Source organism: Genypterus blacodes, unplaced genomic scaffold (genome assembly GCF_046128005.1).
Source record: "Genypterus blacodes isolate CSIRO-AG114 ecotype Tasmania unplaced genomic scaffold, CSIRO-AGI_Gbla_v1 ptg000158l_1, whole genome shotgun sequence".
NCBI lineage: Eukaryota > Metazoa > Chordata > Actinopteri > Ophidiiformes > Ophidiidae > Genypterus > Genypterus blacodes.
This window is the reverse complement of record NW_027466959.1, coordinates 375,219-447,127: the sequence shown is the minus strand read 5'-3', so window position 1 is coordinate 447,127 and position 71,909 is coordinate 375,219. Positions and strand designations below refer to the sequence as shown.

The 71,909-nt window shown below is 45.0% G+C and overlaps 3 protein-coding genes and 1 long non-coding RNA gene across 5 annotated transcripts in view; 1 reads left to right on the top strand and 3 right to left on the bottom strand.

Moving 5' to 3' along the window:
- Positions 1–16,527, bottom strand: part of LOC143013695 (dual specificity testis-specific protein kinase 1) — a 21,342-nt gene extending 4,815 nt beyond the window's left edge. Inside the window, exons 1-6 of one of the 2 annotated variants that reach the window (XM_076167343.1) lie at positions 16,363–16,527; positions 15,551–15,629; positions 5,548–5,747; positions 4,331–4,452; positions 2,799–2,847; positions 2,123–2,272 (exon numbers count right to left, since the gene is read on the bottom strand). In XM_076167343.1, coding sequence (XP_076023458.1) covers positions 2,123–2,272; positions 2,799–2,847; positions 4,331–4,452; positions 5,548–5,747; positions 15,551–15,581 — 552 coding nt within the window. In that variant the 5' untranslated portion in view covers positions 15,582–15,629; positions 16,363–16,527. The remainder of the gene's footprint in view (positions 1–2,122; positions 2,273–2,798; positions 2,848–4,330; positions 4,453–5,547; positions 5,748–15,550; positions 15,630–16,362) is intronic. The other variant, XM_076167344.1, reaches the window with a different exon arrangement.
- A 2,534-nt stretch (positions 16,528–19,061) lies between these two features.
- Positions 19,062–20,812, bottom strand: b3galt8 (beta-1,3-galactosyltransferase 8). Its single transcript, XM_076167502.1, has one exon. It carries the CDS (start codon positions 20,670–20,672, stop codon positions 19,710–19,712), a length of 963 nt encoding a protein of 320 aa, XP_076023617.1. The 5' UTR covers positions 20,673–20,812; the 3' UTR covers positions 19,062–19,709.
- A 1,077-nt stretch (positions 20,813–21,889) lies between these two features.
- tncb (tenascin Cb) lies at positions 21,890–70,269 on the bottom strand. Its single transcript, XM_076167430.1, has 23 exons — positions 70,200–70,269; positions 47,455–48,048; positions 45,637–46,857; positions 44,395–44,658; positions 44,195–44,310; positions 43,493–43,646; positions 39,718–39,987; positions 39,039–39,224; positions 37,796–37,885; positions 37,258–37,521; positions 33,633–33,908; positions 30,359–30,631; positions 29,130–29,252; positions 27,392–27,535; positions 27,077–27,196; positions 26,768–26,911; positions 25,811–25,941; positions 25,231–25,363; positions 24,446–24,597; positions 24,273–24,369; positions 23,970–24,128; positions 23,305–23,468; positions 21,890–23,111 (listed from the first exon to the last, which is right to left on the bottom strand). The coding sequence occupies exons 2-23, from the start codon at positions 47,939–47,941 to the stop codon at positions 23,001–23,003; spliced, it is 5,079 nt and encodes a 1,692-aa protein (XP_076023545.1). The 5' UTR covers positions 47,942–48,048; positions 70,200–70,269; the 3' UTR covers positions 21,890–23,000.
- LOC143013762 (uncharacterized) lies at positions 26,849–39,767 on the top strand. Its single transcript, XR_012965217.1, has 4 exons — positions 26,849–26,939; positions 27,375–27,458; positions 29,114–29,240; positions 39,703–39,767. It is a non-coding gene; the product is annotated as an uncharacterized LOC143013762 (long non-coding RNA).
- Positions 70,270–71,909: the final 1,640 nt, after the last annotated feature.

Genomic DNA, 71,909 nt, shown 5'->3' with positions numbered 1-71,909 from the left:
TCTCTCTCTCTCTCTCACACACACACACACACACACACACACACACACACACACACACACACACACACACACACACACACACACACACACACACACACACACACACACACATTCACATGCAAACATACCCACAGAACAACAATGGGCCCCTGCTGTGTTTGCCCTGTATAATTTTACCTTTAATTCTGTGAATGTCGGAACATTCTAGCGTTCGTTTTGTTGGCCCATGAAACCGAAGCCATCTGGTACTGAAACAGGCTCAAAACAAAACCACAAATTGGTTTTATGATGTAGGAAAATGAGTCCTGGGAGGATTCAGTCCAGGCTCCAGCTCTCTCACACCCACATGTCCACACGGAGAATCTGCTCTCATCATATTTGCCTGGCAAAATTACAAAAACACCAAAACCTATCAAATTATAATACATGTCCAGGAATAACTTCATCAATTCAACAGCTGACTGTATGAGCCATCCTCCATCTCTTTGCTTATCCCTGTGTGTGTGTGTGTGTGTGTGTGTGTGTTTCATTGTAAGTGTATATAAATCCACTGATCTGTCTCTATAGCCTGACTGACTGAGCTTCCACTGCCGAGGTCTTCCTGGATCCACACGGTTCCTTCTCCTTCAGGTTGGATCAGGCAGCCGGGTCTCACCACATTGCCTCAGGTCTGTGCGTCATTATGTATTCAACCAGCTCATGTCACGTGGTGCAGGATGATTAGCACACCATTGAATGTGTTGTTAGAGGCGAGATGCGAATTGTGTGTGTGTGTGTGAACTAAGGTGCAGTAAAGACAAGAGACTTTCTTTGCAGGAACAAAAGCTGCTTGTTTCTGTGTTCAACCCTGCTATTGTCTCTATTTATGCTTTGTTGTGGTTGACTGCAGTTTGGATTGGGGTCTGATTATCCTCGGGGTCTATTTAGGGTCAGACCCAAACACCCACTGGATAAGGTTTCTGTTTCATTTATGCATGTTGGGTTTGGGTGGCGTTTCCACATCTGCTCCTCTTGTTACCGCCCTGCACCCTCTCTCCTCTGGGTCAACCGGCCTGGGAGAGAGCTGGGGGGGGGAGGGGGGGGGTACCCTATTCTTCTTTCACACAGCACACACACATACAGGACGCGCAGTTAACAAGGTCCTAGTTAGTATAGTGGACAGTATCTCCGCCCGTCACACGGAAGACCGGGGTTCAATTCCCCGACAGGGAGACGCTATTGTTTGAGGCGGTAACTGGAGGATCGCTGGTTAGAGTCCTTTATGAACCAAGAAGGTCAACTGCCAGTTTGCTTCCAGGGCACTACCGAGGAGCCCTTGAGCAAGGCGGCGAACCTTGCTTTGTTCTCGACCACCGTGCATTTGAGTTCTGATGGAAAGTAACTAGAACGGAGACGATCTTATGCATCCCAAACGCCCCAAATCCAGGGGCGGCATATCATGGCTGCCCTGCGCTGACCCCTCTGTAAAGCGTGTGTGTGTGTGTGTGTGTAAGAGGGGCACGCAAGACACATTTCAGGTTGACATGTTCGCATGATTTGACCCAATAAAGTTTCTTCCACTTATACTACTGTTCTACTGCATCACACATGAAATCTGGACTGCAGAGGAGAAACTCACTCAGTAGTTTCAGGTGTTTCTTAAGTGCAAATGATCCATCTCAAGGAGGAAACCACCTTAGGCCGCTGGAGGCTCGTCACTCACCGTGTCCCACTTCAGTCGCTGCCTCTTCTGGAGACCACATTCCAAACAAACTATGTCATCGAGTTGTTAAGAGTATCCCATTCCCAATGTGCCTGTGAAGTACAGGTGTCCTTTGCCGGAGGAGTCTCACCCTCTTCTGTTCAACGCTTGCTTAGTCCCTCAAATCATTACCAGTGTCAGAGTTTCCCCAGCTGAGAAATGACTTCATGGGTCGGTGCCGGTGTTTCACTTTACCGCTACCCAACTCCTGCAGTCTGATCCCACAGCAAGAGGCCTCTTCACACTGGACTAGAGTTACCTGAGGACCTCAGGTGATGAAGATGCGTGTGATGTATGTAATGTATGTCTGTGTGAGACTCCAGGCGAAGCGTGTTTACTACAGAGTTCACTAAAGAGTCAGACGCAGGCCCACGGTCTCACCTTGGAGTTGAGGTCTCTGTGGTAAATGTTCTTGTAGTGCAGGTAGATCATTCCTCTGCTGATGTCACAGGCCAGGTCCACCTTCTCTTTCCAGGAGAGTAGGACCTCCTTCCTGGCCAGAAGCTCCTCCAAACAGCCACCGTTTACATACTGAAACATGGGAGGAACACATACAGTACATCATCTAATACTTACATCTCCTCAAATACAGAGAAGCACACTTGGAACAATACCAATATTAAGAACACATAAAGGTTAGAAGACAATAATTCATTTGTTGTCTTTATGTACCACAGCTTACACTCAGTAACTACTCACACACACCTACACAATCCAATACCATTCAATGTCACACCCTTGCTGTAGATCTCCCTCTGAAGCTGATAACATTCACTTTGTTGTTGACATTGTGTCAGGGAGGTGCTGAGTCCACTCCATGGTTACTATTGGCAACAGTTTGGTTATACAAGACTGCATTGTATTAAAAGGAGTTAATTATAATCTGCCAGTATTTATAATCAATCAGTAGTCTGGCCCCTCATGTATTGTGTAACTGTGATGGAGAACACATAGGAAACATCTTTTGCTTCACTATTCTGATGTTATAGAATAGAACAGAATAGAAGCTCACTGGCTTGAACATACATACAGAAGAGGGAAAAAGAGTAGGACTCACCTCTAAGATGGGATAGAGTTTGTCTTCCCTCACACAGATCCCCAGATATCTAGAATCAGAACAACCGGGATCTTTACTCGTTTGTCCTTCACGTCACTAAACACATGTTCTTTCATTTTCCCTGCATACAACATTCTCTCATTGTACGCATTCACTGATGAGGAAGGAACAGCTGCTGCTATGGCAACATCAGTGAGCTCATAATGAAGATTAAAATGTTAATTTGGGGGATTCAGCATTTGAAAGCAACTGTAATGTTTTGGTCTTTTGTCAACAGTCTGGGAAATCAACCGTTTCAACAATAAAGCAATAGAAATCCAACCTTCATTCAGTTTTCTACATGTGGTTGTGGCTTCAGGTTTCAAATGTTCTGAGTTTTGCCAACAGGAAATCTGAAGACGTTCATCTTTCACTGCACAAACACGCCTCCCTGTCATTTCACAAAAGCCTTCAGATGTTTGCTTTCCCAGGCTTACTGCTGCTCCCATGACCAACATACTCAGTTTGATGTGTGGTGGATCTGCTTTAAGTACAAGTCACTGTGTCATGCATAACTTCATATCTGTATACGTTTAATAGTTAAGTTTAAACATTTGGAGTTGTATGATGCATGTTCTTAAACAGTTGATGCCTTATCTTATCTTATAACTGATATAAGAGCTCCTATAGGTCCTGCATGTTTCATTCATTATCAAAGTCAACTCAGCAGAGGCCTGGGAACAATAGCTTCAACCAACCCACACACACACACACACACACACACACACACCTAATGTTTGGTCCCAGCCCACACAGAGCAGCAGGTTTGTGTGTACTGTACGTGGTGTGTGTGTGTGTGTGTGTGTGTGTGTGTGTGTGTGATAGATCACAGTGTGATAGCCTCAGCACTGTGACCTTGCTAAATGGCTAAAATAAGATTGCTTAAGCACACATTGTGCCCGTCTGGCTTCACGCCTTACGTCACCGCTGGAGAAGCAACGGCTGATATAAAAACGCACCAAGGTCCAATTTCATTTGTGTTGACATTAAATGCAGCAGCGACTCAGGCGAACCACAGCTGCACTGCAACAGAATGAAGCCATCAGAATAAAGGAAATGTGCAGCAGTGCGTTGCATAATGTTGCTTTAGATGGATGAGGGTGAGGATTTTGGGATGCAAGTGTTTCTATGCAAGAGCAGAAAGAGCATGGTTGCCAAGACAACACACAGTCTTTACTTAAATGACAAATAAGAATAAACTCTATCTGTATCTGTGTGTGACTATCATGAATGTTTAGAGCAGATTCAGATCATAAAGTTGAGATGTGGAGAAGAGAATGAAAGTGAGAAAGTGAGTGGAGAGGATGTGTGTGTGTGTTTGTGTGTGTGTGTGTGTGTGTGTGTGTGTGTGTGTGTGTGTGTGTTACTGAGGGAATTTCTCAAGTACTTTCTCTCTTTTTCAGTGCAGAAAACACGAAGTCCTCAATCATTGCTTGAACTCTTTGCTTTGCCACAGTTTGGTAAACGGCTGTGCAGGTGAGCTGAAACGTTACCTGACGATGTTGGGGTGTGAGAGTTTCTGCAGCAGGCTGATCTCACGCACGATGCTGTTCTGGTCCACGTCGTTCTTATAGATCTTCACCACCATCACCTTGTGGCTCGTACTGTGTGTCACCTGAACATCACACACATGCATGGTTTGCATTCATGGCAGCAACAAAACTCAGCATCGGGATGATGCAAAGGATTAGCAGCTGATTTTAAAGTCGACCCACAAAATGTATCAAGGAAACCAAGAGCACATGTTTATTGTTGTTATCTTGAATCAAATCTATCTTCAGTAGATTCCTCCTTTCCTAAGCTCTCATCCTTCCCCGTGGCCTCATTCTACCTCATTTCCTCAAAGCTTAAACGTATGGAAATCAGTTCTCTCCCCACTGCACCGAGCGTTAGGCTGAGTTATGTAAGGACCCGGTTGGAAACGACTACAGCGCCCCCGTGGCCTCTAAAGCTGGTGGGCCAATCACAGAATGGCAGGAATGTCCCAATTAGTGGCCCAAAGGGACAAAGGAGGCTTTGATGACGGCTCACGCGTAGGTCGGCTCACAGAGGCAAATCAGGAGAGAGCGCGTTGTTATGGATCCCACTGCTGCGCTGCCAGGACCGCACTGACCGCAGAGTCACGCACGCTCACACACGTTTGATCGTGACGGCTCTGCCAACCGGAGCAGAACGCCCCCCCCGCCCCCCCACCGTGCCTCCACAGGTCCACTTAGGGATGGAATTCCTTTCATTAACCGACTTCACTCATCTCCAAAGCTGATTCTTAGACATATAGACTATATAGGCTCATTGTTTCTCTTTTGCCTTGATTGTGATGCACCTCTGTAATCTAACATGAGGGGATCAAAGCTCTAGGAGGCCAAAGCTGTGTTGTGTGTTCTTCTACATATTAAGGGGTTTGGAGGTCAATTCTTCATCAGGGGAAAGTTGTACTAATTTAAATGATTGACAGCATCTTTTAACATTCTGATTCCATTCATTACACGATCACCTGTCTGTCTACCTGTCTCACTAATGGTCTGGTACTCAGACATGGTAATCTCAGCTGTCAGTCCTATGAAACACATCAGAGTCAAATGAAACCACCGCAGACATCCATCCTGGCATGCAAAGGTTTGTTTGGTGCCGTGACTTGGGGAGCGCCCGACGAGTCTTTGGCAGAGAAGCAGTGGTATCCATAACGACCAGGAGAGGACAGAGGGAATACCTTATAGACGTTGGAGAAGAAGCCGCTGCCGATCAGCTCAGAAGTGAAGTTTTCCCAGAACTCCAGCTTGCGGACGGCCGTGCGTAGCTTCTGCCAGCGGTCCACTTGGTTGTACTGGTCTGAGGACTCCTCACCGCACAGGGTGGGACTGGTGACCTCCAGGGACGACACGTCCACATCACACATCCTGGAGATGTCCGCTGGGAGAGCACCAACACACACAAACGCACGCACACGCGCACACACACACACACACACACACACACACACACACACACACACACACACACAGTTAGGATCTGAAGTTTGTCATTACCTTTAATTTTGGACTGAAGGTGCTGATCACCTTCTTGTTATGAAGAAAAAAAAGGTTAATTTTGTACATTTTTATGCCAAATACAACTGATGAAAGTACTGAAGTGAGACCTGAGGGACCCCCCAGTGAGACCTGAGGGACCCCCCAGTGAGACCTGAGGGACCCCCCAGTGAGACCTGAGGGACCCTCAGGCTCTAAACTGGTTAAACACACTTCAATCTGTCATAATCCTGTTTAGTCCCTGTTTGCTCCTCCCAGTTCTCCAAATGCATGCATGTGTGTGTGTGTGTGTGTGTGTATGTGTGTTGGTGTGTCTGTCCATTGTTTGTCTTTTCCCTCTCCTGCCTGTCAGTCACGTGTCTCCTGTCATGCTCAGCAGCTCGTCCCTGCATGTCTCCCACAGAGCCGTCCTGTTCCGTCCTGCTGTGAGTTCCTACTTCAGACGTTACACCTCCACCTGCTTTTCTTCCCATTGGACTTGATGTTGTTTGTCTTGTTATCCTACATTGCCTCTCCCCATCTTTGTTCTAATTTTAGTTTGCTCTGCCTTCTCCCTTATGTGTTGTACAGAGAATTGAAGACTTCTTCCGTCTTTGTCTGCACTTGATCCCTTCATCTTCTCCTGAACTCTTTTGTGACAAGTTCAGCTCATCAAGTCTGGGTGAAGCAGGGAGAGAGAGGTGAGGCAGAGGTGAAGCAGGGAGAGAGAGTCCCAATAAGCAGGAGGGACAACCTACAGACCCCAGGCCGTCCCTCCTGGTCCTCCTGCGTTACATGTGTTGATGTAAACAAGTTATGAAAGTAAAGATCTAAGAACAAACGCAGCATGGATCAAAACAAACTCCTCATAACTTCATAATAGCAGAATACGTCGCCTTGCTATTGTTTTGGATGAAGGTCAACATTGTTCTCCAGATATTGTACGGCCCTCTCTCCCTACTTGAAGTGACTGGAACACACTCGGCTGCTAAAGTGGTCACACCGACACAAAAGAGCCCCGGAGCCAAACCTGGCAATTTATGCACCGACAAAAGGCTCGGATGGATGAAAGAGAAGCTCACAAAAGCTCTCGTTTCACTTTCCCTCTTATTGGCTGTGAGGACAAGGAAAAGTGGCTCCACTTAACACGGTAAAACAAAAGAGGGCGAATAATGTGAGGCCAGGAATAGAAACGGGAGAAGATGGAGAAAAGGTTTGGTGACTGAGCAGAGCGGTCAAGTGAGCTGTTTGTGCTCCGGAGACGTAGTAATGATCTCTCTCTCTCTCTCACACATACACACACACACACACACACACACACACACACACACACACACACACACACACACACACACACACACACACACACACACACACAGGTGTAAGCTCATTATCTGAGACGGATTCACAGGAGAGATGAAAGAGAATCAGATTAGAATAATTGAAGATGTGTATAAGTAGATGTTTTTATATTTTTATATTGAAGTTTATCATCAATCGCCTGTGTAATCTGGTGACAACCAAAATGAAAGACGTACAATAAACCCTTCCCCTGTTTATGATATTCAATTCAAATGGAAATTAAAATCCATTTAAGGTGAAATGTGTTTGTGATTGATTGATCTAAAGTGAGTTTCCAGTTGTGCTTGACAGGGAGAGTGGGGCTTCAATCAATCTAATCTGTAAACCAGGTTTAATAAGAGTCTGCTGCTCAACATATCAGAGAACAAAGCAGCAGAAGGTGAGACTGAACGTGTTTCTTACAGCGATTTACATAAAGTGTTGAACACATTCGGTCCTAAACCTGACGCTGATCATCCTGAGAGCACTGAGGACAATACGCCAAATTATACAACAACCAAGCTCAGGCGCACACAAAATCAAAAGCAAATTGTATCTGACTTGTTAATCATCACACTGGCAGAATCTCTTTTGGCAGTAAGAGAAGAGAAGAAGAGATAGAAGAATTCACTTTGAGATGAATTCTATGTAAGTATTAGATTGAGTTTCCTCTCTGAATTGCACATTTACGTTCTTTTGAGGACAAAGTAGCTCGAACCACAAAGAAATATGCAGAAGTAATAAATGTTATGTCATTTAGTCTCAGTGAATGTACGTTTGTGTGACATAAGAAGGCGTCTAAGACCTCAGCAACTAGAGAAGAGCTGCATATGTGAGGAGAAGACTGGGGGAACAAAGCTACCAGCTAAGGCTGAGAGAGAGACTGGACACGTCTAAGATGACATTCCTGTAGTTTCAGAGGTTTTAGTGGAGTCTCTTCAGTCATCTGGACTGGACTGGACTGGCGAGCAGCAGCAGACGGTCCTGACCTCACTCCGGCCATAGAGGACTGTTGTGACTGCAGCTGAGTGTCAGAGTTTCTTTATCCCAGCATGCCTCGCTCTCCGCAGCCACAGCCTTTGCGGTGACGCCGGTGGGAAGCGCACGCTGACACGCCGACACAATTGGCAGGGGGGGGTTTTGTGTCAATCAAGCAAAAGGCATCAACCCCGGCTATTCATGCTGCTGCCTTTGTTCCCTCGCTGCCGCACCAAACAATCGCTGCACAATTGCGACTGCGTTAGAGAGAAACGACCCCACCTCTCCCCCACCTCTCTATCTGTCAGACTCTTCCAGATAAATCTCACTTTGTTTGCAATATGCTGCGGCAATCTATGTTTTTTGGAGTGAATACATGATTGACAGATGAACTACCAGGGGTTTTGCAGCACATTTCTCCTTCCATGTTCCCCCTTTCTCTTTCCATCTCTCCATCATCTGTAGCAGTGTCATTATGAGCACACACACACACACTCTCTCTGGTTCTTTCCTTTCCTGTTCTCTCTCTCTCTCTCTCTCTCTCTCTCTCTCTCTCTCTCTCTCTACCTATGATGTGATTTGTACTAGCCCACTACTTTGCTGTTTGACATCATCCTGTAAGTTCTGTATGTACTCTATGACATCATTGCAACTCCAGCCCACTTGTACTCTACCTCAGGGTCTATGTATAAAGTTCAACAACAATAGTAGGGATAACACAACTCTCTCTCTCTCTCTCTCTCTCTCTCTCTCTCTCTCTCTCTCTCTCTCTCTCTCTCTCTCTCTCTCTCTCTCTCTCTCTCTCTCTCTCTCACCTGAATTTGGTTGCACAAATTCCATTAACAGCTCTGATCTAAGTCAGATGTTTCTTTAATGCAAAGTGAGGTTGTAGAGAGTAAAGCTGCCACTGTGATCTTTTCTGTCCGTCTCCACATGAATGAGAAGGTTAGGAAAGCAACACGCAGGAAATAAGACCGTCAATCACAACCGGCTGTGACTTTGGCCCGCTGTGACCATACAGAGCATCAACACAGCTATCAGGGCCGGCTGACGTACGGCCGGTTGATAAGGAATGCCAGTTAGGAACGTTTACCAGTAAAAATCTGTTCACACCAACGTGAAACTTTTCCCCAGAGCTCCGTCCCGTCAGCACAAGGCTTTTCTGTAGGGGGAAGGAAGCTGAGGTGGTGTGTGTGTGTGTGTCTGTGTGTGTGTGTGTGTGTGTGTGTGTGTGTGTGTGTGTGTGTGTGTGTGTGTGTGTGTGTGTGTGTGTGTGTGTGTGTGCAGGAATCCAGAGTGACTTCTGAGCTGACGCACGCACGCACGCACACATGTCACTTCACACACACAGGCAGCTTCACATCAGTTGATAGTGTGTAGGCGGTGACTCACTCAGGTGTTCACACTGCCAACTGCTTGATCTGTTAGCTTCTAATAAACTTGATGACACTGAAGCACCAAAGCCTGCAAACACTGCCAGAGACCTTCAATATAATCAACCGTGCATGCACAAACAGGAGATGTGTTATTTCCAGTCGTACTCCGCAGCAGACCTGGTAAGTGCCGCCCACACACACACACACACACACACACACAGCCAAGGACGCAGCCTAGAATTGTGACTCCCTTTGAATGCGGGAAAGAGCATCCTTTGAGCCCCACTGATCTCAGGAGTAAAGTATGTTCACAGAGTGGGCAACCTCACCACAGCAGGGCATTCATCTCCCTTATAGCCCCGGAGTCGTGACGTTCTTGGCTCCAGCCTAAAGCACGGGAGCCAAGCACTTTAACTGGCCTCAGCCAAGCAACAGTAACTGTTAATTGCTTTCCAAAGTGAGCTGAGACTCTCAGAGCCACAGTAACTCCACAGTTTCTGTCTGCGTCTGCAGCATTTTGAAAGGGAGTGAAGGTTGAGCTCAGTGTTATGAGAGATCAGCAGCTCACCATACGATCGATACAGGACATCCAGGACCAGACACACAGACTGAAGATGGGCCTGGATCTGGCGTCAAGCCCACACAGAAATGGTTTGAACTCCATTTGTCAGTCATAAAATCACTAATTGCCCAAAACACTGCAAAGTTTCCCATGACTCATAAAGCTAAAACAATCAATTTTAATGACAATTTTGCAGTGAGAGGATAGAATTCACTGTGATTCCTATCAGCAGTGCAGAGGAAGTGAGTCAACTTTTACAGAGCAGCACAAAGCTTTTTAACCAATAACATCCCAGTCTGGCCTGACAGCTGAGACCATCAGGCTAAGCAGCAGGAGATCAAACTGTATGAACACATAACTGATACTCTGTTGCCAGGAGAGAGGCCTTAGCGGAGCACAAAGGATGAGGAAAGATATCAGCCAGTCTCAGTCTCTGTGCCCTGCTGCCATCTGGACCAAACCAAAGAACGCTGACTGCCAGACATGCAAACTGTGTGGTGACTTTAAATATCATCATTGTTATCAAACTGCTGCTGCGTTTGATCTCAACCTGGGTTCCATGTGCTCATCTGAAGCTGCTTTCACATCTAAACTTTAATTTAAAAAAATTAAAAAAAATAAAAAAATAAAAAATTGCCAAAAGTGACATTTTTTCCATTATTTATTTTTTTATTTTTTTTCAGATATCAGGTTTTGGTAAATGTGCAAAATGCTGACTGGGCTTTTTCAATGAAGTATGTGACTCTAAATCCATTCTTCAGGCATGTTTGGGCAGTAAAGTGAGTTTTTGGTCTTTATGTTCATGTTGCAACCCTGAGCCTCGTTTACAAATACAGAACATAAAGAGACAATACATCCTGTGTTATTCTAATCCCATCTAATAAACAGATCAGGTGCTTTGTTTGGAACAAGCTTGTAACGCACCATAAGGTATTAATGAACCTTATGTGAGGGGCAGAGCTCCAATATTTTCCATCCCCTTGGCAGCAAAGCACCGATATTCTGTCGGTTCCAGTTTCATTTAATGTAATGTTACTCAGTGAAGCTGCAGCATTTCACCCCAGGCCTGTGTGGGTGTTTGTGGCTCCACACAGGCCGCTGTTTTTGCAAGGACATTCCAAATGGAGACTCTGTTATGTACAGAGGCCAGACTGCACAGCTTCAGACTGATTTCATCTCAAATCACAGACGCGGAAATAATTTGGATGACGTCTTCAACAAACTGGATCGATCCTCAGCTGCTGGGTAACGTGTGTGTGATGAGCAATCATTCCCTGCTAATGCACTATTGACCTTCCTTTACACTCTGATACAAACACACAGGAGGTCAAAGCCTCTCTTCTGGTGGTCCTGCAGCTACATCAGTGTTCTATGATGCACAGATGAGCACACGCACGTCCAGTTATCATGATGAACAGGGCAGACATCACTGGTAATGCAATGACTGGACACCATGACTGATCTACTGTGTGTAGTTATGAAGTTATGACTGAAGTGTATTCAGTCAGTCAGCCTGCTGCTCTGAAGAGGGAACAGAGCTACACGAGGAAGTAACCAAGGCTGTATTCAGATCAGACCTGTGGTTCCTTTGCTTTGTTTAATAAGAAAACATTGTGATATTTTCTGTCTATTAAATTATTTTGGACAGCTTTATATGACGAATCAAAGACAAAATCCAAAAATGATATGAATTCTCATTATGTAACAAACCAAGGGCTCAGGTTGATGTTATCATAACAGAGTCGCTCCTTGTGGACGATCCTTGAGTCAAAGTGGACGTCCAGCAGAGACTTAGTGAGTCTGTTTGCATGAACTTTGCATTTATACTAGACCGACAGTCTGCGCCTCCGATTGACACACATTCTTTTTACGAGTGTCTTGAAGTCTTGAGATTTCAGCTGTGTGTGCGTGTGTGTGTGTGAGAGAGAGAGACACATATACAGCAGAAGTCCATATTGTGTCAATTCTTAAAAATGTAATCATTAATTACTGAAAATTATAATTTAAATGTTAATTAATGACTTCAGCCACAATAGTTTGTGCATATTTCACATTTGCTTTGTTTGGATTAGAGATCACCGCTCATTCTGTGTAGGTGAGAATCTGTAGAGACAACAAAGCGAGGAGCTAAACGCTGTGTTGTGTCCGTCACAGGTTTCCTGCTCCAATGACTTCACTTTGTTTCTCCATTTACTTTGACTGAGCTCAGGTTACACTTTTAACGCTGTCTACAGTCTGTACCCCGTGGTTGCATGGTGCTCTGTGCTACATGATGGGACTTTTAAACTATTAAAAATATACCCAAGGCCAAAAGGGCCTAAGTTATCCTTATTCTAATAAGATACTAACTTTATCCATCTATCAAAAGTAAATGCTGGCGGTGAAATTGTTTCTCTGCGTTCCACAAATAAGACTTAAGACAACAGAGCTGACTAATGTGGAACTGTGACGTCCTGAAGTGATGAAGAGCAAAAATAACCTGAATAATCTGAATGTATTTATCCTAACAATCCCTTATGTTATTGATCTGAATCTGCACCTATTGATCGTCTAATGTGGCATAAACGAGCCAGATTTTTAGATTTATGTTTAGATTGATGTTCTGTTTTGAAATACAAACAGAAGCAGAAGCCAGCACACAGCCAGCCTGCGTGATGGAGGTCACTAAAGTAAATAAGCCATCGTGCCCATGTGCCCACTTCTGTTGTGCCTCCTTCTCCAGGTCGTCTCAGAACAAAGACTGGAGAACATTAAGAGGAAAACTAGATCACATAATAACTCTCCCATTATAAATTCATTTCAACTTGAACACTGGAAACCAAAAGCAGTGTGACACCAATAATGTAGCTATGATGTAATGACTTGAATATCCGTCCTCGTGAACACGTATGTTCATTTCACTTTGCTGGCTGTGCAACCAATACAAATTCCAGTGTATCAGATCCCAGGCCTGCATGTATATACGTATGTATAATATGACCTGATCTTAAAATAGCTCCCTTAAAGTCATAGTGACTGTCAATAGTAGACAGAATGACATCACAATCACAATAAGTCACACACAAACATTTCACACTGCAACACTGCATAAACCTTCTGCAATCACTGAATAATTCACCGGCCATCAGATCGGCCTCTCATTGTGCGATTGTAACCCTGCACTCTATGAACGGGGATCAGGTTATGTCCAGGGGTGCCGTGCCCTCTCCACTGCCACACCGTGACATAAGAGGCCCTGTAACCATGGTTATCAGGCAGCCAGCTGTGTAATGGGATCTGCACCATTTGCGTCGTCCACCTTGAAAAATCGTCGGCGATGCTCAACTTTGTAAACAAGTTGCATCATCGAGGTTGGACTCCTCGGAGGACAACAACATTCAGGGGCGTACGGGCCAAACGCATCCCTCCATGACTATGCATGGCATCCAATCACAACACAAACACATTGCGTGCTGGTGGGAACGTTGGCAGAGGGACGCTTCACTCGTCATTATGAATCAGCTGTGTGCTAACGCTTTTGTGTGTTAACAAAGAGAAATCACTTTTGAGAACAACATGGCACTTGTGGAGACGGACGAGTGGGCGGGAAACACTGGAGGAAAGCAAAATGATTTAAAGAGCACAATGTATCTCTGTCCCGTCCTCCGGCCCACCGCCCCCCTCGCCCCCCCTGACCTCAGCCGCTGTTTGAACGAGCCCACCTTCACTGTTTGTTCAGTCAACTTATAGTATGTGAGAGAAATGTGCTACAGGCTAATAACATTCCTGAACACGTCGCTTTAAAGTGAAACAGCTGATGAGAAGAAGCAGCAGAAATGTCAACTGCTTGAACAGAAGTGAGATGTAAGGTGGAGGTGAAGCGCGTTGTGCCTTTGTGTGCAAGAATGTAAAGTGCATAGGTGACATAAGTGCCCAACCACTTAAAGATCTAACGTCTTACTCATCCAATTTATACAGAAATGGTTTGGGTGGGTGGTTTGGCAAATATTTCACATTTGCAAACAACTGCCATGTTTTTCTATTTAGAAGATTTGAAAGCAGAACCAACAGCTGAGTTTAGAGAGAACGGAGGAGAGAGATATGAAGGATTATTGTGCTCAAATTACATCCGTGTGCAAAACCTGATGAGGCTCTCCAGACCACAAAGAGTAAAGAGAGAATGATCAACTGGTGTGGCAGGATAAATCAGGTTAAATCAGGTTAAATCATGCAGGCTGTCATAATGAAGGAAGCAGGAATCCTTAGCTCTAACTTCCCCTTTCCATATTAAACTGATGCTGAGTGAGAAACTACAGGGCCAAGATGTGAAGTTCACAGGATTCAACAGTTTCACCCCCAGATTATCCTCATTGTGCCTTCACCATCTGTGTGTGTGTGTGTGTGTGTGTGTGTGTGTGTGTGTGTGTGTGTGTGTGTGTGTGTGTGTGTGTGAGTGTGTGAGTGTGTGTGTGTGGGGGGCTTAGGCTGCTGATCATCAATGTGATCCCAGGACAGAGGGATTCCCTGTCAAATCCCTGCAACAGCATGGATAGCAGAGGAAATGTCTCCAGAGTTCATTAGGTTCTGTCTCTACCCCTCCATCCATCCATCCAACAACAAAAGCAACCCAGCTCTAACTCACTCACTGTGCGTTACACAACGCAGACGGCTCACAACTGCACACTGCAAACATGAAGCTTGTCGCCAAGCAGCAACACCTCTCAGTGCTTCAGCATAAATGTACAGTAATGTTTACATACAGTCACGTTGACATCACCATGAGTCAACATGACATTAACTCAAGTGTTGGTTCAAAAGGGTCGATCCTCCTCTATTGTTTGTGAGAATGACAGGAGACAAAACTAACTGTCTTTGTTTTGGTCATGAGATCAGTGCCCTGGACGTGCAAAATGAAGAATCCAAATTATTTTATGCCATATTGCCATTCAAGGCTTTGTCTCAGAGCGTCTCATGCGTGTTTGTACTGCAGCAATCCTTACATTCAGGAAAATGGGTCTAGGTACAAACAACTGGCCCTTTAGAAATCTATCTAACATGAAATATTCAAGCTAAAGAACGGAGAAAACATTTGATTATTTGTAGAAACCCAACACGGATCAGGATGTGTTAACATGGAGGTAACACAACACTTCTCTATGAACAAGGTGAGAGAGGCAGGATGCTGAGACAAGGCCTTTCTATTTCAGAACAATGTGCAGCTACACACACATTTCCAAGGCTTTCAAGGTTCACCTGCTTGCCTGCACAGATTCATTAGAATGGTTTGCTGCTGAGAGCTGTGAGGAATGGGAGACACAACACAGAACTAGAGCTCTGTGGCTCATGAAGAAGAGGGGGGTTAGGCGGTCCAAACAGGATATTCCAACATCAAACGTGCATCACAGAGCTACTTTAGCAGGGTAAAGTCTACGAAGAAAGAGTTGAAATGTATTTATATTGTTTAATACTTACTCCATTGATTTAATAAGCTATTCATATGCATCTTGTGGACGTGGGGGAGGAGACAGAGCCAGAAGTCTCCGTGCAGAAACTGAGGAGGAACCACATACATGCAACAACAAATGAGCCAAAGCACGGACACTGACTTCACACAAAGCAACGACAGAGCAATGACAAGAGCGACATTTAAACAGGAGATGGACGATGGAGATGAATTTAAAGTATGGAGGAAACGTTCAAATGCCTCAGACTACTTTGTTTCCTGGTAACACATGAATGGACATCAATGTGCCACACACACACGCACGCACGCACGCACGCACGCACACACACACGCACACACACACACTTGTTGCTTCATACAGTGTCCAATGCATTTTTAAAAGCCTTCCGTTGATTTTGCAATAAATTTAACAGCAAATTCTGTCTTTCTCCATGGACACCTCTATAAAATCTTTACAATATCATTAAATACTTTACTACTTTACTGATACTTAGTTTGCATTATCTCTTAAATGTCTTTTTAGTGTGTATTTCAGATAAATAACTGAAGCTGATGTTAGGTTTAAAGCCACAGTCACACTTTGATGCGTAGTCTTCTTCTTTACTAACACTAAACCTGAATGACACTTATTTTATTCCTGTCGTATCAAAACATCACACAAATTATAATTTGGTAAATTCACAATCCATCTACATTCAGAAAATTAATCTAATTTAAACCAGTTTTAGATTTTATACTACAGTTCGTTAAACATTTCTTTGAAAAAGAATATTTTAGAAATACGCACAAACACAACACGCGATCTAAACTATAGACTTACAGAGATGGAGTCAGTCTGAGTCTGGTGGTTTGCAGATTGAGAGCAGATCAGCTTTATGTTCTCGCTGCAGCGTCTCGCTTCATATCCTTCCTCCTAGTTTGCTGTTTGCTGTGCAGAAAGTCTCTCTCTGTGTCTGTGTGTGTGTGTGTGTGTGTGTGCTGCTCCCTGTGAAAACACACTCGCTAAATGTAAATGCGTGTCTCATGGGCTGTCCTCCTCGGCACCTTGCTCTCCACGCAACTCCGCCCACGAGCAGATGACACAGCGCCACCCACAGGCAGAGTCAGAGGCCTGCAGGGATCAGACATGCGCATGATGTCCAGGGACTTCTGCTTTTCTTTTCTATTCTATTCTATCCTTGCTAAACATTGATATGAATATCAGATGTCCACTCCTCTCAGCCATGTTTTAACCGTGAGTAACATCTCCAAAGACGTGAGAGTATTTTTGAACAATTCAGTGCTGAAGCTCAGTCAGAACATAAACTCCCACGCAGTCAGTGTGGGAAATGAATGGAGCCAAACAGAAGGCAGAGGAATTATTAACACATGGGAGAAACACAGACAAGGAGCTGCAGACAGACGAGAGGACATAACTGTGTGAAGAGTTATAGAATCTAACCTTATGGCGTTGTTGTTGTTGTTGTTGTCGTTGTTGTTATGATCTGCATAATTTGGGCAGAACGATTCCCTAAATAAGATTGAAGCTTTACTCTCCTAAGACTAATATCTGCCACATTTGGAGACGTTTCTGTCAGACCACACTGCTACTTCTGACTTTACTTAGGCTGATTTAAATGTATCTGTAGTATTAAGCCTCTGGGTCCCAAAGCCGGGGTTGTGAAGGAAAAGGGATCTGGTGTCAAATCAAATACGCAAATGAATGAGATTTTCATACCGGATTGGTCGAGACAACAACACAAACTATGCCACTGCTGAATGAGAGAGAGACTAAAGGGTTGGATGATGTGGGGACGTGGGTGAACGAGGCTGAGGTGAGGGCAGGAATGAAGAGAATGAAGAGTGGCCAGATGACATACCTGTGGAGAAATTACACAATCTTAGAAAGCGAGAGGAGGCCTGAGGAGTGGAGAGGAAGTGTACTGCTGCCCATTTTCAAGGATATCAAGGTGAAGTTATGGGAAAGGGTAGAGGAAGCAAAGAGAGGAGATGTACAGTGAGATGGAGAATTATAGAGGTGGTCCGATAGAGTTACCATTGTGTATTTGTGGAAAAGGTGTGAGGGGAGAGGAGATGTGGTGATACACATGTAGTGTGGCAGAGAGGAGGGGTGAGGTAGGAAGGACAGACGGGTTCAAGGTGGAGGTGGGATTCCATCATGAATCTGCTCTGAGCCCTTTGTCGTTAGCAGTGGTGATGGACAGGTTGACAGACAGGATGGGCCAGGAGTCTGAGGAGCATGAAGACGTTGTGACTCCTAACAGGTGAAGCTGGAAGAAGATGAAGCCCACATGAAGCTTTACACTTGAACCCATTTCATCTACAGACGTTGCCAAGACTGTTTTATTACTCTCATAAGTAACAAAGAAGAAAGATAGAAATCCAATTTGATGTCCAGTAAGATCCTTAATGATGTCATCCAAAATGAAATTGCTGAATGTAATTTATTGCTTTAGCTTTATTGTATGGATGTGGGGTTGTGTGACTGTGAGGTTGGGTTGGGTCTCTGGGTGGGATGTCCTCTCTTGTTTCTCTCTTCTCTCCTTCTCTTTACCACAGCCTATGATGCCATTTGTACCAGCCTACATTGCTGTTTGACATCATCCTGTAAGAACTGTTTTTACCCTATGAGATCATCGCATCAACATCACTGATGTCATCCTGGACTCTGCGCCCACACCACTGTGCCATGTTCTCACAAACCTCCAGCGGCCGCGGTTTACGGCGGTACTTGTACCTCATATTTGCCTACTTTACCTCAGGATCTACGTATAAAGTTTAACAACAACAATAGTGATAATAAAACAACCTTCCTTCTTTCTCTCTCTCCTTTTCCCCAGCTTTCTGTATAAAAAAAATTATCTCAAATATAACTATGTACAATGTCATGTCAAATGTTTGCTTCAATAAAAAGAAAGTCAAAAAGAAAAAAAGAGTATTGTGGAGTTGTGAGCTTGTTGCACTGTAGGTGTTGTGGAGTTTGCACCAGGCCATCTGCTGATGTTTGGCCAGCTGGTGGCTCATGAATCAGCGGTTGTATATTTACGAGCCCCCTCACTGCAGCTCGGTCACTACGGCATCTCATCGTGTTACCTTCAGGTCTCACCGTCCTCCACTGTCCGGTCTGCGGCTGATCTGATTGTGACTCATCTGAAACCAGCAGTCTAACGCCTAACTCGATCAATTACAATGTTACCATAGCAACAACCCATAGCTCATTTTCACAGCAAAACATGTCCTCGGTTCAATGTTCCTCCAATCATTTTATTCTTGTGAAGGTGGAAAAGTTGAGGAATAATTATACAATGAGTTGATAGAGCGCATCATTGTTGTCATTTCTTACAGCAACATGAACGATCCAGTCACATCATGGTGCATAATGACATGAGATCAATCTGGGTAATAACTTTGGTGTGTGTCACAGGCAGGTAGCATCAAACTTTAACTCAAATTAATACAACAATATTCATTAATTGTCTGATCGCTGCCATGGACTTTATTTTCTTTTTGGAGCCATCCAGTGAAAACTACCCTGTACACTGGTTTATGCTGCCACCTGCTGGTTCTAACATGTAATTACAAAACAGAGGCAAAACCAGAAACACAAGCTAATAAAGTATTCAAGCAAATAAGGCACTTAATTGCACAGTGAGGCAGTAAATTAACTTGCATTGCATTGAGGCATAGTTGAATATATAGATATATATTATCATCCTCGTTTTATTTTTTCCTTTTAATGTGTAATTAACACAAGATTTGGACCACAAAGGACCCGTCAGTGCAATTTGGGTAAAATGGATCTACACCCACTTTATCTTTGGTTTAAACTAACTGAGTCCTAATATAAATAAATATAAAGTTCTTGTATTCCCGTCTCATAAAGGCAGTGACCTTCTGACCTCTGACCTTCCTGGTTCCATAGCTGTGTAGTGTTTAAAGGCAGAAGCGGTCGTTTCTGAAACATAAGGTGCAGGAAAAAGGCAAATACATTCATCCACACGTCTGTAAAGTGAGCCATCTGTAAAATGATCTCATATCCAGATGACGTCATTCCTTAATAGATGTGTTTGTTCCATTGACCCCCCCCCCCCCCCCCCCCCATGGCTGTTTTTCCTTTCATGGCTATATTTCCCTTGCAGTTGCACATCTTGTGATAAAAATGTGTCATCAGCAGCTAAGATGCCCTTGGGAGAAGTCCTGCCAAATAGTGAGCAGTTCTGATGGCTTAAACCCGTTGACAATGACCAGTTTGGCAAAGGTGCACCGGTCGTACGCAACTCTTTGGATTGCAAACAGGTCCCTGATGGGCAGGAAGCTTCTGGAGTACACAGGCTGGACCCCGAGCACCTGTAGACACAGACCTACATACACATCCTCCAGTGGGATCATCCGCACAAATCTGGACGCCCAGGTGATCCTGCTGGCCAGATCTGTGGAGAAGACGTACCCAGCGCCTGAGACGTACACAGGGAAGCTGTCCTTGGCGTAGGACAGCTTTGGGAGGTACCACTTGCTCGTTCTGCCCCTGCGAGGTTTCCCGTCTCTGATCACTGATCCTGTGATGAAGCTGTGCCAGGGTGAGCTCCTCAGCTGTCTGAGCAGGTAGAACACGTTCACAAAGATGTCAGCGTCCACCTTCATGCCAAAGGAGGAGTTAGGACAGTAGATGGCCAGCCAGTTCATCATCATCATGGTCTTGATGACCAAGTTGTGGTAAATATCAAGGAAGTTCATCTGGATGATGTCAGCGTGTTTCCTGCTCTCCTGGTCCAGGAGGTTCTGAGTCTCTGATGCCCGGTCCACCTGAGGGAGTCCCACAAAGAACAGAGTCAGAGTGTCGGGACCTGGAGCGCCCCATGTTGCCCTGATGGCCCCCCTCTCTGCCACCTGTCCAGGACCAATGGGCACCAGAAACACCAGGAAGGGGCTCTTGTCCCTGCAGACTGCGGGCTGGTTGTGGATGTAAGTGTATGTCGCAGGGTTCAGAGGCCTGTGGTGCTCCTCCGGTACCGGGGTCGGCTTTGGCAGCGGACCACGAAATGTAACGCGGCATACTAACACATGCGCAGACAGGACGAGCACTACCAGAATCAGGATCTTCAACACGCGAGAAAAAAAAGGTGCCCTCATTGCCCGCAGTCTCCAGTTTCTGTTGAGCCGAATCGAACAGAGAATTCTGGAAAGTCACACACACTCTCACACTCACAAACACACACACAGCGCTGCCAGGAAGTGCAGCCGCTCCCAGGGCGCATTTACCACATAGAACAGTGAGAGGCGAGGAGGGGGAGGAGCCACTGCGGCGCGCCCACTGCCCGCGGGGCAGTCAGGACGCGGCAGACAGGCAGGACGCGGCAGGCAGGACGCGGCAGGCAGGAAGCGGCAGGCAGGACGCGGCAGGGAGGCAGGACGCGGCAGGGAGGCAGGACGCGGCAGGGAGGCAGGACGCGCCCCTCCATTGGCATGACGACACCGCCCCCTTGCATATGTGCAAGGCAAATATGCATTCAGCTGAAGAAGACTCATTTACAATCAAGTATCTCGTTTTCCATCCAGCAAACCTCAGCAGTTTGTCTGGCTAACCTAACGTGACTATTCAGGTTTTATTATTTAGTTTTTATTCATACTGAACAAGAACGACTTAATAATGTGAAACAGAGGATTGATGTATATCATCACCACAGACCTACAATAACGCCTTTATTGTCCTTTTAAGGTGGACTTAAGAGTTTAGATGCCAGCATGAGATAGGTTTTTGCATATGGTGAACTGATAATATAATTATATTATCAATTTAATGTGTTTTCTTCTTCTTATTGTTCTTTCTCTTACCATTTCACCCAGAAACATGTATTTCTGTGTACATTTGCCTTTTATAATCAAACTCCACAGTTTAAAGGCCGGCTGAACCGTCCTCAGGGTCTGCTGCCATCTAGTGGTGACCTGATATGAACACAGTTTGAACGCTTGTCTATGGCAGAAAGACAATCTTATTAAGATCTAAAAACTTAAATTATGGACATCTCCTTACTTTGTGCTTCACTTTATCAATGAAATAAAATGCCATCTTACTTTTAAACAAACTTTGTTTTATTGTAATACAGTATACAGAGAAACACCTGTTGTTCACCCAGTTATAAACAAACAAAACAATAAAAACAAACTTAATTTACACAGGCATTCTTTAGAGGGTCAGTGGTTTAGTAACCAGGGGATGTGGGGAGAGAAACAATAACTAGTGGTAAAGTTTTGGCCTGCCCAAACACTATTTTCAGCAATATACGCATAAAGATCTTAACCACATCGACAGGAATTCAATTTTAATTGGTCTTTTTTTGATTTTCATCATTAACAACACATAACATTCTTGTTCCACATGTACCGTATGTACTGTACTAAAAACATGAATCTCCTCATTTCATTCTATACTGAATAACAGGTCCTGCCTCAGATTCATAAAGGAAACAACGCCATTTCTTTAGCTTTTTAAAAACACAATACTGTGGCTGTAGCATGATGCGTTCAGGGGCTCACACAAAGAATGGGAACCTTTGCCATCCAGATGGACATGAGATGTGATGGGTAAATACTTTTCTTTACTTTGTTTCATTTCCTTTCCATCAGAAGTCAGATGTCTGGTGTTGAAAGTAGGGATTGTGGAATCGAGGGAAAGTGGGAAGGCTAAAGTGACACCGACACTGGTAAGTCGCACAAAGACAAACAAATGGCTTAGTTAGATGAAGGTAACATCTGCAAGGTGCCTTCTGAGTAAAATCCCTTTTTTCAACTTAAAAATGTTTAAATCACATGTACAGATGTACAATATTGTACAAGGAATAGCATTTCTATGATAATTCTTTTAAATTATCACTGTGTTATCCATTTTATCCACAGAGGCCCTGAACCTAAACAAGACCACATAAAGTGTAAACAGCTTTTCCTGTCTGTGAAACCCCAAAATGTGACTATATGTGGTTTTGTGACGTGAGATAGGGAATGGTATTAATGACTGTACACAACATAATGCCCAAGCTGCACACGCACCTCCCCGCCAATGCTGCAACACAACAGAAATGGAAAACACATGAATGGTTGTGTGGTGGTGCGGTTTGCTCTCTTTGGTGCATGAATAGAATCAGTTGCGGCGGCTTGATTTAAGTCCATTTTGTAATGTGCTTTTTTTTTTAATTTCCACACCTGCAGTGTTTCAACTGCACACAACCTTCACACGTTCACTGGAGAAGGGGGACAGGGCGGGCGGCGGCGGTTGGTTAGGGGTGAAGACTGGTTTGTGAGCGAATGGGAGGAAGATGTGTGGGTTAGTGTGGACGCAGCAGGGCTCTTGGCAGTGGCTTTGGTAGCTGCAGGGTGGGTGGGTATGTGTGAAAGTCCAGACAGAGAAATACTAGTGTTGTTGATGTTGTTGTTGTTGTTGGTGGTGGTGGGTTTCAGGATCATCTATGATCGTTTCCTCCTTCCCTCCAAGTTCCTGAAGTTGGATGGCCTTATCTTCATCTCGGCAAATTCAATCGAGTGCTCATGGCCTTTCCAGTGGAACCAGTTCACACCCTGGAGAAGACAAATATGGATTTCATTATTTATCAGGATTAACATCAGGAGGCTTCATTGTAATCTAGAACTCAAATTAGAGATGAATTAATAGAGATTAATCATTCATTTGACACGTGAAAGGAAGTGTTGAGGTATCCATCTTCAGGTTCTCTCCCAGTTTGAGCGGCGGCGCTGCTGTGTGAAGCCGTACCTTGCTGTGACTGTTATCTCCGTATCTTCCCATGAGGTTGACGCGGTGGCAGTTCTTATACCAGAAAGCTCCCTTATAGGACAGGGCACAGTTTGTGACGGCAATGTCGTTGTCATGGTCATAAGTGGAGAACGGACGGCCATGATGGTACGTCATGGAGTCTCCTGCAGAGATGAGCAGCAGGGAGAAAGTGGGATCAGTCTATGTACCGGCCAGGAAAACCTAAATCCTGTTAAACGAGCCGGTGACTTCTGTTTTCCTGCCTTGTCCTTCATAATGAATGATTAACCCCATCTTGTTATCTTGATACGTTACTTATCTACACCTTGCATCTGATAGGTGTGAGGTGTAGAGGCTCACAGAAGACATTAACAGTGTCAGACTGAGATCCAAACACAGAGCATGGTGCGTCCACATAACAGGAGGACACGCACATGCAAAGTGTACATACATGTTCCAACCTCAGATGACAGTATTCACAAAGCGTTTCTCCATAATGACTTCACATTCTAATGCATGTAGTAAAACAAGTGCAAATTTAATTAAGAAAATAAAAACGTCATGGGGTTTTTAGCCTGCAGGCTGTTGTGATCCCAATGATGTGTGTGTGTGTGTGTGTGTGTGTGTGTGTGTGTGTGTGTAGGCTGCTGAGGCCAGCCGTGTACCTGCAGTGCCACTGTATCCTCCTACATGGACCTTGTATCGCGTGCGTGGTTCAGAGATAGAGAACTTGTCGTAATGGGCGTAAGCTGTCTCTCCCTTATCTCTCAGGTCCACTCGCAGCTCATACTGACCGGCTGTGATCTTATGGAGGTTTGACAGACCTGGAGGACAAAGGGAAATGATTGAACCTGCGAGTCTCTAAGTCTCAGAGGAAACGCTGATAAGGACGGTGTTGATAAGTTGATATGCAACAAGCTTTCCAATTTAGCATGTGGTAGTTTACTGTGATGTTTGTTTGAGATTACCGAGCCAGAATTCATCGTTCATGTCACCAAAGCCAGCTGTGTAGTTCTTCCAGTTGCGGAAAAACTCCAGTTTACCACTTTGACGTCTGAGGAAAACCTGCAAGGAGGAACACAAATGAATCACCGTCCCAATCAAGTCAATACAAGGTGTGTTTTCTGAGCAGATGACTTACGATCCATCCGCCCCCGTCGCTGCTCATGTCGCAGTAGACCTGGACGGCCTGGTTCTCATCTCCGCCCAGGTAGATGGTGTGCAGGCCGGTTGTGGTGTCGCCGTTCAGCAAAACCTGGGAGCAATCTCTGGGGAATCTGTACAGGACTCCAGCTACACACACACACACACACACACACACACACACACACACACACACACACACACACACACACACAATATAAATAGATAATAATAATAATAATAATAATAATAATAATAATAATAATAATAATAATAATAATAATAATAATAATAAACGTGATTTCTGTCCAAGCAGATATTTTAATCAGATAGAGCCGGGGAGATAGAGAATATCTGGATCTGGGCGATGGGATGCTGTTTGACCCATGTTTCCAGCAGGTATCCTTGACTGGAGTACAGGTACGTGGTCAAACAGGAAGTCAAACATGTGACATTGTGTCAGCTTAATGATCCTGGTCAACCAATTTGCATTAAACATAAAGCTAGCAGAACACATGGAGCATTTGAGGCTGATGGACACACTGATGGACACACTGATGGACACACTGTAAACCTCACAGGTGAGTTAAGATCAAATGTTCAAACTGTATGAATGAACACTGAATGGCGTTATGGGACTGAACACTAACAGCACCCCCTTTTGGCCATTAGACATATTACATTCACACCCACTCTATTCCTCATTATCTCACTGCATGGAGCAGCTTCATGTGGATTTAATAGTGGATATTTGTTTTGCTAAGTGTGCATAAATCCACTTACTTGTAGTGAAGACAGTTCTGAGGATTCTGCTTCTCTTGGGCCCAGCGATGGCCTGCAGCATGACTGAATACTCTGTGGAGGCGCTGAGCTGAGCCATGTTGTAGGACACAGCAGTGGGACTCAACACCACTTCCTATGAAACAAACAAACACAGCAGTTTGATTTCTCACCACATTCCGTGTTCTTATTATCATTTTTATCTTTAATGCTTATTCCAGCCTGATTTATGTTCTAGGAGAAACATTAAACACCGACTTTAACAAGTGCAGATGTTCAGAATAACAGATCAGAAACTAGAGTCGTAAAAGTGGTTGTTTACTGACATTTGTTAATGTTTAGCATGATGATATGATCGTCCAGAGGCAGCAGAGAGACCAAAGGTTCATACAACCTGGGTCTTAAACATGCAGCAGCTCATTAATATGCTGATTTTAAATGTTCTTTCACCTGGGACACACTTCACTACACATTGAGTTAATTCACGCAGGGGGAATCTTAATGAACAAGCTTCCATCATTGCTGCTCTTATGAAGCGTGACCCTGTGTAGTTCAGGTGATCTCTTTATTAATGTGGACTCACCCGGACGGTTCCATCTGCAGACTCAAAGCTGAGGATGTATCCAGTGATGTCAGCGCGGGGGGGTCTCCAGGTCAGCAGGGCGTTCTCTGTCTGGATGTTACTGGCTGCCAGATCCTGGGGGGCGTCGACATCTGACACACAACAAGCATCAACTGACATTTAGAAGGAGGTCCTGCTCTCTCTCTGCTAGTTTTATTATTTGTTATGGATTTAGAACACATCATGTTTTTCTGTCTTTTGGAAAACTTGATTGCAACATCTAAATTATATTTAATCAATAATTCAATATTGTGAGTGTTTTAAAGTTGCTTTTTACAATAATAAACACTATTCTTTTCATTCAAACGTTCATGTGTGATATGTGGATAAGTTCATTAGTCCCATCTCAACACATAATCTCAACACACAACACAACACAACACAACACAACATCACACAACACAACACAACACAACAAAACACAACACAACACAACACAACACAACACAACACAACACAACATAAGACAACACAACACAACATAACATAACATGACACAACACAACACAACACAACACAACGTAACATAACATAACATTACACAACACAACACAACACAATACATCACAACATAACATTACACAACACAACACAATACATCACAACATAACAGTACACAACACAACACAACACAACACAACACAACACAACACAACACAACATAACATAACATAATACAACAACACAACTGCTAAATTTGCTACCTTTCTACTGTGTATGCTATAATGTGATAATACTGTATCTTGTATCCCTTTATACTTCCAGATGTGGTGTATTTCAGCTTTAAATACACACTGAATCTATATTTACCACCAGGACAAAGTTCTACTTTATTGAACACACTATTCTCTGAAGCAGTAAAGACTCAAATCAAACCAGTCTGTGTGACACAGTGGCTGGTGTGAGCTCAGCACTCACCGGTGGTAAACTCTGTTGTCGTGGCAGCGCTCTTGGCCAGGTCTCTCACAGCGTAGACCTTCACAGTGTAGCGTGTCGCCGGCGTCAGAGAGCCCATTTCAAACTCCACCACATTTCCTGACACGCGCTCCATCACTGGGGCAACTGGAAGACGCAGACAGGCAGGACTGAGGTATGGGACTTACACTACATATGCATGCACATTAAAGAGGGGGTTAAGGGTCTCAGGATGGGTCAGAACCTGGACCTAGAGAGTGATGAATCAGGGAATCGTATGTATGTGTGAGTGTCTTCATGCACGTTACCTACCCGTGTCTGCACTGTATGTGATGACGTAACCATCAACAGTAGCGATGGCAGGCTGCCAGAGCAACAGAGCTTCAGTGTCTGTGATGTTGACTGCAGTCAGACCTCGAGGCTTATCCAGAGCTGACACACACACACACACACACACACACACACACACACACACACACACAGTCAGTGAGCAGACCCTATTCACATTTTCAACACGTACCTATTCTAATGAATGCTGCCTCACCTGAAGACAATGTGTGTGTGTGTGTGTGTGTGTGTGTGTGTGTGTGTGTGTGTGTGTGTGTTGCAGTCCCAGGTGAGCCGTACCTGTGGTGACACTGTCTGACCCAGGCTCACTCTCCCTCTGACCCTTGACAGCGACGACTGTGACCTGGTAGGTGACCCCGGGTGTCAGGTTGGGCAGCACCGTCTGAGACTCAGAGCCGTCCACTGTCACCGTCTTAGCGTTTCCTACACATCCATACCAAACATGACAGCTTAAACATTCACATTTTAGTAAGTAGATGATTACATTTCATAACATTTCCATTTCATATTGTCAAATTACCTGATGACAAGCGTTAACTATTGTATTATTGTATTCTTATGTGCATCACTTACATTATAATGGTTCACTTAACTATCAGTAAGCACAACAACTGGCCACTAGAGGGCAGAATCAATCCACCACCGGAGCATAGTGGCCTGAAGATTGATGGCCAAAGCAGCAGGGAGACAGCCGAACACATTTTCATAGCTAATAAAATGTCTTTAACAAACTGCCATAGATAACAATGCTGCTTGATGAATTCACACAGTTACAAAAGCATCTATCCTTGTGAGTGTTAGAGTGTATGACTGCGGGGTTGGGTGGGGTTTCGGGGTGGGACGCCATCTCTCTGGTTCCTTCCTTTCCTGTTTGTTTCTCCCCTATCTCTCTCTCTCTCTCTCTCTCTCTCTCTCTCTCTCTCTCTCTCTCTCTCTCTATCACAACCTATGATGCGATTTGTACTAGCCTACTTTGCTGTTTGACATCATCCTGTAAGTTCTGTATGTACCCTATGACATCATTGCAACTCCAGCCCACTTGTACTCTACCTCAGGGTCTATGTATAAAGTTCAACAACAATAGAAGGGATATCACAACCTTCTTCCCTCTCTCTCTCTCTCTCTCTCTCTCTCTCTCTCTCTCTCTCTCTCTCTCTCTCTCTCTCTCCTCTTTCCCCTCTTTCTATATCAAAAAATGATCTCCAAAATACCCTACACCTGTATGCACAATGTCATGTACACTATCTGCTTCAATAAAAACAAATTGCAAAAAAGAAAAAGTGAGTGTTAGAGCTTATGGCGTAGTTAACTCACTTGAGATCAGTTACCATGACAAGAATATTTATAATGTACCTTCCAGCAGAATATCTCACATTATGCAAAGTAGCACCAAACTACAATAAAGTAGTTAATATGAGGTTTTCTGAAAGGACACACAACATTGCTTGTTGGATCAATTGCAGTATTTTGTCATCACTGATTGGAGGTTGTAGCTACAAAGTAAGTGATGAGTTCTTCCTTGTTTCAGAATGAATGAATGAATGGGTTTTGGGTTGAACCACATTGTTTACTTTGGTATTTGATTGCGAAATTACAATTTATCTATTCATGGGCGTTTTTGTGTGGAGAAGTAACACACACTGTGTAACCTTGCCACGGTTTGGTGCAGTAGTTACTGTCACACATCCACATTGTGCTCATTCAAGCTGGTCAAAGTCCTTATTAGAGTTTATATTGAGAGTCAGGTTTGTGCTATAAACATATGTGACGTTCAACCATGTAGCCATACATACAACACATGTAGGTCATTTGTGCCATAGGTGTACAAGCCTACATTACTTCTGGAATAATAATAATAATAATTGCTGGACATCTTGAAAATAATGACATTTACGTATTTAAACTTTATTTGTTATGGTTCTGGCGGCCAAATATTCCATTTAATTCTGAAAAAAAAACTAAGTATTTGAGGGAGTGCTAGATTGAGTTTTCTTTCCACAGATGCAGTGACACTGACCTCCATGTGCAGGCACGTAGGTGACCTGATAGCTGTCCACTCGGGCTCTTGGCACCACCCAGTGAACGGTGGCAGACGTATCGGTGACATCAGAAAATCGGACGCCTTTAGGTGAGCCCAGGTCTGACACACACACACACACAGGACGCAGAGGACAAGTGGGGAGGAAACGAGACAAAAGGTAAGCTAGGTCAATATGTGTGTGATGTCTGTTTGAGATGGGATTGGTTAGAAGGCGGAAGTTCATATGTGTGTCAGTGAACATCAGGATATTCCAGTGTCTCATTCAGCAGAAGACAAGACAACACACACACATGTATTCTGTTATTGTAGCAGGGGCAGATCCACCACAGAGAGGCACTTATGTCAGAAAGGAGTGAAAGAATACAGAGAGTGAGTTAGACAAACAAAGAGGGCCTGGGGAAGCCCGGGCTCATGGCGACCCTGCCCAGCAACAGTGAACCACAGTCTCTTGCGTGACAGACCTGAGGAGATTAACTTGCCCCCATTTCATGGAAACACAAAAGTGAAACATGCGCCACGCAACCCAAGAGTAAAGCCTTACCCCCAGGGAGGACAGGGGACGGAGCTGCAGACACCCATTCTATGGGACGCAGACAACTTCCCCCCTTTTACAAAGAGAGACAGGCAGACAGAGACAACCGGACAGAGACGACATGAAACAGAATGGTACAAAGAGCTCAATGGAGTTTTGGATAGTCATTCAGAATTTGTGAAGCTGGTTTGGTGTGAAATTGGATAATTTAGAGTGAACCAGTATCTTTCAAATGATCAATACAAATGCTTCAGATTCCTCATATCAGACTTGCCCAAATTCAATTCTTAAACCAAGGCTGTGACCCTTGAACCCATACCATTCTGACAGGAAGCCAGCAGTTCTAAGGAGTACAGTGAAGGGGGAAGTGTTCTAATGTGTTCACTGCTGAGAAGTGCTGGTGCTTTCTACTGGAACCACTCAAGAGCATTGACAAGACAAGACAGTTCAAGGATAAACACACTGAAGTGAACAGACCACACAGAAAGACACAGACCTTCATCAAACATTAACTTCTGTCCGTAATCTATTTCCAGGCTGCTACGTTAAGTGCTTTAAACAAACAACATGACTCATTGTGATCAGGATTAGTAGACAAAGACAAACGTGACACGTCCAGAAAATGATTGACAGAGTAACTTCACATGTTTGGCTCCATCCCTTCACCATGTACCTGTTCTCACCGCCTCATTTACAGACTTGGTGCGTCGTCCCAAAACCAGCCCAAAGATCTGGACCTCATACTCGGTGTCCTCTGTGAGCTCAGTGATCATTACGCTTCTCTCCTCGCTGTCCAGCACCAGCTCTCTGGGTCGCCCCAGACCCTGAGCCTGGCTCACCATTATGACAAAGGTGTCAATGGTGTCCTCTTCAGCCGTCCAGGCCAACTTAAAGCTCTCAGGCGTGACGTCGGAGACTAGAAGAGCCTCCACTTTGGGTTCAGCCTCTGAGTGACAGGGGAAAGCAAGTTTTTCCTTCTTTGTGAAACTGCAGATTGCTTTGGAAATTTCATGAGCATGGCAGAAGCATTGACAGGGACAGAGAGCGTATTAGACGATGTGCTGAGGCCAGTACTGATTAGAACAAAGCCCAGAGACAATCAACCAAACAGAGAGAAAACAGAAGAAGAGTATTACAGCAAAGAAAGATCTTCAGGCACTGAGGCTGATTGTTATAATCCAGGTGCATTGCAACAATAATACATTAGTAAGCCGGCCCATCAAAGCCACTGTGGTCAATAAAGAGAAAAGAAATGTTTCTTTACATCGTGTATGGCTGGAAACGGGAATTTGATTCATTTGTTTTCATTTCTGAAGTTGAAAGATTTCAAAACAGTGAACTTTATTAATTTAATAATATTTAAGGTATCGAACAAAGAATGGTTGAGGAAGTATTAAAGTATTTCCCTGAGTTAATAAAGCAAAACAAAAGACGCAATTAGAGGAAAATGTATGGTTTTCCTGTTTCTATGCTTCTCTGAGCTGAGTTCTCATATGTAGTAGTTCAGACATGTGAGTAGAAGCGTATGGATGTGAGCGTTGCCATGTGCTGCAGTAGAAGCTGGTAGTTAAGCAGTAATTAATGGCAGCGATAGGAAGAGAGACTGCCGCTCCGTTTCTTCTAAAGGACGAGTTCACTGCAGCTAATTAGCAGGAGAAACTTCCGGTAGCAGCACAGATGGACACACGGACCGGACAGAGCTTTGAAAGCAGTCTGGATAGAGGAAGATATTAGTGGGCTCAGCAAAGCCTCAATAAAGCCCGGATCCACTGCTCATTAAAACACTGCACCCAATGTGAGGGTCTCAGGGGTCCTTGAACTCGCCTCAAACCCCCTTTTTTATTGTGAGGGAAAACGCATGAGGCATTTGTTGTGAGAAGAAGCGGTGGAAATGAGAAGCAGAGCAGACAAATCCCGGGGAGCTGTCACTCTTCATTAGCCGCCAGGCGGCTTTAGCTGGTCAGTGGAGGAGAGGGAGGGCCGCATCCATCAGAGGGAGCTACAACGCGCTAGCTAGCTGCCGATTTCACCCACAACTCCAACACCCCCTCACTCGTCTACACCCCGTACCCCTCCACACCCCCCCCCAAAGACCTCAGGGAACACAATCTGGACTCACAAAAGGGAGTCTGTTACTGGAGGAGGTACTCGGCGCCAGCTAACCTGCTGCAGAATGGAGTCTGCAGGCAGGACCCCGGAGCTGGATCAGGTCTGATAACAGCAGGAGCAGCTCGGGGGGGGGGAAGGAAGCACGTGTTCACTCTCTGCTCGCTGATTAGAGAAAGTTTAAACCAAAACTTCCCCTGCTGTGTCATCTTCCAGCAGATCGACCGACACAGAGCATCCCATAATCAAATGAGCGGCCGCGTGTATCGACAACACTAAATGTTTTATGGATTAAGTGATGCTAATGTAGAAATGTTAACACGGTTCCTCCTCCGGTCATTAGCATGCAGACAATAGGCCCAGTTGAGTGTATGCCATATTCTGCGTGGCCCCAGAAGCCCCTGGCACCCTCACACCAGAGCCCAGGGGCAATGGCAGCATGAGAATGAGGAGCGGTCCAGGCTGGGGGGAACTGGGGATGCATACAGACGAGAGGCCTCACACAAAGTGACAAAAGCGCCTCAGGGTTGGGCTTTTTTCCCCCTGCGCTTCTGTCGCTCCTCCATCTTTCCTCCACTTGACTGAGCGTCGTCAGTGAAATGCTTATTGATAAGAGCAGATTAGACCTAAATGTTCTCGCGTGTTTGCTCTTCCAGTCCTGAATGAGGCGGGGATGAGAAAGTGCTTTGTTTTGTTTTGGTTGAGCTTTTTTTTCCCCCCCCTAATGCTCAGCAGCCATTCTAAAGCTGCAGCGGTGTGTTCTGTTCTGGTTTCACTGCGCTCAGCCCGGTCATTAGAGCATAAATCTCAGCAGGTTAAGCACTGATAATGACTGTGATCGCTGCAGTGGGAGGGGAAACCAGCGCACCTGTTGTGTTCCACTTTAACAGCACACTGACCATTATTACAACATGTGGTCCTCCCTGTTCACATTACACACCAGGTGCTGTTTCAGGGCTGGACTCGTACCAACAGGCAGACTGACAGCTTAAAGGTGGATCAAAGGTGGATCAGGAGCGGATCTGCGGCAGGACTAAGGTGGATTGAATTGGTTTAGTGTGGGTGTTGTGGAAAGAGTGTTGGCTCGTTTCACAATCCCAGCATCAAAGGGAGGATGTGTGCGTGATGGATGATTGATGGGGAGGTGTGTGTGTGTGTGTGTGTGTGTGTGTGTGTGTGTGTAGGCACTGCCGTCTGAATGGAAAGCAGCGTTTGTTTACACCAGGAAGAACAAATTCCACCACAGTGGCTGATAGGTAGATTGTCTTTAGATGACTTTTAGATGAGTCCACATGAATGAACAGAGAGAAACATGGAAGGAGTGTTTGTGCTGTGAAATAATCTCTTTGTCTTTGTGCTTGGCCCTTTTTCTTATCACCTTCTATTCTTTTGTTTTCTCTTTAAACAGAGGGAGAGAAAGAGAAATTCTGCCAAGAGCCAAAGAGGTTTTCACTTTGACTGCGTCTATATTTCAACTTAAAATCGATTCTGTTTCTCTGTAGGCGAAGTGAAGCTACAGAGGCTGAAGCTTCCTCTATAAACATCATAATAATGCTGGGAATATTAAGGCATTTTTCAAATAGCGTGGAAAACTCAGCAGTGATCATTTCAGCCTGACAGCATAACAATCAACGCTATGCCAGCTCTGCTCCAAACCCACACCCAGTAGAGCCAATGTAACACTTCAGGGTGGTGTTGAACATCCACACCACAGCTCTATGAATAGACAAACAACATCTGATGACAAGTACGCAAGTATTGGAGAGTCAACACCGATGAATTCAGTAGAAGAAAGGAGTAAAGGAAAGAGAAATGTCCCAGAGGTGATACGGCGTTGATACCTGTGATGGTGTCTGCAAAGACCGGATCTAAGAGGCCCCCCCTGTACAAGCCAAACAGATTGACCCTGTACCATGTGGTGGGGGAGAGGCCAGAGATGGCGAGGCTTCGAGCATCGGCAGACACCGTGTGGTTTTGCCACTCGGCGCCCATCTCTGCGTCGGTAACCTCAACCAGAAAAGCCTCGAAGGCCCCGTCCTCTGCGAACCAGGACAGGAGGAAGCTGTCCCACGACACTTCACTGATGGTGACGTTGGTTACAATAGGCTTCTCCTCCTCTGGGTGACAACAAACACAACATTACAGCACTGGGACAGACACACACACAGAGGTAAGGTTCAGACTGATATGGAAGCATCAAAGCCAATCATGAAAGTTTCAGAGTGAAGCCTAGGATGGCGTTAACTATAGAATCATCATCTAGCAGTTTGATAAAGTTTTGTATTGACTCCATTCATCAGTCTGACCTTGGAACACACATGCATACACAGACCCAGAACAGTCTCCTCCCTTTGAAGCTTGCTTATTGACCCAAGTGTTCATTGTGAAACATATAAAACACACAGAGGAAACACACAAACAAAGAGAAGGAGTCCTCCTTGTCCTCCTTGTTCAGAATCTGCTGCATATAAAAAAGAAGAGGGTCGTCATTGATGATCGCTCATTTGTATTTCAGTCGTTCCATTTCCTGCCCAGAGAAAAAAAAGAGGTCTTCACTTCTGTCTGGAGTGGAAATATTATCTGATTTCCACTACAAAAGCCCCGGCTGAACAAACAGCCTCATTATCAACCACTGCCTATAGCCATCTCCTCCATATAACCACATAAGTGGGAAGAGAAAGGCATATAGATAGAAAGACATGCTGATGCAGCTCCTGTGCATTAATGGCTGTGAATGAGCCATTAACATTTGAAGGTGCAGTGTAGCCCTGCCGTTACGGCAGAAGTGCACTGTTCACTTCAAATCTATGGGAAAAGGCATGCGGGGCCACGTGCAGCAGCAGCAGCAGCAGCAGCCTGTAATTGGAGTCCATTGTGTGTGCAAGCATTCAGAGTAGATTAGAAAGAGATGGTGATAGATGGTGCAGGTAAACATCAAGGCTGCCATTATCCCCCTCTCACTGAGTGCTCCAGAGTGGGACAGAGAGCAAATGGGATGGAAGAAAACAGGAATATGAGGGGATGATTTCAGCTAAGGTGGTTTATGAAGGGAAATGGATTTGCTGTTTAGTTCTGATGGATTTCAGGTCCTGGTGACTGTTTGAGTCAGCTTTGTGTTTGATGTTGCTTATAGCCGTGGTGAACTTCAGTCCAGAAGTTGAATCACAACCAGATTATTGGAACTGATTATGGGAGAATCAATATGTGTTCCATTGAATTGAATTGAATTTGAATCAAAACCACTTTTTTAAAAAGCTGGCACAAAGCAGGGGTCTTTAGTTTCTGTCACATATCAGAAGAAGAATAAGGTTCAAGTTAGGGAAAGTGGAAGGGGGCTGTGGGGACTGATCTGGTAAATGTGTTCCTGCTGTAGAAAGGTTTGAGGCTAAATGTCCAAATGTGATGATGTCCATTAAGTCTTTTAGAAAATATGCTGAATTCTTCTTCTGTAAGCTTCAATTGCTTCATTCCAGTGTGAAGTCCTGGTTAGTAGCTCGTCTCAGTATGGCTCACATGCAGACAGTGTGTGACCTCAAATGGTGACCTCAGATATCACTTAGTCATTCAGATATCTGCCATTTGATCCACATGGGTTCACGACATGAAAGATCATTTTCAGGATGAGGACATTCTCCTAAATCTGCCCTCAGATCCTCCCGGTGCATGCAGGGTAATGACACTTTTCCTCTCATGCTTTCTGTCCTCTATCCACCTCTTCATGCACAATTTCTGCATAAGAATGCGTTGGAAACCAAGCATGTGCTGACCACCGGGCTCCAAAAGTGCTCCTGGTTTCCTTCAGTACATCATTATTCAGTTACTTTGACATCTGACAAAGAAAATCCAGCACTTGGTGACATTTCTGGGTTGAGATTGCTGGATTTGGTTTCCCTCAGCGTGGCTCACACAACAATGCACAATGAAAATCAAACATATTTGTTTTGTTATTTGATTTGTGGCTATTGGAACATTGGTTGACTGCTCAGGCTTTTATCATTCCCTCATGTCTGTCACCGTTCCTCCCTGAGTGTTCTGATGAAACAAAGGCCTCCAGCGTGTCCTGCAGTCTATGATTCTCCTCCAGTCAGATGATTCATTTAGATTATGATAATCCCACTTTTTGTCCCCCCTGGTTTCTCACTTTGTTTGACTACGTCTTTGCTCCTGCTTCCAAACACCACAGGCTTGTGTTGGGATTATTTCTTAGCAGGTCCTCTGAAACACTCAAAAGGAAATGCTTGTAATCCTTTCGATGGCCATTGATTGTCAGGCCCAAGCACCGCTTCCCCCCCCCCCGCCCCCCCGACACCTTACCTGACCTCACCCCACCCCTCCTCCTTTCATCAATTTCTTCCCGCTCCTGTAAAATGAATGCGATGTGTGTTTGCGCTCCGTGTCTGGAGACGATAAAGCCCGCAGATCAGCCGAGCTGGGGATTAGCGTGCTGGCGATTTTGGAGACAATGTTTTAACAGGAGTCCCAGCATGTGGCCTTTTATCTGACAGACCCACAGTTCATCGTGGTCAAATCACACAAAACCAGAGGGGAGCTGGGCTCACGCCAACAATTATCACATGAATGAACATTGTGTGTGGAGCGCACATGTCCATACAAGCACACACACCCTCCCACCTACACACACACACACACGCACGCTCAGACACGCTCAAACGCACGTGCACACACACACACAGACACATTAAAGTCTGTCTTCTATTTTTTTTGGCAGCGTGTAATTGAAAAATGCAACAAAAGACGGCTATCCACGAGCTAACCAGCTATTCCCTCATGCCGGATCGATTCTTGCCCCGCAGCCATGCATTTAATGGGCGCTGGTTGCATAACTTGAAGATTTACTCCTGAAATGTTTGTCTTGGAGGCAACCTGACCGCAGCGCAGAAACATAGCCACAACCACTTCATTTGTCTTTTCACGTTCTGGTTTCAAAAAGGGAGAAAAAAGAAAAACAAGCCCACATGCTAAAAAATGAGGGGGGCGGAGGAGGGGGCGGGTAGAGACAGAATGACTTACAGTCGGGAGCTAACAATGATTTCAATTCATCCCCTCGGTTTGGCTGCAGTACTGCAGGACAAGAAAATGTCACCTGTGGTTAATGAGAAGTCGTTGTGGTCTTTCTCCTGCAGTGAGCTTCACTCTGAGGAACCACTGTCTCTGCTCTCAGTCTGGGCCACGGCTCAGCTTTAAGGCTGTCAGAGGCAAACTTTACCTCCATACTTTGTTCAGACATGAAAAGTCTGGATGGAATATTTCAGGGTATTTATAGAAACTATAATTCCTCTAAAGCAGCGTCACAATCAATCAGGGTTCACTCCTGCAAATGCAGCTTTGAATTCAGACTCCCACTGATTCCAGACACTTCATTGACTACTACTAATAGAACAAACATGTATCTTTGATCTAATCAAGTGTTTGAGGCCGTGTGGGTGTGTGTTTGTCCGTGCTGACCTGTGGGAGCTGATATGGTGGCGGGTGCACTCGTCCTGCGGCCTCTCTCGGCGCTGATGCGGATGGAGTACAGCATGCCAGGCGTCAGGGACCTCAGCATGTACGACTCAGCGCTCCCTGGGATCACTTCTTCAGATTTATGACCATCGGCCGACATGTAAACTAGCCTGTATGTGTCCAGCTTGGCCAGCGGCGCCTTCCACTCCAGCATCATGGTGGTCTCTGTCACCTCCACTACAGTCAGATCCTTGGGAGCGTCCAGGGCTGAGATGACAACAGTATCAATAAGTATCAATACGTCAATGAGGTTAAGTTTAGGGCTGAACTTCTCCTTTAATTTGGTCACTGGACAGGTCACTGGACATAAAATGTATCTTTGTTTTGGAGAGGGTGAAATTAATGATTCACTAATACAGAATGAATCATTTAAGCACGGGCAATTTACAAAATCCGTAGAATACACTGAGACAAAGAGATGGGAACTTTGTGGGAAATCTGTCTGAAAGAAGAAGACTGTGTTTGGGTAAAAGCATCTCACCCGTCACAGCGTTGGTTGTGGTGGGTGGACTCTCACGCTGGTGTTTGACAGCTGTCACACCCATCCCATACTCCGTCCCTGGTCTCAGTCCTGCACAACCAGAGAGAAGCAAAGCACTGCATCATAACCAATAAAAAGCAATGTCATGTTTTCATTCATACTAGATGTCACTGAATGACTGAAGTGGCCAGCTGTTTCAACCAAAGGCACTGTGCCAAGGGCTGAAACATAAAATGCTCTCAAGTGTGTTGATTGCGCAATACATGATGGCCTAATTGTGTTTTATGGAAAGCCTGAGTTCACTGTGAAACATCAGTGATGTATTTATGTTGATGGATCTATAGGGCCATTGTGGCCGACCAGAACCAGGAGGGCGTAGAGGCCCTTTGGTCTCTACTATTAAGACCTCTCTCAATCAGAGTGCCCCTAATTCCTTTATTAACTCCCACAGAGGTCATCACACACAGAGTCTTACAGCATGAAATTACACCTAATGCCCAGGAAACTCATTATCAATAAAATCACGAGCGTGAAGCCAATTACAGATAATAACTGTGTGAAAGAGCTGCTGAGGTGTGTGTGGAGTAGAGGGGGGGGTGTTGGCTGAATGGACACTGTGCTTTATTTCCAGGGGATGGGCCTCCCAAGGACAAAGAATCAGGCCAGACAAAGACACCATTACCCTGTTTTTGGAAGTTTTTTTTATTTCTCATGGTGCTTAATCCCTCCATGCAGGGCCACATAGTTTAGAAACAAACAGAGGAAAAAAAAAATCCTCATCCGCCTGAAAGCATGGCAGCATGGTGACAGCGGTGCAGATAGATGAAAGCGCGCCTGCTTTGGATTGTTTGAGCAAGATCTCACACTGAAACAAGTGACAGTGTTATTTAATTTAAAGTGTGAATGCCAAAGCCCCCTGGGTGGTTTGCTAATAAAGTGGCCTTTTGTGGACGGGCAAACATTTCACAACAAAAAAACAAAGGCAGGCCATTTAACAGAGAGTAAAAAAGTAGGAGGTATTTGTGTACGGCCATTACTTTCACACACATTTGGACTCAAAGCAAATACAGAATGAAAATAGGGAGTATGTTCCCAATATAGCAACATCTCTTCCTGCAGTCTGGACAACTTTAAATCTTCCAACCTCATGGGTCATGTGATGCACTGGTAGGCTTATCTTTGTTTGCATCACCTGTATCTGGTAACACACTGGTATATGGTGTGTGTGCTTGTGTGGGGGTACCTGTGATCTTGGCCTGTGTGGTGTCTTTAGGTCCTGGGGAGAAGAGCAGCTCCCTGTGCTCGCCTCCAGACAGAGGGCCATACTTGATGCGGTAGTTCTCCACCTGAGCCTGGCTGTTCTTCCACTCTAGAGTAATGCTCTCATCTGTCAGCTCCACTGTCTGCAGGTCCTTGGGGGCATCCAGGTCTACACACACACACATAAACAGAGAGTGGGTCTGAGTAGAGTTTGGGGTCACCTGAACCCTTTCCTGGACTTAAACTCTGCTCACAATCAACTCCACTCTTAATCATCGGTCTGGTCCTTAAGTGAAGACGAAGGTACGAAGGTAAACCGCAGCCACTTTGGGAGATTTCCTCATCATTCCCTCCTTATGAAGGTGTTTGGTCCTTATTAGAACTGGCTTCAATGAGCAAACATAAGCATGTACACACATCAGCAGGGGCTCTTCTCTCATAAACACACTGGCAACAGCAGAGTGTGTGTGGTCTGACTCCCTGCTGAGCAGGAGATCACACTGACAGCACAGCGGCTCATTAAAGCTTGGTGCAATAAAATGCTTAACGCTTTGACAGTTTTTCATATTAAGGGACGATTATGTAAAAATAAAAATAAAAATGCTTTTTTTATGAAGATACAGCTCATTATGTGATTGTATCTCCAGTAACTCCAGTCTCACCTGTGAGGAAGGTTTCATAGACAGGCATGCTGGTTGAATCTCCTCTCCGGGCCAGCAGAGACACCTGGTACTGCGTGTCGGGCCTGAGGCCTCCCAGGTGGTACTGAGTGTCAGCGGAGGACAGAGCAATCACGTCCTGGTCGGTGGGGGTGGAGCTGGGCCCAAAGGAGATGCTGACCCCATCCACCGAGGCCACGGGCTGGAACCAGGTCACCAGAGCCGTGGAGTCAGTCACATCACGCACGTTGATCTGGCTCGGGGCGTCGATCACTGGAGAGATGAGCAATAATAAACATCATCTGTTAATATATGTTGTTTTTTCCAATTTAAGTTTCTTTTACTTTCATTCCTTCATTAATTTCCTATACCTTCCTATATACAGTACATCCTTACCTTTACAGCTCTCTAAAACGTGTATATATAGAGGGTGTAAATGTTAATTGTTGCTGAGACGTTTATGAGTCCAGAGTCCAGACTTCCTCTGGCTCTGGTTCTGTCTGCTGTCTACCCTCAGTCCCTGATGTGGCTCGTCCTGAATCTGAACTTTGACTGGACTGAAGTCAGTTACAAATAATGTTTTTCCTATTCCTTATCTACTAATTAATAGTGGCAAAACTTATGCAAAAGCACAAGTTTGTCTTGTATAAAAGTAGAGGCATGTAGGCTTGAACTAATGAAAGCCTTACAGGGGCTGTAAAGACTTTACAGTGAGGTTCCATGTAGAGAAATGCATACATGGCGTATATACATATGCTGCAGTAAACGGTCCAGTCTGCTGTAATAGAGAACGTCTGACTTCACACACTGCAACTTTTCTGCAAAGACGTGCAGAATCCAAATTAAGATTTAATGTTGCTATACATCAAAAACCTCCCTAATGTCTCCACACACACAATCAGTGATTTGTATTTATAGTTTTTCTAAACATCTCAGCTAATGAACATATGAACCTCATTTAGTTCCTAGGTTCTTACAAAGGAAGCTAAGCTATGGAAATATGAATATAAATGTTTAAACTGTGGCCGTGTTGCTGCTTCCTTTAATACAAAAGAACTGTAATAGTACAGAATAGTATTATTGTATTATATAGTGAGAAAGAAGAGACTTGCTCTAACACAGTGTTTGTATTCTGGTTCAATAAAGAGTGGAGGACATGAAGGAGCTCACATTTCACAGTAAAAGAAGGAAGAAAAGCAAAGTGAAGTTGTTTAAGGCTAAGATCTTTTTGTTGTTGCCACACTGCGTTTCATAGCAGTGAGATGTTCTAATGCTAGTTGTTTGCTTTGAGCTCTTGTTTCCTCCCAGACAGAATTTATATTCGAGCAGAAGAAAACATTAAAACATATTTCTCAGCCCTAAACCTAATCCTAAAAATGGTTTCTTTCCTGTACCTTTGAGCTACACAGGCGATTGAACTCATAACTTTGGCCATAAGCGGAGAGACAGCGTAGCTCCGAGGGGTTGAAATGGCTGAAAAGGCTAAATGTGTGTGAATATAGTGACTTCAGCAATGCAGGTAACACAAGTGCAGCAGTCCTCCTGCATTTATGAGCTCATTCAAACTATTTACAGATCAAACCCCCGGGCCATGAAGTGCGCCTTTCTCCAGCAGGGAAATTGATTTGTCACACGCAAGCAACTTTAGGAAAGTCAGCCTTCTGTGCAGGGCAGATAAAATGAAGAATCTGCATTTAAGCTTAACACAGATTTGTCTTCTGAAGAGCTTGAAAGTGTGTTGTTTGGGTGTCACAATACAATTCCCCTGGGAGCCTAGTTTCCCTCTTAGCCTGACTGCTTGACTGACTGGTGCCTCCCACTCATGGTGGGGCTGGAGGGAGTAGAGAAGGGAGGAGAGAGTGGAGGCACCCACTTTACACAATTAGCCCCTCAGCATGCAAATCCCACCGTGTGCACCGCCGCCACAGTGTAATGGGAGACGGGAAGAAAGCTTGAGTGACACAGAGAACCCTGAACCTCATAAACCAGCCAGTGCTGACACACACACACACTCACACACACTCACACGTGTGCGAGAACACATGCGTGCCCTGATGTGATCATGACAGCGATTATGAGAAGCACAGATCTACTAGTTTTTGTGTCTCAGGGTTTATAGAAAAGTCTTTAATTTGGGATTTCTGGAGAGAAAAACCATTTAGTGACTACAGAGAACAAACAACACTTTCTGTTGGAATTGTATACACTGTCAGATAATGTAATTTGTGTAAAATGTATAAATTACACTGCAAAAAACACGTTTCACAATGTTTCTATTGAGATTCCCTTGATTATATAAATAAAAGTCACATTCCTGGGCTATAATAATATAATATAATAAGTGTGGTTTGTTTCAGTTTCAGTACATAAGAAATCATAGCCTTATGATGTAAACAGTAAAAGTGACACATTCGGCATTAATTTACTGTTTATAATTAAAAAAGAGATAAATGTGCTGTAGGCTGAGTTATAATTCATCATTCCTGCTCCACTGTAAAGAGAGCCTGTGTTTATAAAAAAGCTTACCACAGCTCTGAAAGGGCATTTCCACGCTTATGTCTCTTTATTCTGGCAGAGTGGAGGACATTTTCACACTAAATAAGCAAAAGGGAAGCCTGACCCAGTGTTAGATTGAGCAGCCATTTATTATGTTTGGTGCTTTATATGTTGAACATTGCCCCGCTTGTTTCATTTGCCTTTCTCAAATGAGTTGAAACAGAAGTCTCCTCGGGGTGAAACCTAACAGTATTTGAGTCGTGGTTTGTGTTTCAGCCTGGGACTCGGGCCACGGCGCCTTATTGTTAAAGAAAACACACATTCAACAAGTTCAACACGAGCCGGAGCACTTTTTACCTTCAGGCACCTAAAAATAGGCCGGTTTGTTGGTACAAGGGGAGCAGAGAGAGTGAGGATTCCACCCCTCCCTCCTCTCCTCAGATTCATCCCCCTGCCCTCAGCTCCTCGGCGTGTTTCAAACCATTGGGCTTTATAACGACAGTCGGATGGGGCAATGGAGAGATCTCATAACTCGTCAATACGGTTGAGAATCCATATCTCTTTTTACAACCCGAGCTAAATCACAACAATGCAATGAAATATAATGAGCTAATCACTCAAGCTTGACAAGTCAGGCTGGTTTCAATTCTCTGTTGGGAACTGTGAGATGGATAACTCCGAGGGAAATGTCAATGAACGTATACGGCATTATGCACGGCTCGGAGGGTACAACCTGTCTTTGTGTTTAACTTTGAGAACCGCATTGACAATGACTTCAGTTTGAACCTTTGTCTGAGCACTACAGCAACCTTTACCAGAGTGCAGCCACTGTTCAGGAATGAAGTTACAATCTCTAATAATGATCTATAATCTATCCAATAATGATTTGATTTAATAAGGGTCTTAATTTTTTGTTGTTGTAGCCGCCTTGCATATAGATGAAGAATGATGAACCATGGTTTTCTTTTGTCGTCTCAGCAGGAACACCGCTTCTTCACAATGTTGGACCCATATCTGTGTCATGATCTCATCCACCAGATCTTCTTCTTCCTGCTTAGCTGAAGATTTTATACCGCAAACCTGTCTCATATATCAGACATGGTCTCAAAAGATAATCCAGGATTTAAGAGGAGGTTGAATAGGAACAGCCGGCTGCTGAAGACATTCACGCAACACAACGTGTAGTGGGCTTCCAAAGCTAACAGAATCATTGCAAATTGATCTTGACCCTCTCAGTCATCCTTAAAGCCTGTAAGCAGTTGTTATGAATAGGAAAACTCACTTGTGACAATATTCTTGGAGGCAGGCGGTCCACGCTTTTTGTTCTTCACAACCTCCAGCTTGACCTCGTACTCCTGGCCGGGGCCCAGGCCAGACTGCTCAAAGGTGGTCTCTGGTCGGCTCAGGGAGTTCAGAATCTCCCCATCTTCCTCTTTCTGCAGGCACCAGAAAACACCAGTCATCAACCGCTACAAAGTCCAGTCCTGGCACAAACGTTTGGTGCAGAACCAAGCAGCCAAATCATATATAATGGCGCTCTGGGTGGCGCTCTGGGTGGCTTTAACACTTAAGCACAGACAGGGGATTCAGATTAATAGACCGTGGCTTGCAGCAGATCCCTGTAGAACGGGCTGTGAAGGTTTCAGTGGGTACTTGGATGAAAAAGCGCTTTAAGAAAACAACATTTACTTGGTGCCTTATGGTTTTAGCTGTCAGGAGAAGAGAGAAGGCCGTGCTAACATATTTAACTGTGGGCTGTTTGTGTTCTGGCTTGGCTTTGCTATTTTCCACATGATGCTCATCCCTGATACACATTATAAGGCAATTATTGAGTTTGAAAGAAGGGGGTTTGCGGAGGATCATCTTTGGTTTCTACCAGACGGGAATGTGGAAAATGAGGGATGCTGCGGTCGACTCTGAAGTCCACCCACCTCTGGGAATATAAAAGCTGTGTGAAGATGCAGTATTGGCAAGCAGGACTCACAGTGTTTCTGAAGATGAGATTCCAGCCATCAAAGGCAATGTCCAACGGATCCCACTGCACCTCCACTGATGTCTCCCTTACTGACTTAAACTTAAGGCCCTCAGGCTCCGGCAGATCTGAGAGGAGAGAGTAAACACGTATCCATTACATATTGTGTGTAGTTTCATCACAGCAGTAGTTGACTTGGAGGGTTTACATACGTGTTGCCACCCTGGCGCTGACAGGAACACTCTTCTTGTTGTTGAGAACCGCGTACACGCTGATCAGGTACTCCACACCAGGTTCAAGCTCCCGGATAGTGGCCGTCTTCTGGTCCCCAGGTACCCGCATGTCCAGCTCCAAACCTCCAAGGGACGTGGGCACATAGGTGACCAAGTACTCTGTCACCCGCATCTCATTCACCCAGGACAAGTCCACTGTTTCTGTGTTGACCTCCACTACCGTTAGGTCCTTGGGTGGGGACACTGTGGAGAGACACACACAGTCAAGTCTCCATCTAAACATCAGGACACACGATTCTCAGGTGGAATTTTCCAACTAGCAGTTTCCAGACGACATTCTAACATTCTTCAATGTTCCATTTTGCAGAAATTAAATGTGCAATCAAAACCAAATCAATGTTTCTCTGTGTACCTGGCACCTTTATTGTGGCATGTGGAGAATAGTTTAAAAATAAATTGGAAAAATAACCACATGGTTGTTATATTATGTTCCTGACAAAATGTAATTTGTAGAAATGCATTAGGGTTTAATATTTTTCTACAGATCAACCAAGTAAACTATGGGTGTTTCAGCCTTTAGACACTTTCACACTGCAGAGAACAGACTTAATACTTTCCAGTTGTTCGGGAACTGCAAGTGTATAAGAAAACACATTACTGATTCTCTAGGAGGACAACTGACATTATTTTATACTTTTGTACTTATTCAGAATACGAAGCAGTGCCAAAAAAAGATGCCTGGACTCATTTAAATGCACTAGACAGTCTGCAGTACAACACAGTAGATTCTATTCTGACCAGCATTCTCTGGTGCCATAGATATATTTTTCCGTTGGAGACATTAGACAACAGCACGGTCCCTCAGGAGCTAAACTGTCAACATGAGCTCAGCTGTGCGTTGGTGTTGTTGAAATAAAGTGGCTGTGCTAGTGTAGACATCACTGTCTTCCACTTTCATAATCTTCACAGTACTTGAAATGCAATGCAGTGCAGTGTGAAGAAGGCGTTTGCTTTCAGAACCACATAGTTGCGATTCTCGATTGTTCTGCTTTGGTCTTAATTTAGCTACAAACCTTTGGTGCTAAACAAGAAACAAGTTACTACAGGATCTGATTCCCCTTTTTTCTGTGTCTGTTTGAAAACCCAAAGACTATTGGGCCTCAGTGGCACATGGCTAAGACCTACTGCAGTAAAAGTGGATTCATGCACAGGCGATCTCACCATCAGAGCAGTCCTCGCCGATGAAGCCCTCGTCACAAACACACAGTCCGTTCTCACAGCGTCCCTGGTTCTGGCAGTCCCCTGGGCAGGTCAGCATGGAGCAGTCCTCACCGGTGAACCCTTCATAGCACACGCAGTTCCCATCAACGCAGTAACCTCTGTCTAGACAGTTACTGGGGCACGTCTTCTCACTGCAGTCCTCACCCGTGAACCCCTTATGACAAACACACTGTCCATTCACACAATGGCCCTGGTCCAGGCAGTCATTAGGGCAGGTAAGCTCACCACAATCCTTCCCTCTGAAGCCAACGAAGCACACACACTTGCCATCCACACACTCTCCCCGGCCCATGCAGTCTTTTGGACAGGTCTTGACACTGCAGTCCTCCCCAGCGTAGCCTTTGTTACAGACGCACTTCCCATTAACACAGCGGCCACGGTCCAGGCAGTTGTTTAGGCAGGAGAGCTCGCCGCAGTCTTCCCCTTGGTATCCTATGTCACATGCACACTCTCCGTTAATGCACTGGCCCCTGTTGTTGCAGTTGTCGGGGCATGAGAGGACGGAGCAATCTTCACCCTCAAAGCCCGGATCACAAATGCACATCCCGTTGAAGCAATGGCCTCTCTCGTTACAGTTGCTGGGACAGGTGAGTTTGGAGCAATCCTCGCCACTGTAGCCAGTCTGACACACACATTTGCCATTCACACACATGCCACGGTTATTACAGTTGCTCGGACAAGTGAGTTCACCGCAGTCTTCCCCGGCGAAGCCTTCTTCACAGTAGCAGGTACCGTTGATGCAGCGTCCTCGGTCATAGCAGTCATTGGGGCAGATGAGTTCCGAGCAGTCGAATCCCGTCCACGGCTCGTCACAAACACACTCGTCGTCCACACAGCGTCCACGGCCGAGGCAGTTGTTCAGGCAGTTGGTCCCGGAGCAGTCCTCGCCGATGAAGCCCTCCTCACAGAGGCAGTAACCGTCGACACAGTGGCCGTAATCCCCGCAGTTTAGAAGACACAGCTCAATGCCACAGTCATCGCCTGCAAAGCCATCAAAGCATACACATTTGCCATCAAGACACTGGCCCTGATCCTGGCAGTCATTGGGGCACTCAGGCTCAGTGCAGTTGGGACCCCTCCAACCTGGCTCACACACACAGCTGCAGGTGTCGGTGCTCCAGTTTCCACGGCCGTTACAGTACGGCTTCGTAGATACTTCACCTATAGATACGTAACAAAGGAAGAGGAGATGTTAAAGCCCATTAAAACAACATTATAGGAAGTAACCATGGCAATATGTGATTTAATGGCACATACAGTGACCTCATGCCATTGGCTTGACTTCTCTTCAATATGCTATGAAACTTATTGAGACAGTAAAGGCCTTAGGCTGGGTTTCAAAAAGTCTTGGCAAGTCAATTTTCATAAAATGCAGAAATGAAATTAAACTTACTACTCCACTAAAGGAGTAAGGAAGTCAGTCTAAACTCTTTATGTATCTAAACCTTTGCAGTTTAGGCACTGATAAACTGGCGTTGATCTGATTGATCAGCTGTGTCTGGCTTGACCTGTGTGTGTGTCAAAATGTTAACAACTAGAAATAGACCTGTTAAGAACTGGATGCATTTCTAAGTATACGTATTAAGGTTTGTAATGAAGTATAACACATTCTTCCCACTGTATTACTCTACAAAGGGAACAGAAAATAAGCTTCATATGTCCCCGTAAGACAATATGATATTATTATCATATCCATTCCATATGTTGACAGCAGTACAGCAGCTCAAACGATCGGGCCTGTCTTTAGTATGGATGTACCTGTAACCTGAGCTGCACAGCAACCGGCTCCACCGCCGCACTGCTCCCTCAGATTGGACAGCTCAGACTCCAGCATCTCCAGCCTGCTCAGGATGTCTTTGAGGTCTGGCATGTGGTTGTCACAGCCGCACGCCTGCTTGGGAATATTGATACGGTGAGTGAAAACAATCTGGTTGTCCCCGTCCACCGTGTGCTCCATGTGCTCCGAGTTCTGCAGCTCCAGCGGGTCGTTCTTGTGTTTGAGCTCGGTGCCACTGGGAGAGTCCAGGTCCACGGAGCAGAGAGAGGTGGACGGTACGTTGATGTTGTAGACGTGGTTGAATACGACCGGTTGGTCAGGGTCGGGCAAGGTTATGTTCTCTTGGGTTTTCTTGGGCATGAGAGCCTCTCTACGATGGCGGATGACCTTCTTGACCAGGCCAGCGGTGGAGAGCTGGAAGAGCAGGACGACTGTCAGGCAGCCTATGAGGACACCCTTCATCCCCATGATGACACCCGAGCACTGGGGCCTCTAATGGAAGCTGGATGAAGAATCTGAGCCCAGGTAGACCGTAGAGGTATCAAACCTGACTGTTAGTATTCTCGATCCAAGTCCTACAATGACAAAAAGGAGAAAAGGTAAAGAACATGTCTCCATCTTTAACAAACTGTTGGACACATAGTACCTGGTGTTCTAACTTAAAAGTATCCAAAAAGCACATTCACCAGAGTTCCTCGGTGTTCTACCCATAGAAGTGCATTCCTATTCATTCTGGTTTGCCCTTGCAGCACACACACACACTCACACACCCACCAGGGACCACGGCTGCAGTGAAATATCATAATATCACACTAAAAGCAATTAACCTTCTTCTGTTGCGCCGAACAAAAGACCACCTTCCAATCCTGCCGCTGGCTCTGACCCATTTCAGCCCCTGGGCTCACAGTACAGCACACACACGCTTAGCAGATGACACTGGGCCATTCTTTTCACAAGGCCTCACAGGAAAAAGAGCACCAATTACAGCAAGAGCGGTGCCTGACCTTGGAGATCTAACACTTTATTTTCTGACCACGCTGAGACAGGTTGCCACAAAGAGCCAGCAACACCTGCACAGTGGGGAGCTTTACTCTGTGTGTCTCCCACCACAACCCCAGCTGACAGATGAATGCCGCTGCATGGTTAGACCATCTGTGGGCTTCCTGTAAGCACAAAGGTCTGCAACTTTCCACGCAACCACAAACCAGCAGGTCAGCATTCCCGGACTGTTCTCCTGACATCGACTGGATTTTGTTTTAGTCTGGTAACATGATGCTTCGCCCTTCGTCTTGGGAGACTTGGGTGTTTCTTTTAAAAGTAACAGTCTGCTGGAGGGAAATGTGCTGAAGTTGACACGTTTGTCTTGGAGGTAAACTCAATTGGTACAGCTTTATTAGGAGTACGTCGTGAATCTAATCTTTTATATGCAGAAATCTTATTCTTACAAATTGCGAGGAAGAAATAGTGAACAGTCTCAGTGCAGTGGAATAAACCTCCTGTCTTGGAATGATGTGGCTCAGGCTGAGTTGATATAATTGCACTTTTTTTCCCCTTCGTCAGAGATGCTGACACTAATCATTTCATACCTATAATAAACCCAGCGTAAGCCTCGGCTGCTCCAAACCTTCCTAACAACTGTTAGCAGCCAACATGAAAGTGTCTGGATAAGCACTGATGTGAACGTTCGGTCCTATCCAGCATATTCTAACCTCATGTTCGGATACGCAGGGATTTAATTTCCTCTGGTGCCCCTGACCTGGTGGGATTGATTTGGGACACGGTGACAAGGAGCATCTCTGCTGGAGCAGGGAGGCTGACAGTCAGCAGGTAATATCCCAGGCTGAGGAGCTCTGGGTTTCCTCAGCTTCCTGGGCTGACGTGTGATTAGGCAGGCTGACAGATGAGCTCTGCTTGGACGGATCCCACAGCTTCACCCTCCTCCCCATCCCCACCTACAGCCTGATTAGACAGACAGGGATGAGCGCCTCCATGATGGGTTCACTGTAAAAGTGCTAATGTGGCCTGCTGATGGAAGCGCTGAAGATCTGGGCCCTCAGAGCCCCCCAACCCGGTCTCACACACACACACACACACACACACACACACACACACACACACACACACACACAGCCACACTGCTGTGCCCAAGCATCACAAACCAGGGATTAAATCAACAAAACAGCCAGAAAATTGCTTTGAGTTGCAGCTAAGGTTTTAGTTATGGGCGGATGGTTGGCTTTCTCACTTTGAAGGCTGGCTGCTCTCCATATAGACCTCTGAGCGAGGCGACCCTGAGAGCCCCAAGCAGGCTTTGTGTGAAAATCTGTTGCTCTGGCAGAGCGTACACGAAGTGAGGAAACTTCCAGAGAGTTAGAGATATTTTGATTTGACTTTTTCTCCTCTTAGCTACCATCTACCGCCCTTTAAATACGCAAAAAAGGCAACGCCAATATTAGAATCTGAGCGTAACCCAGAGAAACAGAGCCGATCCTCCCCGCTTGGACTTCCTTCAGAAGCGCCCTGTGGCCCTGGCACTAAGCTAATATAGCTGGTTTCTGGCACTATAGACACGGACTTGACACAGTCTGACTGCTTCTGCTTTGCTTTTCTCCCACATGGTTTCTCTCTGTAGTTGGCTTCGCAACAAGCAACAAGGCTTGTTAGCTGCCTTATCGAATGTGCGGGGAAGTTTACCAGGGGAGGCGTGCTGGCATACACACTAATGCAGCTGATCTAAATGAGCCCCGCTGAGGAAAGACTTAGTTTATATATGAAACATGAAAGAAAGGGAATCAGTGTTTTCAATGTCCAGCTGGGGTTCATTCATTCATTTACCATTTTTTGGGATTAAAAACTTGAATCAACCTAAATGCAGTGTCTGTATTTAGGTGTCATGGCAACGAAATGTGTCTTTGTTATGGATTAGACGTACTTGTACATTCCATTTGCAACACTCAGCTAAAAAAATGCACATCCCTGCCTCAGCAAACTGTCACTGCACCAGATCTGAGATGAAATCCACAGAAGTGCCTGGTTACATAAGTCTGCAAGGTCTGAAACATTCTTGACTTTGCCATTAGTGTGTGGACGTATAAACCACAGAGCCTCCGCCCTCTTCAGCCAGAGATAACATCCTCCTCTGCAGGAAGTGTCCCTAGATGTTGCTTCTTATTTAACCGCCGTGCTGTGTAAGTCTAGAATCTTAGTCCTGGACTAAATCAAGAGGAGAACACACATAGGGGGGACGGAGAGGATCAAGATGAGAGAAGAACCAGGACAGAACCCAGACAGCATAAATCTCCATTACACACTTCTCAACATTAAATGCTGCTGTAAGATCTGTCTTGGTGGTGGTATATCACTTGGCATTGAGCTTGTTTGTTCATACAGAGGAAGAAAAACTATTTGATGGCTGATGACTTTACCAGTGTTCTCGTCTCCTCCTCCTCCTCCTCCTCCTCCTCCTCCTCCTTCTCCTCCCTCCGTCCCATCTTTTAGATACAACCTGTACTTTCATTTCAACAGGAGATTGATGAGCTGACTTTCTTTGCAGACATCTTGGATGTCGTTCATCATCAGGATTTCTTTCATACACAGCCAGAGCCCCATGCCGGCAAACCCTAACTGTCACAGTAGTCTACTACAGCTCAGACTCTGCCATATGGTGGCTCCCAGATAAATCAGAGCAGAAAAGTTTCAATCTGCCCGTATTCAGCCGTGGTTATCTCTAAAACGTGCTGAGCAGAAAATACAATTTGTTCGGCGGAGAACAAAGAGGAGTTTTATCAGTGTGGTTCTAAAAGCAGCAGAAGTGTGTGAGGTCGTTTAAAGGTGGACCATCATGCACGCAGAGTCGGTCCTGTCTATTCAAGAGGGGAGACAGGTTTGATGTCGTTGCTTTAACCGGGGGTGAGCAGACATCGCAGCATCCGTCAGATAACAACAACACAAAGTGAATAACGAAGCAGCGTTGGCCCACTTGGCGCGTTAAAGCTGTAAATATTCAATCACTGTTATTACAACCCAAGTCCCAGGACTGTATGTTAAACAGTTCTGATGGGATACGCAGACGTTCTTTTCATTTGGGAAGAATTTATCAAGCTTGCCTAGTTTTGTAGGTCACCGTGACAAAACCCCGGCTTCCTCTCGGTGCCACAGAATCCAAATCTGGGTCACGGGTGAGGACTGAATGAGGGGTTATTGTCTGAGGCTTATTTCACCTTGACATACTGCTTTACTGTCAAACGGGCTTCTCTCACTCACTCACGCCTTTCCCCCTAATCGTATGCTAAAGGGCAATCATATCACTCAAGGGGTCACAGTTCCACCGCCACTGAAACCTGCTGATAAACATACATTCTAATCAATTTGCCTGCAAGGTGAAAGACGCCTCATACACACGTCCTCTGCCCGCATTGATTTTCATGCTGTATCTCCACCAAGGTCATAAGCAGAGAGACAGGGAGTTGCTGAGAGCAGCACTATGGCTGTGAGTTATAATCATCAAACACAGAAATGAATTTCCAGGAAGCAGCACGTAGCAGGAGTTGACTGCTCGCCGCTCGATCGATGGGACGATTGTTGCTCGTTCCCAGAAAAGCTTTTTCAAATTTTATCTCCTCAAGAAACTTTGTCATCTGTCTCTTTTCTCTCTTTTATAAGCGGAGCGGAGGCTGCTGATGAAGAAGTTTTACCGCTGGTTTAATGAGGCAGGAGATGCAGGGAACAAGATTATGAAGTGAAGACGCCTCTCTGGCCTGCAGGAAATTATTGTTGGACAGGTGCATTAAAATGTAATTACTGATGTCACATAACTCCCACAAATCAACACGGATAGTCACAAAAATAAGAGCCTCTCGGTTTTACAGCACTGAAACGCTTTACGTGTGGAAGTAGGTTTGATTTCAAATTATAGGACAACTTATAAATCATCATATAATCATGAATTATTGAAGCCAGAGTTATTTCCACGATGACGCTAATGCTTTATATTAGCTATCTCATTTTATTTCTCACCTTCCGTAAAAATGCAATCTCTGTATCTGGATTGGACCTTGAAGTGTTTCTCCTTATCTTTATTCTTCCTTCTTTGTGATGGGATCTAAACCCTCTAATTAAAACCCGTCTCCTCCGCTCATCACGCATTTACAGGCGTTCTCAGGTGCAGACAGCCATTTACATGAAGTCACAACCCCTGACTCCCCGCCAGCGAGAGTGAATGAAGTCGGCCGGTTTTTATCTCCTCAACGTGTCCCAGCTGTACGGATGACATTACTACTTGGCCAGTTGTCACGGAGATCCGATCACAATGAGAGCCAGATTGGATTGCCGTTCCTATCCCAATACGTTCTGCACACATTTAATATGAGTTTTCCTTTATCTAGATCCACTCCACGTTGTAATGAGATCTTCCGGAAAAATCTTCACATCTCACAGCAAAACAAATCCGCCTGAAGGCTCCGACATTAAATCAATACGCTGTATAAATATTTTCATTACGCTTTTTTGCTATCATTCCTCCACAAATGTCAAGAAATAATACAATTAGCTAAACAGAAATGAAATAGAGAATATGGCTTTTTGATGGATGAAGAGAAGGCAGCTTTCATCAAAGGCATGCTCTGCTGGTTCACTCTCCACTGTGACCCCGGTGGATCTGATGACACAGATAGCGGGGGAGCGGTGGGGGGGGTTTGTGTGTTGGAGGCTGATAAGGGGCGGAATGGGGGGGCCAGGAGCTGAGATACCAGCAGCAACACTTATCTGGATACTCAGAGCAAGCGAGCGAGCGAGCAAGGCGCTTTCCCGAGCTGAGTCCCCATCAGCGGAATGATTTGGAGCTGGGAGTTTGACACGTCTGAGTGATACTTGCTCCAGAAAAGTCTATTTCCTAAACCAAAAGCAATTTCTAAATTTGACAGTGAGATACAGGGAGGACAAATGTTGCGGCGTCCCGAGCTCTGATTGGGTGAATCACGGAGCAGACAGCAGTCAAATCTCAATTCACTTTTTTTACTGCATTGTGATTTGACGTGCGACTTGCTGCGGGGGCCCATCAATATTCTTTATGGCTCTTCCCCCGCAGTGCCTCTGTCTTTTGCTGCTGTTCTCTCCGGGTTCCAGATGGAGAGATTGGATGCTTGTCATTGTTCCTTGGCTTTTTAACATGCTGCTTGCTGGTGACCCACTGTTTATTAGCCTAACCCCTGTGTGGAGTCGAGGCTGGCAGCCATCACAGCGTATCCAACTGCTGTTTTCTGCACACGCATGTAACCGCGGCCCCCTGTCCATTCCAACCCACTTCCTTTGCTCAGTTTTCACACTACACTGCAAATACTATAAAGATCTCGCTCCTTTTTTTTCTACTTGGCCGGCCGTGTCGTCAGGCTACCCAGAGGTATTGATGTCCGCGACGTTGAGACGTCTAAACTTACCGTGTAACTCACACCTCCGTGCCTCTCAGGTAATCAGATGCAAGGTGAGAGCACAATCTTATCTGAATCTCTACAGACCTTTGGCTGGCTTCTTTTGCGTGACTGTCCTGTCCTGTTTCGTCTCATGATGCAGGGAGATGGTACATCTACAAACTACACACAAGCAGATTGTATATTTCCGTATACTTAAGGAAACGATTCAGATGTAAATGGATTTCAGTAATGGGAAGCAGAGATTGTCTCTGTCCTTGGTCCTACTGTAGATTCTCTCACTCAAGCTGCTCTAGAGGAGGAGACGTGTATTTCTTGCATTCCTCTGTTCTAACAACGTTGAGTAGACTTATGAACAGACTTCTCAAAGCCTTCAAAGACTAGACTGAACATTTCAACACGTTAAGACGCTTTACTGGCCACTCCCATTCAAACAGGAAGGAAGGGACTTTTTTCCTCTCCCCGTGAAATGTAAGCAAGCGTGTTGGCTGTGATACCAGGACATCTGTTTGTCCTTGTCTGCGATGAAAGCCTGAAGCGTGTTGCGTGTCCAAATTGGGAGTGCCTTCCATTCAGACACTTGTATGAGCCTAATGACCCCAGTCCCTGAGGTCTGCTCTTCATTGGCTTCTGTGCTTTACAATTTTCCCCAATTTAAATTGTCTGCTTCTCTCAAAAGGGCCCCGTCTTGTTCCAAGAACATTATGGCTCATGCATTCCAATGTGCAGGGTCACCGGTGGAGGCAAAGTGTCAGAGCGAAGTGTCTACCACATGTGCTCGTCTATTGGCTGCCTCCAATAGAGGACGGGGCGATACAAAGGCATCCCGGATCCCCCAGCTACGAGACTTCCACTCCTTTTCTCCATTTCCCATTTGCATCACAGGAACATTAAAAACCATCTGGGATGCTTAAAACACTGCATTTCTCTGAGGGGGGTCTTTGTTCTGTAATGATGAGTAATCTTACCGGGCCTCGCTGGGATACAGGAAAAGACTTTGGTGACTTTTGTGAGGCCGTTACACTCTGGGTGTAAATTTGAAACCTTGTAAATATCTGGACATGAAAGGAGACAACAGCTGTCCTTCAAATCTCAAAGAAGAAAGTATTTCCCTTCCATAATAACATTCAGAGAGATGAACCCTGGAGAAATGAAATGTGCATCTTACTAAATAACATCACACATTCTCTGATTGAATAAATAAAATAGATTATGTTAATTATACGAGCTAAACTAGATTGATTGACTAGATTTGAAGAGGTTGGTACCATGAAGGAGATCAGGTAGTGTGTTATACAATGTCTAGATCTTCTCTAGGCAGTTAAAAGATATTAAAAGATGGACGTCAGAGAGTAATTTCCCTTTTTCCAACATTCTTCCTGAGATCTTGTGTATTCCTGTCCTGTATGGATCACTGAGTTTACCATCTGGCCCACAGGTGGTTCCATCCACTGAGCAACATGCTTTAGGTGAACCACACCAAAGTAAACCCATAAATTAAGCAAAATCTGGCAAAACATCAGTGGACTTCACAACATTTAAGGTCATACACAGGACACTTCAGCAGGATCCAAGGACAATGAGAGACAAAGGGAAGCAGGAGACGACACAGAGCAAAGGGTGTGTGTGTGTGTCGTTTGCACCGACATTGACATTAATTTAGTCCAAGGCAAATATCACTGCACCTTCTCCTGAGTCCTGCCCGCTGTGAGTTATCATGAATACCCACAATTATTGTTTGCTCTCTCTCACCAGTAGAGGAAGTAAGTGGGGTTAAACACAATCACCCTCTCAGGGAGCTGTGTAGGGTGTGGAGCCTCGGGAGCTAACAGCTGTCCAAACAAAAGCCCGTTTCCCACTCATCGTTATGCCGAGTGTCAATGTCAGTGAGCTACTCTGAGCTCAGTCACAGCATCATCAAACATTCATGCACCAATTCTGTGCATCCACCAACCAGAACAGAGGGTTGTGCCTGTTGTAATGAACCAAAACCCAAATAAGGGAAAAACCCCAGAAAGTTATGAAAATATTCAATAAACAAGATGAAATCCTTCCTAATGGAGTTCCAGACACATCTAAACAAGCCTCTGGTGTACCTTAAGTCACAGCTCCTTAACACAGACGAGCCTTTTCATTGTCTTTCCATCCCTCAGTCACGCACAATTACCATCCGACAGATGCTGCCCTGGCATCCTGTGGGTCTCCTCCTCCGTCGGCTCACCTCACATCTCCACGCACACCCACACCTGTCACTCAACTCTCTCTGCCATTTACCAGCCTTTCCCTCTCTCTCTCTCAGCCCTCCCACTAGGACATACGGTGTGTATAAGGCTGTGGATGTAAGCAGCCATAGGGATATGATAATCCATATACAGCTTCAGGGACAGGGAGAGTAAATCCATAACACCTGCAGAGACTCCTGCCCTGAAGACACGCTGAGCCTCCCAAAGACTCCTCATTACTTTCTCTCTTCCTCGGTGGCGTAATGCCGTTTTGGGGGCTCGTCCACCTCCATGAGTAACATAGGAGGAAGCTTTTCGGGGTTTGATTCAAAGAAAGTAGTTTTATATAAGACACAGGGAGTCCTCGTTCACACACACACACACACACACACGGCCAGATTCTCTTTGTGGGATACAACTGCTGAACAAATGATGCTGACCTGCAGACAGAAGACTGGGACGCACATGGAGACGAGTAGTCAGAGCGAGTGTGTGTCAGGCGGGTTGGCACTTCACAGCAGCGAGCCTTTCAGACAGGCAGTGTGTACGCTGAGGAGCTGTGAGAGGAACCAACCAGTAGCATCTAATGCAGAGCAGCTGTCTGTCTCCTGGGTTACAGAAGCCTGCTGTCTGCTGGCAATAAAACATACAGCTGGACCAACACACACACATACACACACACACACACCAAGCCTCCTCTTCTGTCCCACCAGACCCAAACTCAGCCCCGGATCTAATGCAAGCAGAATTATTCAATGGATCACCACAGACTCTGATGACGCTCATTATTTTTTTTTTACCCACTGGTAATAAATAGAAAATAGCCGGCATTAGAGGAAACCTTCACAATAAAAGACATTTGGCACCCAGGTGCAGGCAGTAAAGAGCAGAATGAATCCAGTCTGGCTTGTAAAACACGAGCAGGAATCACAGGAGCTGTTCAGATGAATGGAAATAATCTTTTAATTAATGACACAGATCACGTTTTCACCCTGGGTTGATAATAGATCAATCAGCACAGCCACACACAGCACATCTCACATTAACAGGGCTAAAACAAACATCTTTTCATTCATAAAGTTGAAATATTAACTAATATGAAAGTGGGGAAAGCTGATAAATGTGGAGCTGTAAAGTTTCAACCTCTCCCACCCCGGTCTGATGCTTCTGCCTGCTAATTCAATTAGACAAAGCAATCTTTACGTTGCCTCTGCTCCCATTCATGTCCATCAGCAGCACACAGGTACAGAGGGGGACTTACCTCACGCACAATTCACAGCCTCTCCACAGATCAGAGAATCTAAGCAGCAGCAGCAGCAGCAGCAGCAGCAGAAGAAGAAGAACAAGAAGAAGCAGCAGTGTTGTGGGGAGAAAAAAAAGCTCAACAAATCAAGCAGCCCCCGACACAAACGCTCTCACGAGTGTGTATCTCTCTCAGAGCACTGACAGCTCTGTCATCTTTCCTCTTCTCCTCCCTGTTCTCTTAGAGTGTTTACTCCAGTCTACCTAGAGAGCCGGGCTGATGTTGTGTGAGCCAGTGAGGAGAGAGAGGAGAGGGTGAGAGGGAGAGAGAGAGAGAGAGGGAGAGAGAGAGAGAGAGAGAGAGAGAGAGAGAGGATGAGAGACAGAGAGCAGGGGGAGTGGGTGAGTGAAAGAAAAAAACTCCCTTTTCTCCTAAACAGTAGGACCCTCTGCGGTCAGACTCCACTCCCACCTATGGCTCTCTTAAATGCCCCCCTCCTACCCATTCACCCCCCCCCTCCCCCCTGCCTCCCCTCCCTCCCTCCCTCCTTCCTCCACGGAGTAGTGGCTGAAAGCGAAGGAGCTGAAACGGGACGCCTCAAGGCTGGAAAGAGAGAGAGACAGAGAGTGGCTGACTGAGAGAAAGAGGAAGAAAGAGAGTGTGAGAGGAAGGGGGGGGGGGGGGTGGGCCAGGGGGGGGCCAGGGGGGGGGCCGGTGGACCATTAGCCCGGCAAGCCAATGGAAAGCAAGATGTAAGTAAATGCAGGCCTGGCATTAACATAGCATTTAAGAAGTTGAGAGCAGGGTGTGAACGTGGACTGCCTGAGCTCAGTGTATACACATATAAACACACACACACACACACATACATATACATACAGTGTGTGTTTATGGATCAACTTGACATTTTTGGCAATGTCACACTGTTGTGCTTACTTTCCTGACATTGATCACGAGCTGCCTCCCGTCTGACAGGTTCAGATGTGATTGTGATGATTGGAGAGATGGAGTGTTTGCGTGTCGGCCTCTCGGTCGCTGACTGAACTCATTCTTCCTCTAAGTGCTCTGGCAAGGGAAACCTGACTCACTGAATCAAACAGCCATGTCAGTAACCATCTCTTGATTACTCTGCTCCAGGTACCAATGGCACCCTGATTGCAATTACGCTCGTTCTGCACACAAGAGTTTGATGTAAACAAGCAAGAACCGCCTTAAATAAACACGGGAACAAAGCCCAGGAGCGCCCGGTGCCCATAGAGGCTCTGTGAGGAGGGACAGACTCAAGACAAAGGGTGAAGGGATGTGCATTGGAAGATCTTCTACCAGAGATTAGGAGGATGAGGAGGATGATGTGCTACTCTCAATCTCTGGGCTTCTCTGGTGAGGATGAGGATTGTTTTTCTTTAGCAAATCAGACAAACCCTTACATTCTTTGTTTCCTCACCAATCAACCACACACGCTGATAAAGTTCGGTGGTATGCAATTCAGAATCCATATGGAGCAAGATGTGTGTGCGTGTGTGTGTGTGTGTGTTTGCATGTGTGTGTGTGTGTGTGTGTGCGTGCGAGGGGCTTTTCTCAGCAGGAGGAAATGATCCTCATCTTGTTGCTGAGAGCCAGTAGGCAGTCAGGCAGAAAAGATCCGTTCTAATCCCATATACAGAACAATGGCACATATGTAGCACAGCCATCCAGTGATAAGAAGCAAATTCAATGACTTGAGGGGCCTTAAATTCATTTTCATCCTCGCTCCCCGGGGAGACGGAGGAAATATATACAGTCCAGAGGAAAAGGATCTTTTTTAATGACTTCTAGTTGTAATGATATCATTTAGATGAGATGATGGGTTGAAGGCGCAGCTATGTATAGCACCTGTTTTAAATGAGCCTGGTTGTAAATGTACATTCCCCGCGTCTCTCCATCTGTTCCTGTTCTCACCTTCCTGTCGCACTCTCTCTCTCTCTCTCTGTCTCTTTCCTCCGCAGCCGTGCCAGGCTTCACAGAGAATTGCTGTGGGAGTTCTCCACCTCCCTGTTTGTGAAGGCGTACCTGTTCACCGACTTTCAGAGCAACTGAACTGAGCAGGATTGATTTCCCAGATGACACCGGCGCGCACATCCTTGCCTGTCATCTCATTTCTGCTGCTGTGAAGCCAGACATTTGCTTGAAGGAAACCATTTTATTTCCATTAGTGCACAACAACGTTCGGGCTTTATCGGCTGTCATTTCACACACACACACACACACGCAAGACAGCATGCAAAAAATAACACGCCAGGCAGACTGAGGCGACAACTACCTGCAAATATTACACCCTTGATAATAAATTCATTCATTTGGCTGGAAATACCAAAAGACACCGCAAGGTCATGTTTGCACTCCGCAACCTATTTAAAATCAATCTAATAAACTATGATATGATGTGTGATCAAATCAATTATGAACCCATGCACTGTAACTTAATTGTGATTGTGGATAACTCGCTGTTGGAACATTTAATAGAGTGGCAGCGAGATAAGAAAGTGAGGCAAAGGTCGCCTGCAGCTCTTATAATAAGGTCTACTTGCAACTGCATAATTGGAGGCATCTAACTTGAAGGCAAAGAAAAGAGTGTGGGAAGTGAGACACGTTCTGTCAATGACAGTGAGACCTAATTATACTATGGAGCCCCTGCAGCCATGGAGGATGTCAAAGCGGGCAGCAATAAGGCAGCCGGTAGGGAAGACACCCCGCCTCGCCATGGGTGTGAGCGTGCTTGCAGGTGACCTGGAAAGACCTGTTTACCTCATTAAAAATGAATCACAAAGTAATAAGGGCCCTGCTCCCATTCCTCTCCTCCCTCCCCAATGGCTGTCCTTCATCCATTATGTAGCAGCGAGCCGGGACGGTGTGGGTTAAGTCCTCAGGGAGGGTCAGTTGGACAGAGACCCGTTCTGCCTCCTCCACTCCAACATACGGAAGCCCATGCTGCTTTAATGCAATAATGAGACAATAACACAGTGATGGGAGGAATAAGGCTGCTGATGAGCACTGAGGAACGATATCCAGCTAAAATATCAGCCATTAGAAAGAAGCCAGTGGCCACAATAAGTTAAACAAGGAAGAAACAGCCTATTAGCAGTAATCCATAATTCATAACGCAGTGAAAAAAAAAGGGCCCCACAGTGGCTTTTTATAAAACGGAGGCACGGAGACCTGAGCCTCTCTGTTCTGCTTCTCTGGGGTTGTTTGCTGAGCTATTTTGATTATATTTGTGAAAGAAATTGGTTAATTTAAAAAGGGGATTGTGGTTTAGAGTTTACAGAAACAGAATTGTGATGTGAAGGTGACATTCAGAAGCTCTGAGTGGACAGGAAGCAGGCAGGGGGAGAGAGAGATGGGAGTCAGAGTTCCAGAGAATGAAAGGCAAATAGCCAAATACCCAACACAAATGTCACGCCTGTGAAAACACACGCCTGTAAAAAAACCTGCCTTTCCTCCGAGCTCTTCCTTCCTGTAATACGTGCTATTTCAGATGAGGAAACCATGGTGACGGCAGATGAGCTGTCGTCTCAGACCACACACAGCTCCGACTGCTGCATCTATCTGCGTAAAAGGCCTGTAAACGTCCTCCACTCAGTGTCAAGACCTTGTATCTACACAGCTGCCCCTGACCTCTGACCCTATAAGCCTGCTCCGTCCATCTTTTGTGTTGCTACAGTTGGTACCCTGTTCCATCTGACAGCCACCTGCACTAACTGCCTCCAGGCCGTCAAGCTGACAGAGCCCATAGGATACTGTTACTCTCATTAGTCGCTTGGTTCAGGAGAACAACTTAAAGCCACACTGATGACACGTAGAACAACCAGAACCTCTCCGACCACACACTCATTTAGAAGCCACGTGTTGTGGTAGAACAACCCAAACCCTCAATTATTCCACTCTTGCTCAATTATGCATGCTTGGCTTTGTATAACGCCGTATATTGAGCAGTTTAACCATCACACACACACACACACACACACACAGGAACACTGTCGCCCCTCTGTAACAATCAGGTCACCAGAAAATGTCAAGACCGACTTTCTGTCCACAAAAGGCTGCAGGAAATGGGTGTGATGACAGCGGCGGCTGAATTAGAAATGTGTTGCCAGAGACCAAAGCGTCAAACAAGGCGGCAATATTGAAATGAAGTTAATGATGAACGTGGAAGTCCTGCAGCTTTGGCTTAAGACCAAAACAGGGATACCTGCTTTCTGCTTGTGTGGCTCCAATCTAGAATTGATCATCATCTTTTCTGAGACGCACCTACAGTATAATAACAAAGAGCTCAGTGTACAAACAAACATGTCCGATGTTACAATTGTTGGTGGTAGAAACATCTTGTAGCTGGATTGTGATCGGCAGCTCTCTAACCACTCCAGCACACAAGTCCAACCTGTCTACAATGTTTCATGGGAATCACAGACGGACAAACAGACAAACAGGAAGCCTTGACAGAGGCCCAAAACAAAAGTGTCTGCATTGGGAAAATAGTGGAGGAATCTTTTTTTGTGATTCGCTTGAACTAGTCGTACTTTCTGAAATACCCCAGAGATCCATTTAGAGGAGAAAAAGGTTAGAAAGTAAACATGACAACATCCTGCTAGTGGAGGAAATAAACAGTGTTTTCAGGGTTTTTAGTGTCTGGGCTCCATAAGACCAGGAGGAGAACTTTGTTGTTTTATCTCAATACAATAAACTGGTGTGTAGCAGAGCAGGGGTTTGTGAGAGACAAGCAGACGAGTCACAGACAGAAATACCTCACGTGAGAAAATCATACATGTACAATTAGGAGGGCGTGAACTCACAGAAATATGAAAACACATTTAGCTATTCAAGTTCTGAAGACTAAAAGTACTGAACAGGCAGACGAGCTGAAGTCCAACAGAACCAACACCATTACGAAAGTTTACTCTGGGTTTTTCATCTGACTGTTAACTGATAAATATTTGTCAAATGTGTGTGTTCCATGAGCCAAGAGATCCAAACCAGTCTGTTACCTTTTAGAATATAACAGAACAAACTCTGACCCAGAATAAAGAATGTCATCAGATTGAATGTGGGTCTATCCAGCATATTGCTCCTGCATGGAGGCAACGTGTAAGTGTTCAATCTAAATGCTGATACATCCTGTAAGGTGGTCTCAGTCACTGCAGGTCTTACTTCTTATGCAGAATTTGTTTTCTGTCAGCTTTGTTGTAAACACCAACTTCCATTCCAACAAACGCTTCTTCTACTGTCTTAACTTAAGGATCTGTCAGTGGCATCCTGTCCGTCACCGTCCTCTCTCCTGACACGGCTGCCACTTCAGTGTCTGTTTGGGATGAGAATGAGGAAAACAGAAAACTGCAAACCTCTGCATTCCAAACTGAAGATGACATATTGTATTTTCTGTTTGCAGATCTTCAGTCACGGTCATGCCTAAGGACACTTCAATCCATTCCTTACACCTCTGCTGCATGATTTCTCAGCCCAGCACTCGGCATCATGAACATTCTCCACAGTAGACCTTTACTAGTAAATAAGCAGGTTATTTACTTCAGCTGTTGTTGTTTCTTCATGCACTAATATCACAATCATCTCTCTCTGTCTCATTCTCAACTCCTGATTCCAGTTCTGCACGGCTCATTCCTACATGCAGCACGAATCAGCCTACAACATAATTGTGGTAATAATATGTAACAGCATGGATTCCCTCCCCACCCAGACTTTCTCCTTATCTCTTCTATTTTAAGCTTTTCTGCAGAGGAGCCCCTATAGAACAGCTGTCTCTCAGTGTGGACCCAGCTTATGTTTAGTGTCGCACAGGTATAGAGAGATATGCTGCTATACGTCAGGCTTTACTGCTTTGTGGATTAGCATTTTGTGGGGTACGGAATATTCCTCCCAGTCTATAAACACTGCGTTACAGCGATAGGGTTTAAATCTGTTTGTATCTGTGCCTCCAACCTCAACGGACGCTACAGGAATCCATATAACACAAACTTGATACTTTAAGAAATTCCGACATATTGCACATTGCAGCGTCTGCATACAGATGAGCTCCGTGATGTCAAGAGTGAAGTCTAAGAAACTTAACGAGGAGAGAAGTATCACACAACAATCAAAGCTTTCTTCCTCAGACTTTGGCAGATATTATAGATTGGGGGGGATAGAGGAGGACATCTTCACAGACACAGTTCCCCCGTCACAGCAAAGCTCCATTCAAGCCCAGCATCCCTTTATGGTCGCTTTACCACAGTCTGTCTGGGCAAAGGGTTCAGGCCTGTGTCTTTTCCTCTTTTGTCTGCTCTCCTGGGGGACATGAATGGGAGGTTGGGGCACGAACAAAAGGCAGATCATGGGTCTATTCTGGGCGACAAATGAGCTTAGTTTGGGTAATGGCAGCCAAAAGGAAAAGGAGGTCTGGGTAAGTATTGAGGCTCACCTAGGACCGGAATGGGGAGGGAGATGATTCCTCCAGGATGAACAGCTGAGATCCTTCTTCCCACATAGCACATGTAACAACAACAGTGCTGATAGTGTCTACAGGGCGACTAAAAGGAGACCAGAGCCAAAGCCTATGTGGCCCTGAAAGGGAAACAAACATCCGCTCACTGCTCCTGTTGAGCTCGGGCCATAGTTAGCTGTGATTAGTGACAGAGCTGTTAATCATCAAGCTGGTGAACTGTGACCTCTGCCTGTGATCACCAGAGGACAGATTTAACAGTATTAACTAACATTATTAACAGGTTTGCAAAAGAGGAAGTTTCTTCAAGCAGTTACAGACAATAGATGGATCCTGTACATGCTGAACATTGGGATGAGCTCATGTTCTCTGCTTCTCATCTGTTTCAGTGATTTGTGGCTACATGTTTGGTCTTGAAGCTCAATTCAAATTTGTTTCCTTATCTGTGTTTCTTTGCCGGCCACTTTACATTTTTATTCTTAATGAGTCCATGTCTGATGCCTTTGTTTGCACCTTTTAGATGATGATGGCCCAAACCTATTATACAAGCAACTGTGTTTAAAGAACATTCAGAAGTGTCCAAACCAAAACCATCAGAAGGTCGAGAGCAGCTACAGCACAACCAATAAATCAATCAATCAATCACCACATCCAGTGCAGACAAAGTAGTACATATCAGCCAGGAAAGCAAGGAAATTGGCGGATCTGATTTACTTCCACATAGGAATTCTGCCCGAATCAGAGAATATCTCATTCCATAAGCGTTCATTTAAAAACTTCTACACCGATTAAATCATCAAACTTGTCCAAAAATACTTGCCACATAGATACTAGCCATTATCCCCGTGCTGCTACAAGGATACACATTAAACTGTTTCCTCCCCCTGTGAGATCAAGATAAGGCGTTTCCCTTTAAAGGAGATGGACCTGAGATTTCTCTAAATGTCACCTCACCAACAAATGCCATTTCATTTCCACCTGGCTTTGCTTTGCTTTGCTTTCCTCCCTCTGCCCCCCCGCCCCCGTCCTGCCCCCCCTCCCATGGACTCTTGTGTTTTAGTCTTGGGTGGCTGCTTGCTTCTTGAGTCTAACGCCTCACAACTCTGTCTCTCTTTCCAAAGGACACACACTTGAACAGTGGTCATCTATTAGGGGGCAAACAATCCCGATTTTGATGTGAGATGCATTTCTAATGAAGACCTTCCCACTCTCTCTCTGTAAGCATTGTTTGTTGCAGGTTACATTGTTATAGGTTCGTAAGTTGTCCTGTCTATCAAATGCACACTGCAGCTTTGTAGCAAACGGAAGCCAAAAATGCTACAAATGAGTTTATCCTCCCCAGTGTTGTTGTCTTGTTGGTGAAGATCCTTGTGTTAACTGCTTCTCTCCCTTTTTGTCGCATCCTGCTGAATGACTTCCCCTGTTGCCCTGTTAGACAGATGGATAAACACAGGCTTGGATGTGTGTGTAATGATGTGATTTCCTCTGCGGAGGGTGTGAGTGATGACCGACGGCGACCTCTGAACATGAGGCCGGCCATCAGGCTGACAGGTGACGGGTGAGGCGACGGGAGATGAGCTGCTGAATAATGGGCCTTTGTCAAAGCCTTTTCCTTTTTGCTTTAGAAGCCCTGGCTCCAAGTGATTGATGCCCACCTCAGCACTGTGCTCTGATAGGCTGTTGGTGGTCCCTGAGTGTGAATTGGACCTCTTGTTTCAGCCGTGTCACAAAGCCCCCGGCCGCTCGTTCACTAGATCTGCATTTGCTAGACTTCTGAGGGCTTTGAAAAACAAAAAAAGCTTATATTTGTAAAAGTGTTGTTGTCTGTGTAAGGATATGTTTTAAAGCTGCCGTGGTGGCAATGAATTTTAATGAGGCCCCATTCTCTGGGAAATACAATGAAAGAGGTGTTTTAATGGAAATGGAGTCACAGGGATGTTAACTTTTATAGCTTATCTCTACTGTTTATATCACCGCAGCAATTTTCATTCTCCTCTCACTCCCATCATCGCATTCCTCCTGCCGCCTTTCTTCATCTCTTCACTTCTTTCTTTCCTCTTATTGTTTTTGTCCATGAGTAAAAAGCAGCAGCAGCATCCAGTAAAGCTCTCTGTTATTTGCACTCCATAAATCACCTGTGAGCCCGGAGAACCGAGCCCATATCTCTGACAAAACAACCATCAATCATAACACGGGAGCAGCTGTGATGGACAGAGGTGAAAGGTGAGAGCAGAAGGGTCAAGCAGAGAGCAGAAGGGCCAATCCACAATAGAGTGGAGCGCCTGGCCTTTTTAAGGAGAGAACACACAATGTGGAGACACCTCAGTGATGCGGCGCTCGCCACAGAAATGATTTCTCCTGTTCAGCTTTCAGACGAAGCAATTAGCCGCTGAGCCTTGCTGCTGTTCTGCTCGTCATCTTTGTGCTCTTCTGTAAAATTGCCAGAGCAACACTTCCACTAATGGGCGGTAATTAGCCCATGTTTCTTATTCACAATATATATAATGTATAAGAGTCGTCTGGTGCTGTTCCTTCCTTCTCACAGCTGCAACACAACATGAAGCTCATTGTTCTGTAAGAAACTTCAATATTCTGTCTGTGTGGGGACTTTTGTTTGCTTCTGACCTTCTTCTGTGATTCATGGCTTCATTCTCACTGCACTTCTTGATGTTTACTCCCTTTATTCTGCAGTGGACACAAATTAGGCTTTTCAGAAGCATCTTTGAAGGTCCACAGTGACTTTGTGTTTTAAGGCGAGGAACTATGAGAACACTTTTCATCTTTGGTCAGAAGTATCTCCTTGAACATGTTGCTGTCTTCATAAAGAGTCTATCTGTAATCTGATACATACAGGCGACTCAAGCATGTCCATTCAACTTGACTGATGTGCACATGTCACGCTTGTATTCTATCCAAAACTCGATTGAAAGTGTCTGCATTTTGTTCTTTACCATCTTAATATTTGACATATACTGTATATGTATGATCTTTATAGACAGATGAATCACTTCTTCTTCCTCCCGAGTTCTCTCATGTCTGATGAGTTAAGCTGCTGCTACTCCAGCTTTGGCTCCAGACTCACATTACATCAGGCGATCATTCAAGGGAGCTGAGGTTCATGTTTATGCCAGACATCGTCACAGAATGTATGTTATAAGGAAGGGCTGGAAATTGGTGTCAAACTAATATAGCCATTTATAAGTTTACTTGTCAATTTGCATGCCGAAAAATAGAATCACCTCTTTCAGTCTGACCAGGCTCAGACTGTCTGAAGGCCTGAGTCAGTCTCTGGGCATGCATGAACTTATTTTGATTGATAATCTTGCTCCAGTCGTCTGGATGCCAATGAGAACTGAAGATTGTGTGATTGAAAGATTTGACAGTCATCAGTGATGTGGACAAAGTTATTAAGTGTAACTGCTATCCACTCATGAATGTGTTCCTAGACAGATTGAAGGAGATCCAATTTTAAACTGTTTACTATTCAGGCTCTGAGTTCTGATATGAGCCAGATTAGAGAGGAAAGGGGGAAGTGATCCAGAAGACATCCACTGATGGACAATATTATGCTGTTACCAAAAGAGAGCTAAAGATCATTTGTAACAAAATTCAGACATATTTCATATTCTGCAGTCCTCTACAGTGTCACATACATCACATCATCTATAAACACTAACTGAGTGATTGTCTGGACTGCATTGGTTGGTCGAGGTGGTGATGCTCGTTCCTAATGGCACACACACACACACACACACACACACACACACACACACACACACAAAGCCGTCTCACACACTTGTGCAGTGGGTTTGTCTCTCAGTATGAAGCCATTAAAATGCACATGTATATAATGTGGCACATGTACAGGCCGGCTGTATGGAGAGCGTTCTGCAGCTGAAAGGTCATCGTTTTAATCTCCACAACAGCAGCAATGTTTCCATCAACTGCCAAGCTGTCTGCTGGAGAACAGTAAACCTGAGAGCAACATCACAGATGGTAAAGGCCGGGCAAAATAGCTTTCTGCTGAAGGTGAGGGGTTACTTCTGGAATAATGTATACTATAGTGTTAGATGAAACGATTGAGTGGTTCACAAAGTGCAAAAAAACCTCTTGTTGTTTTTGAAATTTAACTAGAATTAAAGTTAAATCCTTCTATTTTATCAGCAGTTTAGAACAAAGCTAGACGACCTGTTATAGGTAGTCGTCTCCCCAACAATCAATACACTAACAACACGCTGTCCTTTCATTATAGAGGCAATTAACTCTCTCAGCATCTGCTCAAAAGAAAAGGGAACCAAACCCTGTCAATGCTTCGTCCTCTCCTGTGCAGGAATGCAGAGATGGAAGGAGCGAGGTTGCAGACGACAGACGAAAAGGAATGAAGATATGAAGTGTTTATTAATGATAGAGCAGATCTGGGGGCTCCAGAGGGCTCGGTGATCTCCTGAGGTCTGCAGTTTGCTCTATTTATTTTCACAGCCTGTCATGTGAGACAAAGAGAAAATACATTGGGAGCCCTGCTGCGCTGACTTATGGAGTCTTGCAAATGTCTCGAAAAACATGAATTGCATCTAAATTTACCCCAGAGGTTTGAGTCTAATGACGGCAGGGCTACATTCTAATGGATTCAAATTATGAGTACATGCACAGACTGATTAAAAAGCTGAAACCTGCAGGCTTCTGGTGAGATGAAGAGTCCCTGTATAATCTGGATAATGTGCAGCACAGTTTATGCTACAGTATGTTTACACGCACATCTTTGGTTTGTTAGCAGGGAGAAGACATTTCTCTCTCTTCTTTTGTCAATTTCCTCAAACGTAATTCAGCAATTTGAATTTTAAATCGGGCTTATTCACCACATACTGGACAATTATCATGGCGCCAGAGAGGTTAGTGCTGCTCCCTCACAACCAGAGTCACAACCACAGTCACAACCAGAGTCACAACCAGAGTCACAACCAGAGTCATGTATATGCAGGGACTCTTAATATACATGAGTCATTTCTTAATCATGAGAAGAAGCAGAAGAAGAAGCATTATTGGGTCAAATCACATGCACCCAATAAACACGTCAATCTGAAATGTGTCTTGCGTGCCCCTCTTACACACACACACACACAGACACACACACAGACACACACACACACACACACACACACACACACACACACACACACACACACACACACACACATTACAGCTGGTCAGCGCAGGGCAGCCACAAAACTGCGCCCCTGGAGCAGTTTTGGGGGCACGGTGCCTTGCTCAAGGGCAACCCAGCAGTGCCCTGAAGTCAAACTGGCACTGGCACTCTCCAGCTGCCAGTCCACTTTCTTGGTCAATACAGGACTCAAGTCCCCATGGACTGAGGAAATGCATGTGTGACTTACAATCACCAAACACACCACCAGTCTGTAAACACAAACATTGATTCATGCCAATATGAATCTGATCTGCGGGAATTTGTAATTCTGATCATGAAAACACACGTCTGACACGTCCGGACTAAATTATCATTTGATCCTATGTAGGATTAGAAAAACCACATGCAGCAGCATCCAGAGCATCCAGAGCAGCTGTGCCCCTCTGTTCCCATGGTTGTGCTGATTTCCCTTCCCACCAGGTAAATAATTACTTTCACTTTGCATCCCAGCCATAAAATCAGTCATAGATTAAACAGCTCGACTGAAAAGCAGCATGAGTGCCAGGAAGCAGGATTGACTTACTGATGCATAGTAGCAATAGAGAAATGCTGTAAGTATTTCTTGTTACAAGTCCTCTCGGCCCATAAAAACAATTCATTGCTTCAGCACAGGAGAGAAATTAATTATTCAGCCCATTTATTAGCTGCAGAGTCTCACAGCTCAGCCTTCACTTCATTTCCTGTGGTTCCTTCCTCATTCCAGCAGAGCTTTAGTTTCATATCACAATGTAGCAACACTCATGATCACATTCACACAATTCCAACCCTAATTTGGTTTTCAAAATGAAACTAACATCAACAAAAAATGTAATTTACTTTGCAAACATAATGACTTGGTTGATCTTCTGCATTCTATATCCACTCTAGGGGCAGAAATAGACTCAGACTAAGACTCTTTCATTATATCCTGTATAAGATCTGCTCCCTAATGAAGCACTGTGACTCTGAAGCATGTCACACTAATGGAGCAACATAAAATGAACTCTTTACATCCAACTGGTTCTCTGTTTTCATATAAATTCATATCCTACTGTGTGAGCTAAGCTGTAGGAAAGAAATGCCAGACATTTTCTACAAATCAAACTGAGTTAGGCCTCTGTCAGCTTCCTGAGTAAACCTTTCAAAAAGTTGCATTGTTTGGTTGTTTATCCTCTCACAGCTCACCTGCGTCCGACCTGGAACTGAGCAGCTCCACTGCACATCTGTATGCCACCAGCATGCAGGAACTGTGAACGCTGCCTTGAGGAAGCAGAGAGAGAGAGAGAGAGAGAGAGAGAGAGAGAGAGAGAGAGAGAGAGAGAGAGAGCGGCTGAGGCTTTGTGCTCGACCCACTCAGGATAATAATCGCTGGCTGCTCTGTGGAACAGTAGCGGGGGGATATAATGCCTTCCATGTGCATGTTTCACATGTGTTGCTGCTGTCTGAACACGCTTATCCATCATCAGTCTCAGCTATGCTTATGTTCACACTCACAACGTATATACAGCGGTTTCTCCTAACCACTGCTTGTGTGTGTGTGGAGCCATGGTGTGTTCATGGCTCCACAACATTTGTCATCTTTGCCTTTGTGTGTGTGTGTGTGTGTGTGTGTGTAACTTCTATAGTATGTTCCTGACACCAGTCTGGTCTGCAGGGAGGGTAAGGTATAGCTTCAGTAGCAGCAGCAGCAGCCTATAATTACACCGGCAGCTTCAGCGTGAGAGCACAGAGGCTGCTGGGTAATTTCCACTAAGAGCAGCAGAGGAAGTGTGGCTCCTTCATGTCCAGCACTTATTCAAATGGATCAAGTCAAGCCATTCCAACAAAAAAAAAAAGGAAGAAAGAAAGAAAGGAAGAAACCTCCTTTTCCCCCGTCAGCCCTGAGAAGGCTTATTGCATATAAGTGGCAGAAAAATGAGTCTCCTTCATGAATACCTCCACTCCCTCCGCTGCCGGGCTCCCACGCAGACGGGATGTGCGAGCTGTCAGAGCAAATGCAGAGTGTGTAAGAGATGGCATCGTCATGACAACATCAAGTGAGACGCGGGGTGGAAAGCGGAAGAGACGGCTGCTATTATTATGTGACACATAATGTAAAGAGAGTAGTTACTGCTTCTTATGCTCACATTGATGAGAGTTTGTGATCCATAGTAACAGAAAGGTGTTTGTTGTTGTTGTAGTGATTCAGTGTCATCACACAAAGGATCAAAAGCACTACAAAGCTATTCAAACAGACAGGTTCCTCAAACGCTGGACCGTCTTCTATCGTAGGATTCAATTCTTTTCTAATTTCCCATGACTGGATTCCAGGAAATGTCTAACAGGAAGTGTCTGATGCTGCCTCGTCAAGTTAAGCTCATCGAAAGTAAATTACGTTCCAAAAAGTCAGGATTGTTCCGTGTCCTCCTGTAACCTTCTGCTTTTTCTTCTTTCTCTCTTCTCGGTTCCACTTTAGCAGCAGGTCGGTTCCGTCTCACTTGCAGAGGTTTTCTTTGTGTGCTTAATAAGGATTTTGACATTTTGTGTGTAAAATCTCAAGAAAAGCACAAATTTACAAGCATCTTAGTTTCGTGTAGGGGTCTAACATTTGCCTGCAACAACATCAACATGAACAACAATAACAGATTGAACTACTGCACGTGTTTGCTGAAACACTGTTGTGCACACTGGGTGAAAACAGGATATTTGACTGTACTGTCTCCGTATGCAAAACTCCACTCTGTTCTGATTTTCTAGCTGCATCTGACCTGAGTTGTCAACACTTGGACTGCAAAACACATATGCTAGTTTCAAACTTTGAGTGTGTGTGTGACATGATGACCTCATCCTGGTACAAAAGTAAACAAATAGAAAGTTTTGGGAGCAGTTCAGGACGTATACAGGCTTGTCTTACTG

What these genes read in the sequence shown, in the direction of transcription:
- b3galt8 (XM_076167502.1), bottom strand. Translation starts at nt 20,672, where the DNA reads ATGAGGGCACCTTTTTTTTCTCGCGTGTTGAAGATCCTGATTCTGGTA.
- tncb (XM_076167430.1), bottom strand. Translation starts at nt 47,941, where the DNA reads ATGGGGATGAAGGGTGTCCTCATAGGCTGCCTGACAGTCGTCCTGCTC. An exon ending in CGGCGAGGACTGCTCTGATG is followed by an intron (nt 44,659 to 45,636) that starts GTGAGATCGCCT and finishes GTCTCTCCACAG; the next exon opens with TGTCCCCACCCAAGGACCTA. An exon ending in CTTTGCAGACACCATCACAG is followed by an intron (nt 30,632 to 33,632) that starts GTATCAACGCCG and finishes CCTGTCACTCAG; the next exon opens with AGGCTGAACCCAAAGTGGAG.